The 72,089-nt window shown below is 45.2% G+C and overlaps 1 long non-coding RNA gene and 1 pseudogene across 2 annotated transcripts; both read left to right on the top strand.

The window, feature by feature from the left end:
- The first annotated feature begins 39,420 nt into the window (after positions 1 to 39,420).
- LOC138826769 (large ribosomal subunit protein eL13 pseudogene) lies at positions 39,421 to 39,939 on the top strand (annotated as a pseudogene). Its single transcript, XR_011371842.1, has one exon. The product of XR_011371842.1 is annotated as a large ribosomal subunit protein eL13 pseudogene (transcript).
- An 8,983-nt stretch (positions 39,940 to 48,922) lies between these two features.
- Positions 48,923 to 54,044, top strand: LOC138826768 (uncharacterized). The gene is made up of 3 exons (XR_011371841.1): positions 48,923 to 49,249; positions 52,919 to 53,062; positions 53,362 to 54,044. It is a non-coding gene; the product is annotated as an uncharacterized lncRNA (long non-coding RNA).
- Positions 54,045 to 72,089: the final 18,045 nt, after the last annotated feature.

The raw sequence follows: 72,089 nt of genomic DNA, 5'->3' as shown, positions 1-72,089 counted from the left end.
TCTTTGGCCCCTTAGCCCTTGCCTAAGGGAAAGGAAGCCAGCATGGAACTTCTTCAGTGAGGTTTCTCTGCTCCCTTCCCCATTGTCCTTTCTCCTTATCCCTGCTAGTCAAAGCTAGGAAGCCATGTGGAGAGAAGTCTTCTTGGGCTAGACTTCCATGAGCCTGCAGTACCAGGCCTGGATGGAGTCTCTTCCACCTTCCCTTCCTGTCTCCTCCATCATTCTCTTCCTCTCCGTCCTCCTCTTCACTCTTCCCCTTCTCCTTCTTTCACTGTTGTTACCCTAGCTTGCCCTGCCTTCTCATTTACACCCCAGCACTGGCTAGAATTATCTCCCCAAGAAATGACCACAGGAAGAAGCCTTCTGTGACATCCCCTCTTGTTTATGTGCCCTTACAGTGATGAGGTCAAAGGAAACCAAACTCCTCACAGCGCCCATGTCCCTCCTTCCCTCTGTCAGATGCTCCTGTTAACCTTCAAGTGAACTGACTCTGTAGTTCTTTTCTGTCTAGAAAACAAGGTCAGTTTTCATGCCTCAAGAGGGGTGACCGTTCACAGCTCTGGGTCTCCAGGGCCACCTGGGTGCTGACTGCTTCTTCCCTCTAGGGTCTCTTCCCAGGCAAGCAGCCATTTTGCCTCATCATGGATTAACTAGCAAGTTCTCCCTCCCCAGATTGGCTAGTCCCTGTGCGTGACTTGCGGTATTTAAATTGGTATAACAGTGTGTTTTGGAGGGATATTTGGTGATATGTATATATATATATATATATATATATATATGTATATATATGTATATATATGTATATATGTATATATATGTATATATATATATATATATATATATATATATATATATATATGAAAAGTCTAAAAGAATGTAGATTTCCCTAGCCCAGTAATGCCAGCCCAGGGAATTTTTCCTGAGAAAGTAACTAGAGATGAAGTGTGTGTATAAGAATATTTATTTCAGTGCTAGCTATAATAGCAAAGAAAAAAGTCAGAACTAAGGCACAATGTCATGGTTAAAAATAATTTGTGGTTCTTTCCATATAAAAGAAAACCAGGAAGTTTTTGTTTTTAGACCCACTTAAGGCGTGCCTGATGACGACAATGATGATGATGACGACGATGATGACAATGATAATGATGATGATGATGATGATGATGATGATGATGATGATGATGATGACGTGTGTATGAGTGTGTGTGTGTGTGTGTGTGTGTGTGTGTGTGTGTGTGTGTGTGTGTGAACTAGCTTTCTGTTACAAAAACATCTCTGAGATTCTGTGAGATAATCAACTTACAATGAGAAAAGGGTTATTTCGGTCCTCGTGTTGGAGGTTTCAGTTCAGGGCAGTGTGGCTGTGCTGTGGGCTGGAGCAAGTGGCGGAGCAAAGCTGTTCACCTCATGGGAAGGAAGTGTGAAAGAGAGGAAGAGGAAGGGGCTGAGTCCCCCTAGTACCTTCCAAGGCATATGCCCAGCAACCTTTAGAGATCCCCCACGTCCCCCCTACAGCACTACTCTGGGGATGAAGCCTCTGGGGAACGTTCCAGACCCTAATTATCGCCCTAGACATAGTGGAAGTTCTCCTTTGCCCTTCATCTCCATGATTCAGGTCCTTATCCCTCTGACTTCCTGAGTTTGTCCAACGGTAGACACCGCAAAGGGTCTGAGTGGGCAGGATCTTTATTCCCGGGCTACTTCTCACGTAGTGCCGTGGATTTTGCCAGGTGTCCCCTTCCCACCGTATATCTTTATGCTCCATAGCAGCTCTCTCTCGGGCCCTCAGGTATAGCAGTGGGAAGATTCTAAGGCTCCTTCCACAGCCTTACTTCCACAGCTTTCTTGTCCTTTACTCTGCCCTCAGGAGGCCAAACAGAAATATGCTTCCTGCTAGGACTCCCAACTGAGGAGAAAAGATGTTTATGGTAGCACAAGTGAAGGGACAGAATTAGGCTAGAAAAAAGGACAATCCCAACCCTATATGTAAACAAATACTTAGGAAAGAAAACATATTTGCACATGGAGGGAAAAGACCAAAAGGAATACAGTGAATGATTCTCTGTCATTATAGATTCTCTGAGATTACATGTGACTCTTCTTGTCTTTTCTTTTTCTAATTGAATGCAGGGTCATACTGACCATGAGCTACTCTTGGTCTACTCTTCTTGTCTTCTCCATACCATTCTGTAGTGTCTAAAGACACTGCCTTGCCATGGAGCCACAGCTGGCTTTGAATTCTCAATCCTCCTGCCTCGGCTTCCTGGGTGATGGGATTACAGGCACGTACCACCAGGCCCAGCATATTGAACACAGTCTTGAAGACAATCTATGTCCCCTTTTAAAGTTAAAAAAGAATATTTATTCTACATTTTAAAGCAAAAGTGAAATAAGACCGAAGAACGAGCTATGCAATCACAGTGTAATGCTGTATCAGCCGTCTATAAATAACACTGCAGATTTTAAGTAAGAGTATCATAATGTAATTTAAAAGGAAATATAAATATCTCAGTAGAATTCTCGCTAGGCCTTGATGATTATCAAGCACATCTTATCTAATGCTGAGATACCTTCCTAAGCCATCTTGGTGCTTAATATAACTTCTTGCTGGGATGGAATCTTTTAGAAGCCGCACTTGTCCTGCCTGCGGCTTTGGCCTCGTGTCCAGTTGTGCTGGAGAGAGAAGGGGGAGGAACAGGGAGCAGGGGGCTCACGTCCAGCTGGCGGATCAAACTTGGCCTGCCCAAGCCGGTGAGGGTGTGCAGACACCCCCAGAGTCTACACTAGAGTGTTGTTTCCCATTTGTTTAGAGGATACAGAGAAGACCTGGACTTTCTAGTTGCAAAAGTCCTCTGTATCGCTGTTTAATGGAACTTCTTACAAATACAGCACAATCTTTTGACTTATTCAAAGGGATCTTTTATTCAATTTTCCTAACACTCCTAAATATAGACAGCTACCTCCTGTCGAAGAGTAGATGTGGATATGGTTACAGAGACTTGTTCAAAGTGCATGAAAGTCGGTCCAGGGTTGTAGCTTAGTGGTAAGATGCATTGTATGCTTAGCATGTGTGCAGTCCTGAGTTCAACACACACACACACACACAAACACACACACACACACACACACACACACACAGTAAGAGAGAAAATGAAACAGAGATAGGGAGAGACAGAGAGAGAGGGAGACTGCTGAGTATGCCTGTAATCCAAGCTACTCAGTAGACTAAGATCTGAGGGTTTCAGTTCAAAGCCAGCCCAGGTAGGAAAGGCCATGATTCTTATCTCCAACCAACTACTCAGGAAAAGCTGGAAGTGATGCTGTAGCTCAAAGCATTAGCCTTTAGTAAAAGAAGCTCCGGGACAGCACCCAAAACGTTGTTTTTGCTTTCATAGAGGGGAGGGGCAGATGGGTGGGGTAGAATTGCATGTTGGCAAAACTTTAATGCTCAGATTTGGTTTGTATCTTCTAAATCAGATGATGCCTTCAGAGACATTCTAAGGGGCTTAAGTTTTTAAGAATAAAATCAATTACTTGTACATAATAAGCACTCATTATGCAGGACTTAACTTCCAGAGTTTCAGCTCCTGAAGCCTGTCTTGCAGATGGCAGGGAGGGAGGTGGCCTGGAGTGGTACCAGGCAACCTGCTCTAGCGACTCATAAAAACCATAAGAAATGACTGACCCTCATGCAGCAACTGCTACACTCCAAGTACTTCCTGAGATTCTGTTTCATCTTCAAAACTGGCACCTGGGCTGGAGGTATAGCTCCGTGGTAGAATATGTACTTAGCATGCATGAAGTCCTGTGTTCAATACCCAGCACCAAAAGCAAAAACAAACAGAACCCACCAGCACTGTGGTAATCCTGGTTTTATACACAAGGACATGGATCACAGAGAAGAAGAAATCGCCTGAGGTGATTTCCAATAAATTAAAGGAACTTTGCAGTTGGACACCAAACCAGTTTGCAAATCATGCAAACCCTTCTGCACCCACCAGAAGTATGCTTTAGGCTTCATGAAAGGAACTTGGGCTGGAGTTTCCATTTTACCAATTATACCAAGAATCTCACACAGAATCCTGAGGACCGGAGGCTGTATTCGGATTTATTCCCATTCTCTCACAAAGCTCTTCCCTACCCCTAAATCCTGCTGGGCATGCAAGTGTCCCCAATCATATCCCAGCAGAGAGAAAACCACAGACACCCTCTCTTGAGAGCCGAGGAAAGCTGCAACCTGCCATCCTGTAAGTCTGGAGTTCCTTTGCCCTCTGCCTTCTGTTTTGCTGATAATCCTGTCTGGGTCTGGAGGCCTGAAGGCATGTTTGTAATGACCAGTTTCCTCCCAATCGCTTAGAAGTTACTCATCCAACCAGATGTGGCCCCCAGCTCCCTCCAACAGCAGAGGTGAGCCAGCTCACTAATTACCTTCATCTGCAAAGAGGGGCGCCTCCGAGAAGCAGGCCCGCAGCAGGACTTTTGAAAAACCCGCTGCAGGTTAAAAAGCAGACCTGCTTTTAATTTATTAAAAGACTCGGCATATTCTACCCCCCCACTGAGCATTTTGAAATGCAATTAGACAAAATGGAATAATAGCTAGGCAATAGTACTCAGGAGCTTTCCCGCTGGGGGCCATCCTGTTGTATAGGCCTTTCCATTTCTGGGCCTTTCTGTTGGGAAGATAGTGATGGTGCTTTTGCTTGGCTTTTGGCTCAAGGCTGGCGCTCTACCACTTGATTCATAGCTATACTTCAGGCTTTTTTGCCGGTTGATTGGAGAGACTTCACTCAGATTTTTATGCCTGGGCTATCTTAGAACTGTGATCCTTAGATTTCAGCCTCCTGAGAAACTGGGATTAATTAGGATCAGGTGTGAGCCACCGGCAGCCTTTTCCCAAGCTCAAGCTTGGGAATTCACACTTTTGAGCAATTTCCTTAGATACCACATGCACAGAAGTATCTGAGAGTCACTGTGAGCTAGAGGAAGCAGCGCTCTGCCCACCCTTTCTGTCCTTGGAAGCTCAGCTCAGACGCAGTGGCTGCAATGTGAACATATCAGATGAACATGTATTGAATAGTTCATTGAAATTTCAATCTCATCTCACTCCTCTACGTGAGACAGAGGACCCTACAGTGAAGTTATGTCAGAAAATTCATAATTTTGAATTTGGCTCACATATCCAAGTATACATCATGCATAGGGGTTGATGTGCGCATGACAGAGACCATAGCGGTGCCCACGTGCCTCATGAAGAGAACCCTAATGCCATTATATATTCCCTATTGTCCCATCTCACCTGGCCTACCCAGAGCAGAAAGACAAGCTATAGAGTGATTGAAAAAGGGCAAGAATCTTCCCAGGAGGCTGACAGCTATGTCCTCAACTCCCAAAGAGGTGGGGTGTGTGGTTCTGGGATGTTTGACAGTCTGGATCCTATTACAGCCTTTCTCTTTCCTCCCAGTCTGGGTCAGCTTGCCCTTCACGGGCCTGCAGCATAGCACATTATCGTGAGAGTACTTGGCAGACTGCTTACCTTGTGGCAGCCAGGAAGCAGAGAGAAGGAATGGGAAGTGATCAGGGTTTCATAATCGCCTCCAGGAGTACACCCCCAATAACCTAACTTCCTCTCACTATGCACTGCCTCTTAAACTTTCCACCCACACCTAATAACACCACAGGCTGGGCGCCAAGCCTTCAACGCATGAGATTCTGGGAGACATTGTGTTCCAATTCTATAACAGTGCCCAAGGTGCCCCTCCAGGCTGGAAGGCCTGGAGTATAGGGGTTTCTGCTTCATTTCCCTTTAGCTTAGCATGGTGCCTGCTTATACCTAATGGACGCTCTGTAAATGTTTGTCAAATCTAACCATCCATCCATCATCATGGATTTCAGTAATTAAAACTGTCTCGCTGCACTGGGATTTGTCAGCAGGGAAACCATGAGTTCAAAGAGCATCAGAAGGGAAGCGGTTCCCATTTTACCAGCTTCTCCCTGTCCTAGCCCATTACACACCCAGCCCTTCTCCTATGATTTAATGGGCAGCTAATCAGATGCAGTCTTGTTCTTTAAAAAGAAACTAGCCAGTCTGAAAAGGCTTGCAGTGAATTCCTCACCAATCAGGGCACTCATGCTGAGAGGAAGAAACCAGATTTGGGTATTGGCCAGATTAAATTTCCACTTGAATTCCCTTTCTCCTCTCTCCTCTCTCTCCCCGTCCTCGTTTCCCTCTCTCCCTCCTCTCTTCCTTCGCCATATATCACGGCCCTGCACACACACACACACACACACACAGCATCTGAAGCAAGGCCACAGTCTCTGCTCTATACAGCAGGCATCAGATCAATTGCCCCAAGTTCAACTTATAAAGAATTTAAAGGGAAATAATCACCTAGACTGTTTGTTTGGATTTCAAATCTCTCAGCATTTACTGGTCCCAGCACACTTTCTCTAACCCATCAATTTGCAGTCTCTGGCCTATGCCTTGGATGTCTGAGCATGCAAATCAGCCCTACTGCATATTCATGACTATTGCTACTCATGCAGCTGCATAAATATTGCAATCCTATTCAGCTACCCAGCCCATCCCCCTCTTCTGAGCTACCTTAGTCACACACACACACACACACACACACACACACACACACACACACACACACACACACACACACACCTACACCATGTTCCTCTGGGCTGGATCAGTGTCAGCACTATTCTAGAAGAAGGAAGTACTCCTTTGAAAAATGGCTTTTCTTGGGGACCTCCCCTTAGCTGAGTAATTTGTTCCCTGGCAGAAGGAACAAGTCAGCATCTCTTCTCCACCCCTTCCTGCAGCGTTAGAGAAGTAGATGGCTTTATGGTGAGATGAAACCACATTTCCCTCCTCTTCACAGAGTTTTCCTGAATGCATTCATTTTCTAGGACCTCCATCATGAAGTGCTACCACGCAGCTCAAGGCTTAAGTGATGGTATTCTTTTGTTTTCCATTTCTGAAAGGGCAAGGTTGGTTCTTCTCAGGTGGGAGTGCAGGAGAATCTGCTCCAGGCTTCTCTCTTCTAAGAGAACATGGCTTGCTGGTCATCTTTGCAGTTGGTTAACGTGTAGAAGCCCAGGTGGCTAGGTGTCCAGCTTTCCCCCCCCCCTTTTTTTTTTACAAGGATATAAGTCACATTCAATTAGGGCCCACCCTCTGGGGCTGCTTTTAACTTGATTATCTCTGTTAAGAGTCTATCTCCAAGTACAGTCACATTGTAAGGTCCCAGAGGTCAGAACGCTAATGTAACTTTGGGGGAGGGGTTCACAGGAAGATGAAGGACAGCCTAAGTCCATTGAGCATGGAGCCAGTGGTTTGGCTTTTGTTGCTGGTGCGGAATTGATAATGATTGAGAGCCTGGAAGTAATGGAAGATAAACTACTTGTCACTGCCCACTCTGTGTTCCAGGAGATTACATTTCTGCGTGATGCTGTTCCCACATTGCCCTAAAAGGGCTTTTCCATTATGTTAAGAGCTAGTGGCGATAGCCCCCATTACTATTCAGCCCTTTGACCTTCACTGGCTCCCAGTCCCTCCACTCGAAGCCCTTCCTCTGACCTTCCAAGAAAGGGGTAGCACCACAGGCTCTCTTCCCTTAGAGATTTCTGCAATTACTTGCCTGTAGCTCAGGGACTCCCAAGATGCTTTGCTTTGAGCATGTGCAGGAGGGAGGTGAGAGTATTAGAATAAAGAGGAAATAAAGTAATTATCTTTTTACCTTCTGTATGCTTTTTCCCTCCTCTGGACAGATGCCGAGAGAATAAGATAAAATTCCTTGTCAGCTTGACCCTAAATTCTCATTTATTTATTAAGAAATGAAAGTTTTCATGAAGAACACATCTATCTTGCTTTTCTGGATTCTGGCCAATGCTAAAGAAATGAAAAGAAAGAAAAATCTGCTTTTAAGCCATGCGCTCTCTCTCTCTCTCTCTCTCTCTCTCTCTCTCTCTCTCTCTCTCTCTCTCTCTCTCTCTCTCTCTCTCTCTCTCTCTCTTCTCCTTTGGTGTCCCTCAATGTCTCTATAGCCTGAGAGACTGTTTTTGAAAACAGTGTAGGTGATTTGGTTCCAAGAACAACCTGCTAATCTGAGCTTTCTTTAGGGATGACTGGTTCATGAAGCTGGCTGGCATGATGTCTCCAAATGGTGACACTCTGGTCCTGTAAGAGGGCCTGTGTTAGTTTTCTGGGGCAAATTGTAACCAGACACCACACACTGGCTCATTTCGACAATACAATGGGTTTTTCTCAACCGTTCTGGAGGCTGGAGTGCCAGGTCAGGGTGTTGTAAGGCCTGCTTCCTTCTGAGACCATTCGTTGTCTTGTAACTATCTCCTCTGTGTTCACTCATGTGCCATTCCCTACAGATATAGATGTCCAAACTGCCTCTTCTTAGAAGGACAAGTAAGATTGGAGCCTTCTCTGGTAATCTCATTTAATCTTAATTCTCATCCCAAAGAGCTTCTCCCCGAATATAGCCACATTCTGTGCTCCTGGGATTAGTAAAACATAATTCTACCCAGAATATTAGATTCAGTGCAAAGTCAAAGACCAGGTTTGACTCTACTTCTGGGAAGTGCATGGGTTGGGTGTTTGAGATATCAGCAACAGAAAACAATTCCAGCTCACTTGAGCAACAAGGCATCAAATGGGGGTGATGTGGAGAAGACAGCATTATGGGATAACTGGAGGAAGGCAGTGACTGTGGCACCTCAGGAATGACAAGTCCATCTCCCAGGAGCTGTCCACGATGGAAGCACGGAGCAGGGCATGCTGGCTGAGATGCTGCCTGAGCTGTTTTCTGGTTCATCCCTGTGCAGGGATGAGAAGGAATGAGGGTCAGAAGTTTTCCATTCACAGAAAACCAGCAGCTATCAAGAGAGTGGATGTCAGGAGATCAAAACCACCACCAATATCTGACACCTAAGTTGTTTCCTTGCTTGAAAACAAAGGTTCCCAACTGGACCCCTTTATTAATCTTTCTTCATTACACATTCACCAAAGCCCATCATGCTTCTTTCTCCAGTTCTTTGCTTCTCTTTGGCAGCTGGGGGTAGAGATCTTCACTCGCAGATTATATTTTTATTACCCGTGCTGGCCTTTTCTACCTGCCACCACCCCCCCACACACACACACACACCGGGGTCCTCTCAATGAAGCATTGGCCTGCATCTGCTTGGGAAAATCGCCTGCCTTACCAGTCATAAAAAACCTGAGTGGACAGCTTTCTGGTATATTTCAGTTTATTAATCTCTTCTTCATGATTTGTGCTGGTTGTAAATATTATATTCATTATAAATAATAATTCAACCTGCCATTCTTTTCTTTGGGCCTCAGTTGCCTTGTCTATAAAACAAGAGCATTGAATTAAATGATTATTAAAGGCTCTTTCAGCTCTAGCTCTGGTGGATTCCGTGGAAATTAAACTCTTCTGGAGAGACAGTCGGAGGGGGTTGACTGTGAGAGGCGCCCCCTCCCCCACTGGAACTGGGAAATGAGAAGAAGAACTTCCCTTGGAGAGAAAAATTATAAAAATCATCCAGCACCAGATCAAAGAAGATATATTCAAAGTGTCCTTAAATGGATAGGATGGATTTCAGACCAGAGCTGGCTGGATTGACAGCAGAAGTATCTGTAGAGAGGGGGAGGAGGGCTGTCAGGGTACACTGTGCATCACAGACTGGCAAGAAAAGGGGACTGAAGAGAATGGCTGGAACCTGTTCTAGCTGAAATAAGGTCTGGCCTGAGTCTCTGCAGTAGCAGACTGTCATGATAGGATGTCCTCAGAACGGGGCAGGAGACACTGTGTTTAACATGCATAGGATGAACACCCACCAAACAGGAGGATCTGCAGCTATGGCACAAGCAGGGACCCAGGGCCCTGCAATACTCAGTACTTAGTAGCCAGTACTTATCTTCTAAGTGCTGGGAGGAATTCTGACATGAGAAGAGCAGTATGTAAGAGCTCAGGACACAGCTGCTTCCTAACAGCTCACAAGTGTCTTGATGTCTCCCTTACACGCACACACACACACACACACACACACACACACACACACACACACACACGTACTGACTGAAGCAAATCCACTAAGGCTCAGTTTAAACAGCTCTGTTTCCTTTCATCCCTGCTTCCCTTGCTTAGAGAGAGCTTTCTGCTCTCTGAGTCCTTGTAGCCATTTATACTCTTTGCCCTAATAGCATGAGAATTTCTGGTTGGTGCTTTTTTTTTTTTTAAATTTCCCTTTCTCTTTCATAATAGGTCAATACGTCTCAACCAGGGTGTGGTTATATTTGGTGCTGTCTGCAAACATCTCCCTTCTGATGGCTACAGTGGCTCCCCTGCCATTTGGCAGGGAGAAGCTGGGAGACTGCCATTAAAAACCCCACAGGAAAGAAGAATGCAGCCCCAAATGTCAACAAATCCAAGAAACAGGTCCAGACAGGCCAAGGAAGCTGGGTTTCCATGATAAGCTCCCAGAGGCAGAGGGCACTTCCTGTTCTTTTCATTGATCACCACTTTGAAGTAGAATGCCTGTGCATGTTCAATACACATGTGTATTCTTTGAACTTGCGTGTAGACACCTGCTGCCCAGAGAGGAATGTCTCATTGATGTTATCCACACGATTTGCTGCCTGGTATGGTACCTGTGATGAAAGCCATGGTCAGCCTTCATCATTCACGTTCTCCAAGGCTTTCTAGGACTTTCCTGTATTTCTAGACCCCATAAAGCAAAGTCCCAGCTCCTATCTCTCAGCTCCTTAGAGTAATTCCTTCCTTAAGCGATGTCTCAGGGTATTATGTCTGCTGTCTTTATAGAAGGTTAATAAAAAGCAGTGCTCTGTTGCCTGATGCTTCTCTGACCTCTGTGGAACTTTAGCGAGCAATACTTCATGCCTTCTGACACTAAGAAGGTGACCTTAATACCATTCCTCATCTTACAAATGAGGAGAGTAAAGTTCTCTGGTTGCTCTCTTTGTTTGCTCTTTAGATAAGGACTCAGGAGATGAATTCCTAAGTTCAATTCCAGTTTTATCTCTCTATATGAATGTGTATGCTTTGTGTTGTCAGAGAATGAACATCTATGCAATCCTCTATATCTCTCTCTTTAGCTGTCAGAAAATGCCCGTGTGTGAGACTTTGCTCTAACTCGGGTGTCTGAAACCTTCTATTCCCATTGCTTCCCTCAGCAAGAAGTATCCAGAAACACCTTCTCCATCTTTATGAAGTAGGAAGGATACAAATCTTAACCTAACTCCCCTCATGCTGGTATGGGAGCTTGAACTCATGGCCTGAGTGTTGTCTCTTGGCTGGTTTGCTTGAGACTGGTGCTCTACCTACCACTTGAGGCACAGCTCTACTTTTGGCTTTTTGGTAATTCATTGGAGATGCATCTCAGAGACTTTCCTGCTGGAGCTGGCTTTGAACCTCAATGCACTAGCTGGTGTATAATCTTTTGCCCCCTGAGTTCTTACTAAGTGCCTAAGCTGTGGCAAGTGTGATGACCCCTCCCCCAAAATAGAATATAAAATGTGAAACTAGAAACAGAACAAAATGATTGATTATTAAGAATAGGGCCAAACTTGAAAGGCAGGATCTCCCTTTAGAGAAAAAACTCCAGGCTAGTCATTAAAAGGAAAAATTCCAAAGATAAAGTCTTGAAGTAAATTAGTGAGTTAAACACCAAGTTACTGGAATTCAATAAATAATAGTGAAACTCAGAAAGAGCCAGAGAACCTGGAAGGTGGCTTGATTTTGGGTGTGATAAATAAGAAGTTTGGAATTGCTTTGCTTATAGAGACTGTAATTGCTATTTCATTAACTTGCTTCTTTGCTGGGAAGATTTGGGATAAGAACTTTGCCTTGATGACTTATTGCCTTGGTTATTGGAATGACTGGAATTGTAATCGCCATCTGTAATCACTAACTGCTAGCCTGCTTCTGTAACTTGCTTCTTTGTTGATTACAAAACTACCACTGACCACCTGCAAGTGACCTCTCCCCTACCCACCGCCGTGGATCTTGTCTTTAAATACCCTGAGCTATTTGACTTTGCTGCTGTTCTTCCCTACCTTGGTATAGTGAGGAGCAGTCGCTGTGGCTAATAAAGATTCCTAGCCCAATTGACTGAGTATCGGTGACTCCTTTCACCCATCATGGGTTTGAGTCCCACTGGCCCTGGGAAGTTGAGATACTTCAGTGAGGATTTTTCAGGTATTCATTAGAATTAACTGCACCACCTCCACAGCCCCTTCCCTCCCCCCCCACCCCCCCACCCCCACCCCCCGCTGGCGTCATGACAACTTGAGAGTCACCATCATTTCTTACCTGGACGGTCTCCAGAGCTGCCAGACAGTTCGCCTTTCTTCTGTCCTTGTTCATTTCAGTCTGCTCTCAGAACAGTCTAGAAAGATGCCATTAAAATATGAATTCAAAGCCTGGTGCCAGTGGCTCACACCTGTGAGGAGGCTGAGATCTAAGGATTGCAGTTCAAAACCAGCCTGGGCAGGAAAGTCTGTGAGACTCTTATCTCCAATTAACCACCAGAAAACCAGAAGTAGCGCTGTGGCTCAAGAGGTAGAGCCCTTGCCCTGAGCTGAAGAGCTCAAGGACAATGCCCAGGCCCAGAGTTCAAGCCCTACAACCGACAAAAAAATTAAATTAAAAAAATACAAATAAATTTTAAAAAATGTGAACTTGATCATTTTCATCCCCTCTGCCCCAGTGTCTTCTCTTCTGACTCAGAGTAAAAGCCCAAAGATTTACTATGGCCTTGGACACCCTCAGGAATCTGATGCATTCCCCTGGTCCCATCTCCTGCCACTCGTCCACTCAGCGCTCTGATCTGGCCATGCTGACCCCAGGGCCAATGTGCTTAGTGTGCTTTCTTGTGCATTTTCTATCAAATGTCTTCAGGGGCTTCTTCCCTTGTCATCTTCAAGCCTGCTTTCCACTCAGTGGCAGCTTCCTCACTGAGGAATTATATGAGTTCCTGTTTAAAATGGTGTGTGTGTGTGTGTGTGTGTGTGTGTGTGTGTGATTGACATGTCATGTCATGTGTTTTCCTTCCTTCTTTCCTTCCTCCCTTCTTCCCTCTTTTCCCTCCCTCCCTACTTTCCTCCCTCCCTCCCTCCTTCCTTCCTACGTAAATATACATTCCAGCACCAAGCACTGTTCCTAGCACAATGAGGTGCTCAGTATGTATTTTTAAAAATAATACATATGATTTTAACTGTGTTCTTAGATTGCAGTCAATTCTCATCCTGCAGGTGGTAAATAGGAGCTGAAAGGTTCCCATCCAGAGGGTCTCCATCCAGACCAGCCCTTGGAGCAAATACAAGACTGTATTTATAACTAAAGCAAAAATGGGCTGAGGGTGTGAGTCAGGTTGCCTGGCAAGCTTGAAGACTTGAGTTCAAACCTCACTAACAGTAAACAAAAAATCAGTCATAACTAGTTTATCTATATGATGATTAAGAGATTAAGGCTTAATTTAATGATGCTGGCAGATGTGGAAGAGAAAGAAAAGTGTTATTAACTACTGAACAAGAATTACAACAACAAAAGTAACCTTGTTTTTCAAGAATGGGTTTGAGCTGGGGTCTGGTGGCTCACATCTGTAATCGTAGCTACTCAAGAGTCTGAAACCTGAAGGATGGTGGTTCAAGGCAGCCCAGGTAGAAAAGTCCTTCAGACTCTTATCTCCACTTAACCAGCAAAAGCCAGAAATGCAGATGTGGATCACGTGATACAGTACCAGCCTTAGGTAAAAAACAGAGTGAAAAAGTAAAGTAATGAGTTCAAGTCCCAGGACACACATGAGTGCATGTGCACATGCACACATACACACGCATGCATGCACGCACATATACACACAGAATCTGACCACTACACACCTCACCTAAGTGGGGTCATCTAGCATTTGTCTTTTTGCAGCTGGCTTTCTTCACTCGGCAGCTTCTTCTGAACACCGTGTGTGTTCAACGTGGGGACACTTTTAACACTAACTTATGTTTCCATATTCTCTATTTCAATGGCTAACAGTATAGGCCATGGGCTAGTTTTTTTAAAAAAGGTATTTATCTGCTCATAAACATTTGCTGTATTTATGACATGTTAAAAAATGCTTTGTTTACCAATACCCTGTGCAAACAGCAAGGCTTGCACAAAGATGTTTTTCTATTCAATATACCTTTGCCGTTATAAGGAAATGATTTATTAAAACAATTAATCACTGATAAATAGAGGACAGAATCTGCATAAGGTGTGCAATGCAGTTGCACCTGTGGGAGCATCCTCCAGGAAAGCTGGGTCCTTACAGGTGTGTGGGGGCTCTGAGGAGAGAGCTGACTTTGGGTGAATTCCAACCTCTCTCTACCATGTCCCCTAGCTTTAATCAGAGCAGCCTCAGCTAGCCATCTCATATGGTATGTTTTGATGAATAGTTAATTTGCTTTTTGCTGTTGTTGTTGGTCATGGATTTTGAACTCTGGGCCTGAGCGCTATCTCTCAGCTCTTCAGCTCAAGGCTCCGAGCACTCTACCACTTGAGCCACTGCACCACTTCTGGTTTTCTAGTGGTTTATTGGAGATAAGAGTCTCACTGACTTTTCTGCCTCGGTTGGCTTTGAACCTCGATCCTCAGATCTCAGCCTCCTGAGTAGCTAGGATTACAGGTGTGAGCCACCAGCTCCCAGCTCGAATAGTTAATTTGAATAAAGAAGTTTCAGCCAGGTACTGGTGGCTCACATCTCTCATACTAGCTACTCAGGAGGCTGAGATCTGAGGACTGTGGTTTGAAAACAGCCTGGCCATAGAAGTCCAGCCATAGAAGTCTATGAGGCTCTTCTCTCTAACCGGGAAAATCGAAGGCTGAAATGGAGCTGTGGCTTAAGTGGTAGCATGCCTGTCGTGGAAAAAAAAAAATCTAAGCAAGCACATTTTAAGCTCCAGAGCTGGTGTGCGCATGCACACACACACAATTTTTCTGCCTCACACTGCTCTAGAAGAGCACAGAACTATGGAGGAGAAACTGAGGCAGAACTAGAGCAAGGTACACAGGCATCTCTCTACCTAGCTCAAGTCATATGTAATATACAAGAGCAACCACAGGTTGCAGCGTGAATATATGGAAAGACTGCTCTGAAGACCCAGATAGTATCCGGGAAGCAGAATTTCCTGGTGGTGGGGGTACAGCAGGGGGAGCCCCTTCCTATCTGGATCTCATTTCATGCTGTCAGAGTAGGTCAAAAGAGCTGAGCAGAATGAGAGCCGATCCTTTCTTCCAAGCTGTGAGGAAATTAAGATGAGAACAGCTCCAGGGTGCCAGTGCTCTGTCTACCTAGGTTATCTGGGGCCATCCACCGATTTTATATGAGATGTTACTGGAACAGGCTGGTGGACAGAGGCTATCTTAGGATAAGAGCCCACCTGGAAGGCACCTACCTGCAGCTGCATTCCCAACCCCATTCTTGCAGGGAGGAAATAAGTCCAAAGGTGCAACTGAAGGTGCCTACTCAGGTACCTTCTCTCTCTGCCCACTGAACAACATCCAAAAAGAGCTATCTTTAGGGCCCAGCCAGTCGGTCACATAGTGGTGGGTTTGAACTCAGGGCCTTGCACAAACTGGGCAGGTACTCTACCTCTTGAGCCATACCCTCGGCTTTGGATATTATTATTATTATTATTATTATTAGCCATCTTATGTTTCTGCTTGGGGTTGGCCTCAGACAGTGATCCTCCTATTTATCCCTCCTGCGTAGCTGGGATGACCGGCATGATCATCAAACTCTGTCCTTTTTACTTAGGTTTTTCATTTAGTTGGATTTTGAGTCTCTTGCCATGCCTGTATCCTCTTTAGCAAGTTACCTGCTATGCGGGCATAATAAATGCTTATTAATAATAATGATGTTTCTGTGCTGCAAATTTTCTATCCTTATGATAGACTGTCATCAGAGATGAAATATCCACAATAATGTGTCAATTTTTTAATGAAAATTACTGTGTGGAGTGTTTACCAAGAGCTATTCCTACACAAGTTATTAGGATAACTAGCATTAATTTTTAGTAATTGATGCATACTTAGGATTGAGAGGACCTGAGCTTCAGGTACTTCAGGTTGAATCCTAACGCAGGGGTTCAGCTACTTGGCATGCAGAGAGGAGGCATCATTACTCCCTGGTGCGGTGGACACTTCGCCAATGGAGTCCTGGAGATCCCTGAAATTCCTCGTGACGGTTTACACTTTAATCGTTCTCTCATGGTAATATAATGGTAATTGATGTCATTTAATGTACTGTGCTGTTTAATGCCCTGGGACGTCTGGGAAATTCACACAGTGCTTCACACGTTGGCCTACACTTGTTATTTACTATGCAAAGGCACATCTCCCTTCTCCCGAGGCTCCTCCCCCACCCCCCAACTGCCGGCTTTTCAAGAAGCAGGTGGAGGTGAATCCAGCACCCTCTTCCCCCCTCACCCCCAACGAGTGTGCCGCAAGGATTTGTGCAGTCTGAATTCTTCCAGGCTCCTAAACTTTGCCACGTTTCGGTTTATTTTCTCCTGGCCTTTGACTTTTCCCAGACTTTAGTATTTGAGGCTGAGCTATCACAGGGTAGAAGACAGAAATGCTCTTCTCTTGTTTAGGCACCCTGCACAACTGACTTTGTGAAACAACACGCTCTAGAGCTTAGAATTTGTCAAATAACAGCAATCTTAACAATGAAGACCCAAATCAAAAACAACTAACCAGCCAGCCACCAGTGGCTCACACCTGTAATCCTAGCTACTCAGGACGCTGAGCTCTGAGGAATATGGTTCAAAGCCAGCTTGGACAGAAAAGTATGTGAGAGCCTGATCTGTCATTAACTAGAAAAAATGTTGGAAGTAGAAGTGTGATTCCAGTAGTGACAGCCTTGAGCAGAAAAGCTAAGCAAGAGTATGAGCTTTAGGCAGTACTGGCAACAAAACAAGAGAAAATAACAATCAACAAAAAGCATAAATAAATAAATGAAGCAAACAAACAATAACAAAAACCAAAACCTAAAAGAGAAAAGAACAAGGAGAGGAGGAAAGAAGGGGAGGGAAGTTGAGATTCCTCAGCTCAGATCCAGCCCTAAGCCGGTTACCCTTGAACTCAATCTGCCTTCCTCAGACCCCATCTGTCCTGCAATAGGAAAACATTAGTGCAGCACTTCATGAACGCTAATATTGCGTGTATCACCCTCCAGTGGAAATAAATGACCCTAGCAGAATGGGGAAATAAACTAGCCAGGAATATAAATAACCATTATGGGCATCTCTGCGTGACTGCAAGGTATTAGATCCAGAATCTGACAAAACATGAGAAAGATTTGTAAATAGTTGTGGCTGTAGAGGTGGGAGCAGCAAACCACACTTTCAAACTTATCTTATTTCTGTCAAAATAGAAGACTTAATACTCCATCTTGGCCTTCTTGAAGGGATAAAAAAAATAAAAACTAACCCCAGATTCCAGAGAGTACAATGCTCCCTGGGTGCAGAAAGGACACGGAGGCGATGAGAGGGCCCAGGCCAGGCCAGTTGCTTTCCAAGGTTCTTTCTCTAGGCAGGGAATGTGAGAGAAAAAGCCACAGGAAAGCCCGCAGCATTGGAGGCTCCCTCTTAATAGGTTAGTCACGTGCTTTACTAAATTTTTGTTCCTTTCTGGCTTTCTGGCGTCCTTCGACCATCAAACAGGGACGGCCAGTCTCCAGTGCATCTGCCACCATGTTCCTGCCCCCCTGCTACAGCAGAGCCTGCCAAGGGGCCATGGCTGTTTTTCCTTCCAAGTCCACACTCGTGACTGGCAGTGACAGCTAGTTTTCAAGTTAAAACGCTTTATCTGCTTAGAGTAAATGTCAGAGAAGCCATGTTTCCCTTACCCTCAGCCTCTTTAGCTTACACATGTTCGTGTGCAAGTCGGTTTTCCCTTGCTGTGTCTCAGAGGTTCCAGTCCATGGTCAGCAGGCTCCTTTGGACCTGTGTTGAGGCAGCACACGGTGGTGGGAGCGCGTGGAGATGCTGGTCTCCTCTTGGCCAATAGGGAGACAAAGAGCCAGGGTGTCAATAGTCCCTCTCTGACAAACGCCTGCCTATCCAAGCTTCAAGAGAGGACTCCAGACAAGTGCAGCAGATGTCAGACTTTTACAAAAGCCTTGCAAGATTGCCTGTCTGGGGACGGACAGGAGCCCAAGAAGCTGTAATGAGCAATTTCTTCCCTCACTCGCAGATACCTCTACCTTGTTCCTTATTGAGTACTATGGGATGTACAATCTTCCTGGACAGTAACTATGTTTCATTATTTTATTGGGATAATTTTAATATATGCACCTTTTGGGGGTGGTTGAACTTTAGAAGAAAATCTTGTTTTTAATCTTCTCTCCCTCCTTTTCTCCCTCCCTCCCTCCCTCCACCCTTCCTTCCTTCCTTCCTTCCTTCCTTCTTTCTTTCTTTCCTTCCTTCCTTCCTTCCTTCCTTCCTTCCTTCCTTCCTTCCTTCCTTCCTTCCTTCCTTCTTTTTCTTTACATATCTCTTCTTTGGCAAAATTAAGATCATGCTATGCATAGTTTTGTAACCCATACTTTTTCATTTAAAAATACATTCTGCACATCTTTCCAGATAAATGTCTACAATTTAGTGCTCAGAAATGAATTCCTAGTTTTCCATCAGGATGCAATTTTCTTTTGGGGGTCAAATGCTGGCTAGAAACAAACTAACATCCATCAGAAAATGCTTCTCCATAAGGCATTTTAAAAAGAACTATCAAATTTCCTTCTTTCCAGCCTCCCTCCCCAATAACTAAGAAGTAAAAAAAAAATCTGCAACCATCGAGATGCCATATTTAAATGTCAACAATTCTATTGGAAGGAAGTTTCTGGCTGTATGAAAAAGGGAGACTTTCAGCTGTTCTGGGAAGGAAATGTGTGCTCGTTTTTCCTGGAGGGCTTTTCTATATTGGAAAGGTCCTGCACACAGGAAAACAAAACAATGTCCTCTCCTTACTGCAGTGAGTTGGAACCTGCCAGGAGTGAATGTAGCTCTGGATAGTTAGTTATTGACAGTACTGAAAATTGAACTCAGGAACTCACATTTGCTAAGTAAATGTTCTACCATTTGAGCTATGCCCTCAACCATTTTGGTCTTAGTTTTAGTTGTTTCCAGGTAGCAAGTCCTGCTTTTTCCTGGGCCAACCTTTCTTGCTATTCTCTTTCTTTGCTTCCTGACTCACTGATTGATTTTCTACTATTGATCCATGATTGATTGATTGATATTTTTTGGTCTTGGGGTTTAAACTCAGGGACTCACGCTTACTAAGCAGATACTCTCACACTTAAATTACATACTTAGCCCTTTCTTACTTTAGTTAATTTTTAGGTAGGGTCTTGGGCTTTGCCCTAGTGGGCTCAGATTGAGATAGTCCTGTCTATACTTCTCCAGTAGCTCTGACTGCAGGCGCTTTACTGTGTCCAACTTGTTCATTGAGATGAAATCTTCCTAACACTTTGCCAGACAGGCCTTGAACCATGATCTTCCCAATCTCTACCTCACCAGTAACTGAGATTACAGGCACGAGTCATCGTGCCGGACAAATGCGCCTATCTACTCTAGGAGGGCCGAGGCAGTGCTATCTCCCATCAGAACAGCCTGGGACCTCAGCTTCAGTCAGCCACTGTCTCACTAGAGAAAAGACACCACACAGGTAATGAGGCCAATCATCTGAAGACGTTATCCACTGCTGTGGGAAGCCAGGAAAGGGGAAGGGGATTCAGCAGGTGGCAGAAACCAGAACTAATGAATGGGCTGCGTTCAACTCTCTGCAGTTGTGCATAGCCTGGATGCTAAAGAAACAAGGGATGCAGGAGACCAAGCCACTCCCAGACTCCCTTAGGCGTGCTGATTCCTCCTTGGATGCCATCTGTGTGCGAGAAGAGAACCCCCATCTGCCACGGCTCTTCGCTGGCACTGCTGACTTCACCCTGGTGATGCCTTCTAGTGAGGATCACCTCTGACTAAGGGGGTTCCTACAAGCAGCCACCCCCTGCTCACAGTTCCAGAGGAAGGCAGTTCTTCAAAGACCCTGACCACCTGATCAGGCCAAAGCCTAGCTTTGACGACAACCATAGTATCTGTGTCCCAGTCTTGAAGAAATGGCCGACAGTGAGAGGGAATGGTAGATACGGGAGCCTGAAAGATCATTCTTCTGGAGTTTTTGCCCCAATTGCTTCTCATTGGCCATAATTTAGTCAGGTGGTCACACCTCGCTGAGAGAATGATGGAGAAGATTTTGTTTCTAAGTGAGATAGGAAAGGCCTCTTAAGTCCTGGAAGTCGCGTGGCTCTGTTTTCACTGCCCTTCCCTTACCCCATGCCCTGTCTCCTGTGCTCTGCTTTTCCCTGCGAGACTGTTCTTGGTTCCTTAGTTTTCTCTTCCAGGCATTCAGCTCAAACCCAGCTGCCTTGGAAAGGTAACCGCAGCTCCAGAGCCTCTTACTCTGTTCAGTCTGCTGCAATGAAAATATCGCAGCCATAGAAATAACAGAAATGTATTTCTGTTCCCAAGGCTGAGGAGTCCAAGATCAAGGTGCTGGCAGATTCAGTGTCTGGTCAGGGCCTAGATGTCTGTTCAGAGCCTTGATGAGGCCTAGAGAAGGGACAGGGTCTTCACTGTCCTCTCCTGTAGGCAACCCTTTGGGGCCTGGTAAATCAAGGTGCTTATCCCGTCACTTCCCAGAGGGTGATACTGGTGCAATACAACGTTTGAGGTAAGTAATTCTCAAAGAGAAAAGGTTTGCTGAACTCATAATTTTGGGCAGGCCACCTTTGTTTGGCCTCTGGTGAGAGCAACAGATGGTGACACCTCATGGTAGGAACTCTTGTGGTAGTGAGGAGTCACAGACAACGCAAAGCCAAGAAAGAAGGAAGGGAACAGAGTCCCAAAACCCCTTTGGAAGGTACATCCCAAATGACTCAAAGACCTCCCGTGATGCCCCGCCTCTTAAAGGTCCAGAGCACCTTTGATAACAGCAACCTGGGGAGCAAGCCTTTACGTAGGGGCCTTTAGGAAGACATGCAACCCCAAATGCTACCAAAATACCCTCATGATAGGGGGTAGAATCTCCACCTATGAACTTTGGGCTGACACAAGCATGTAGAACCCAACCTCTTACCTTTATTACTTCTAAATCTATGATAGCCAACTAAGCAGAGTTGTTAAAACCCTCCCCACCCCCACCCCCCACTCAGGGTGATGTGGAGCAGGTAAGAAACCATGCCTCTCCAGCCGAGAAGTCCCAGGGCTGCTAAGTATTTCATGAGCACTTTCCTATAGCTCCCTTGGGAACTAACCTTCAAGAAAAAGCATTACCCTATGACAGATATTCACCGGCGTGGGTGTGGGTGTGGGTTGTGAGGAAGAGCTACATAAAACCATATAGAGAGCTTTTAAAGTGGTTCATGAACATATAGACTTTTATTTGTCAAAGCCCTAGATCAAATGAAAAACCAATTTTCATCTGTGTTCATTGTTATCTGATGGGTGTTTTTTTTGAATCTCTCTTTCTCTCCCCATACATATGCACATATGAACACACGTACACATACACACATGTATGTATTCCCCCACACTGTGATCTGTCACCAGGTGGAGATTCTTGTTTCGTTTCTTTTTTCTTAACCCAACTGCATAGTGCATAGGACCATATATAATGAAGAGTTCAACATGAACTCCTTTATATGTAAATGAGAGGTTCTTTTTGTTGGTGGCAGCAGTGGTCGTGGGGCCTGAGCTTGGCCTGGGTGTTATCCCTCAGCTATTCAGCTCAGGGCTAGCACTCTACCACTTGAGCCAAGCACCACTTCTGCTTATGTGGTACTGAGGAATCAAACCCAGGTCCTCATGCATGCAAGACAAGCACTCTACCACTGAGCCACCTTCCCAGCCCCAGATTCCTGTTTCTTTAAGTGTCTGGAACCCAGCATATGAGGAGCCATTGCTGTGCTGAGTGTCAGGACTGTGTGTATGTAGATAACCGTGGCCTTTCCAGTTCTGCGCTAATGTCCCTTTGGTCCAAGGTGGAAGTAATCTAGGCTTCTTGCTGCGTTTGGAAACACCTACAGTGGAAGTTCTTCTGGAATTCCAGAGACATGTGCGCCCTTGACATTATATCCAGACTTGAGTGTGTGCACCGTTTTCTGCAGTGGAGATCTGCAGCTTTTATCAGCTTTCTCCAAACTGTCTCTGAGCACCTCCTGTTCTTGTGCCCCCACCACCAAAGGTCTGTGCCTGCTCATAGTGCACATGACAACCCCCATGTGCAGGTGTATAGAGGTCCCTTAAAAAAACAACAGGGCCTGCTTGTTTGTGGGTGCTTCTTTCTGTGAGAGAAAGACAAATGTAAAATCATCATCATCAAAAGGAGGTGGAGAAGAGGCGCATGAGGCCCATCTGGTGAGATCTAAGGATGCTTTTGCTGTTGATTGCTTGAAGGAGAGGCACAAAATTTTAAGCTTTTGTAATTGTAGAAAATCATATCTGCACCCTGACTCCACAAGTGGCTATTGAGAACCCCTGATCAATACTTCCTGGACCCTCAGTGGGTGCTTGACTTCTTTCATTCCCTTGGTAATTTCTCCTGGGCTCCACTCTCTGAGGCAGAGGTGGGGGCTGGGTGAAGTGAAGGCTGGGTGGGATTCATTAAACAGAAGCTATCAGAGATTCAGGAAGCAAATGATTCCAGGGCGGGCAGGAAGAAGAGAGAGAACACCACAGAGGAGAAGAGTCTCTCTGGACCTAGACAGTTCTCTGTCTTCCTCTAACCACCTGCTCCCCAGCCCCCTGGCTAAGGCTGATCTTCCAGAACTAATTTCTGCAAGGTAAATAGCAACGGGGACATCCATTTCCCGTCAATGGCAGTGGCTTCGACAGTTCCCGGGCTTCATTCACACACATGAATGCTCTTGCTTAAATTGCACTTTTCTCATTCACACACCTTGAAAGCCCTGACTGTCACTGGCTTATGCTCTGAGGGCAGAGAGCCCGCACGGGGAGCAGGGACCGTGGCCTGCTGCTCTGGAGATGGGGGAGACATCAAAGCTTCCGAGAGGAGGCCGGAGAGCAGGCCAGCCTGCTTCAAGGGGGAAATGAACTCAGAAATGAGGCTTGGGGAAAACCAATATGTAGGAACACATTTAGACACTTCCCCGAATCTATCTGAGAGTTCCTTTTATAAAGAGACTGTCTCTTCCATTCCCTAAAGGAAGGATCGGGGAGTTTGCACGCCTCCCTTGACAAAGTGAGACCTGGAGCTCTGGGCTGAGCTGGAGTTTGTAGCCATCTGTTGCAGCTATGGAACTGTCAGGCTACCCAAAGACGTTTCTGGAAGGCATCTGCCTCTGGGAGCCCCCTGTGAAACTCACTGTGTGCAAACATCACTGAAGGCACCTCCAGAGATTTTTCTGTAAGTTTATCCCCTGCAAGGTTCTGCAGTGAATATCCACAGCTTGGTTCTTAAGATCAAGCAATCAAGGCTCAGAGATGAAGAGCTATTTCCCCAAGGCCACAGAGCTAAGAGAAGACCACACTGGGTTCATTTTCAGGTCTTCCAAATGGAGTCCTGAATGCAGTCCTCTCGACTTCAAAATGGCTCACCACTCAGACACCTACACCTGAAATCCAGCTTCATCTGAGAAGATTTGGAGCACAGAATCCTGGGACCAGAGGATGTGATTTCCCTCTGGCTTTTCCTCTGCCCTTGGCTGGGTGGATGCACCATAGTCTGGAGTCTCTTGGCTCTGAGAAGAAACAGTAATGAGAGTGTTCTGAGACTTCATTAACTATTGTCTCCAACACGCGCCGCCGTGGGCCAAGGCTTCCATGCTCTTGGATGCTCAGAAAATTTCTATGCACAGGAAAATCAAGTGTTTTTCAATTGCAAACATCCTTTATGACAAAGGGAGAGGGGCAGGGGTGGAGAGAAGACAGCTAACGAGGCAGCAGAGAACAGAGAGCTTGCTGCATTGTGGTCAGCGGCCAGCAGCTAGTGCAGGAGTGACTCACATCAGCCCAGCTCTTTCCCTGTCCCCAGGAGATGAGCCGGTGACCTTGGTCAGGATGGTTGGTTTTCTCCTGGTGCAATGACATCTCAGCAGGGCCAGCATCGGATCCTGAGATTCTGGGTCTTAGCCTCTGTGATAAACAAGACTAAACAAATTAGTTGGGGGAAAATTAATTGAATTTTATAGAGATTTTTTTTGGCTTATCTTCTTTTTACTAACAAAACTGAAGCAATGCTGGAGTTGTCCTGGACTCTTCTTATTTTAAAAAAAAATCCTTTTCTTCTTTTTTTTTTTTTATTACAACTCTGTCGTGATACACAGTGGAGGAGCTGATGCTATGGACCCCATCCAGTCTGGCCTCCCCCGGCCTGCCTGAAACCTGTTTCTTGTTCATCTGTCACCGATGCCCTGGGCTTACTCAGATACACTGGCAACATGACTTCACATCATTCCTCAGCAGAATCATGATCCTGATTAAACAGGGGACGGGGAGGTGTTCCCTCCCAGGTCAGAGCTAATAAATCACCCATGGATCCAAAGGCCATTCTCAGGTCCCCCAAATGTCACCCAGACTCAGCCCTGAAAGAGCAGAGCAGGAGGCAGCCGCTTCCGCACGGAATCTGGGTTATTTCCATCAGGTGAACGTCTGTGAGGAAGATGGCTGATGAGGCCGTAGGCAGCCATCATCGTCAGAGCCCCGTGATGGATGGATGGGCCCTGGGCAGTGACAGGCGCAGTGCTGGGGTGCCGATCCGGCTCCAACCTCACAGGCCACCAGCTGCTCTGCGGAGGCGCAGGCCCCTGCACAGGACACAGCCCAGTCTGCGAGGCTGGTCCAGGGGTCTGGTGGCCTCATCCCTGGGGAACAGGGACAGACTGGGTGGGAATCCTGGGGCTTAGGTAAAGATTTGTTTCCTTAGCCACTGAAAGAAAACACTGACCCAGCTGCAAATCAGGGGGTGGGGGTCGGGGGAGAGCTGCTACCCTGTCTCTAGGGTAGGAAAAGCCACCAGATAGACTTGATCAGCAGCTCACTCAGAGATGACAACTCTGGGAAATAGGCCGAAGCCTCAGCACTGAGAAACAAGGCCTGTGCGTATCCTCTTTACCCAGCTGGGCAGCTGCGTTGGCTACATTTGTGACTTGGACAAGTTGACTAAGGCCATCGACCTTTCTTCCCAAGGTGCCAGTCCCTTCCCTGATGGCTCCTAGGGAAGGAACAGGGGGCTGAAGTAATGCTTCCTTCCCCCCACACCCCCGCAGTGCCTTTTCCTCCCTCCTCATCGCGACCTAGGGTATGAGCAGGTGTCTAAGAGGGATTTCCCCTCTTCCCCATCTCTCCTCCATCCATCTCCCCTCCCCGTGCCTTTTGTACGTTTTTCTGCTGCCAGCAGGCCTGTGAACTCCATTGCAGCTCTTTTGACAGCAACATTTTGGTTGGGGGGTGGGGAGGGTGGCAGAGGTGGGAAGGGGAAGGGGGGATGGGAACTGTGATAAGAACCAGAGCAAGCTGAGGTCCGGGGAAGTCTGGCTCGGAATCCTGGTCCTTAGCTCACAGGGGTGTGGAGGTTGGAGGTTGGAGGCCAGGCTCATGCATGCGTGTGTGTGTATGTATGTGTGTATGTGTGTGTGTGTGTGTGTGTGTGTGTGTGTGTGTGTGTGTGTGTGTGTGTGTGTGTAATGGTTTTCAGGGAAGCACACTGAGCTAGGAGGACCGAACCCTGATTCTACTTGTCCATGACGTGGCACACAAGGAGATGACTCTCCAAGGCTCCACTTTTCTCTTCTTCCATCAGAAATGCCTGCTAAGCCCTGCTCGGTCAACTCCTCTGTGTCACTTTAGATTGGTTCTGTGATGCTGGCAGGAAGGATTAGGCCAGGCCTTTCTGGGGGAAATGCACTGCTGCACTAAAGATGCTGAAGTCGGATCAGGCTGGTCGCGGTACCCAGGGGTCAGTGGAGCCGTGGCTCAGGCGTCTGGCAGTCCTTCCCATGCTCAAACGGAGCCCAGGCTCAGGCCCAGCCCTACGGCACCGTGTGGTCACCCACATAGCCATGGGGGGGCGGGGCACTCGTGTCTCCGGCTTCCCTTGTGGCCACACTGGACACGTGGCGGTGAGGGATATTCCCCATGACTGCCCTGGTGGTGCTTGGGGGAGTCAGGATTGGTTCTGGGAAGATCCCTCTGGGAACTGGTGAGCTGTGGAAAGATCCTGTGAGTGGCAGGAATCATCATCAAGCAGAAACCTCAGTTCTGGTACCTGCGGCCATGAAACCACAGGGAGATGTACGGTGTTTTTGTGCTGCCTCTCTGGGTATAGGTATAAATCTCACCTCCCCGGGCTATCTGATGTGGACATTCGCAAAGGTCTCTTGTGTCTCTAAAGTCTAGACAGGCAGCAGGGGAGGCAGTTCATCACTTGGGAAGCCAGGTTTTACTATAGAGCAACTATACAAACATCAGAATCTCAGGAGAAAGCCCAGTGTGATAGTGCATCTCTGTAGTCCCAGCTACTCAGTAGGCTTGAAGGATCCCTTGAGCTCTGCGGAGTCAGCCTGGGCAGGATAGTGTGACCCTACTGTAAGGCATATACAACACCACACACACACACACACACACACACACACCACATACACACTAAACAGGAGCAAAAGGATCGCATTATTGTAATAATAACCACACGTGCAAAGCCCTCCACAATTCACACACTTACTGATGCACAGTGAGTGCCAGGCAGGCTGCTCTTCACAGGCATCGTTTCATTTAATCTCTGGAAGCCAATGAAGCGGGTGCTAATGCTGTCCACATTTTACATATGCAGCAGCAAAGGCCCCAAAAGGTTGGTGAACTTGCTCTTGGTCACACAGTTCATGATGGATTCTGGGACATTCCTCTTGGCTATTTTTGCCCACCCAGCAGCAGGCAGCATAGGACGTGAATAGGAGAGCATCTTTCATCAGTTTGGGTGGAAGCTTTGTCTTTGGAGACTTCCTTTGAGGCCACCTGCAGGTTGGGAACGGTTTTCTAAAGAAACCAGTAGCAGCAGGCAGGTTTGGGTCCCATCTTCACCATTAGTTAAGTTGGGAACCTAGTCTCTGAAGCTGATGTTGGAGGACTTTGTTCCTCCCTTTCTGTCCTTCTGATTATATGTTAACTGAAGTGTCAGCAGAGAGAGACAGACAGAGAGAGAGAGAGAGGGAGAGAGAGAGAGAGAGAGAAAGTTAAGCTTTGCATTGATGGCTAATTGTGGTCAACCATGTCCCGGGCAAAATTCAAGTATAGACTAGAAAAGTAGCATAGGTCCCAGGGAATGGGAGTGGGAGGTCCCAGAGGAAAGAATCCCTAAGCATTTAAAAGGGAAAGGGGGGGGGCGGTGCTGAGAGTGAGCATCAGACAGCCAGATGCCCTAGCAGCCACGTGAAAGCTGAGGGAGAGGCTGAGGAAGAGGATGAAGTACGCCACCCCTCGATCTGGGCTGTCTTCTGTGGCAGCCCAATAGGAATGGGAGACTGTGGGAAGGGAGGACGGTGGGCTGAGCTTACCCTAACTACTTAGAGACCAGTTCCCTTCCACTCATGCTTCTAGTGTCACCTCTAAGACAGAGCCCTGCCTGCCTGTGCATGCCCCCAGCAGATGGTGAGAGAGAGAAGAGGCAGGCCACGCTGCGCTCCTGTCTGTATGACATCCATCTTTCCTTCCAGGTCCACTGGGGAAGTAGGGAGCTGGACCCACACCTACATGCCAGGAAGACAAGAAAACCCATGGGGGCACACGCTTCCCCCTGGCTCATGTCTAAGCACGAGGAGAAGAGGATGTGTTTATGGATTAAACAATAAAGAGCCCTCTTTCCTTCTGATCATATTATTCCAAAGTCCAAGATCAGCATGTGTATTGCAAACAAAATGGCATGGCCAGACTAACCCTGTAGCGCCTGGCTACTTGTTCACTGTCTGGGTCTAACACGTGATCGCCACGCACATGCTCATCTGAAGCCCTGCAGGAAAGTTCAAGTGATGGGCCTCCAACAGCGATGTGTTTTAGGATTGGCTGAAAAGTGTGGTAAGGTGTAGAGGTTTTCTCTCTCATCACCCCCAGAGAGTCTGATTGGATCAGTCCACGGTAGGTCACAGCATCTGTATTATTTCAAAAGAAGAACTTGACATAATTCCTCTGAGCACCCAATGCAGAGAGCTGTTGTGTAAGGCCGGGGTGAGGTTGCTAAGCAAGCAGGTCATGTTGGACTCTACTGAATTCACAGAACTTGACACAACTGATGTCATCTTAAGAAAATAAGCAGATGTGTAACTCGACACGCTACACTCCAGTGGAAATCCTAGTCCATTTTGGCCATGAATCAGATGACACAGGACCAAGTCTTAGCTGTCACAAACTGGACAAGTGAACTTTATTAAGGCTACATGTATAAAACACACTTCCTGTTTCTTACTGAGCAGGGCCGCCCCTTCCCCCACCTCCACTTAGCCTACGGTCATCCGGATGATCAAGCACTTCTGTCTGCAGTCCTGCTTTGAAAAATACAAATGTCTGTAATAGCAGCAGGTAATATCAATATTAGATAAACGGAGGGTGTTATTTACACTTCAAAGGAATCCTTTGCCTTACAAAGAGATTTTTTAATGTTCCTTAACATTTAAATGCTTTACTCACTAAAAATTAATTGAAGAGTAAGACCAGAGGAACACACAATTAATGTATTGTTAAAGCAGTAAGGTGATAAATCAGAGATGGGGGCTTCTGAAATGAGCACCTAAGCCAATAGATTGATTTTTTAAAACTCAATTCATATCTATCCATTGCTGAAAGCAAGGTATGACTTTAAATATAAATATATACATATATATTATTCATTATTGTTAGTAAGGAAAACAGAAGTTTCCCCATTATTTTTGCATATGTGGTTGTTTTATTTTCCTTTCCCCCAACTGCTTTCCAAAATTAGAGTACAATTTCTACCCAGAGAATGGCAAGTGGATTTATTCCCCATATTCTCCTTTGTTTTCATTGGTATGAATCTGTTCCTAAATCCATATCTCTAAAAAGTAGGATTGTACTATGGAGAAGTATCCAGAGAAACGACTTAGTCTCCAGTGGTCTCCCCTTTCCTCCTAGAAATATGGCCCAAGATGTAGACTAGAGGCTAAAATCCTTGTTCCAAAGCATAGGTTTCTGGCTCTGTTCAGAAGGTAAAGAGAAGTGAGCAACAGGTATTGTTGGGGGAATAGAAAGTCATATATAAGTGAAGGAAATGGATACAAGCACAGACAACTAGTAAGTTTCATCCTGAAATGCAATGTGAAAAGGGATTCTGAAGGTTCATTTGGGCTCACCAGGAAATAATTCCATGATTGATTAGTCATGTCTGCCATGCACAAGGAGTAAGGCTGGAGAAGGTACATTTCTTCATTAAGATCATGATCAAGGAGAAAGAAAGGAAGAATGAATAGCTTTTACACACACACACACACACACACACACACACACACACACACACACACACACACACAATTAGTTGGCAAAATGTACTTTTTATTACTTTATTAATAGTTTTTGTAGGTTTTTTTTTTTTTGTCAGTTGTGGGGCCTGAACTCTGGGCCTGGGCGCTGTCCCTCAGCTCTTCAGCTCAAGGCTAATGCTCTACTACTTGAGCCACAGCGCCACTTCCAGCTTTTTCTGTTTATGTGGTGCTGAAGAATCGAACCCAGGGCCTCATGCATGCAAGGCAAGCACTCTACCACTGAGCCACCTTCCCAGCCCCACTTTATTGTTGTTCTAGAGATGATATACAGTGGGATTACCTTTACATATGTCAAGTAATAAGTATAGAATGTGCTACTATTAAATACTATATTCCAGTCATCCTTCAAATCTCACTTCCCCCATGATTGAACAACACATCATCTGATTTTTATAGTACGTTTCCTGGCTCTTATCGCTGCATCTCGGCTCACCCTCTTACTATCACCTTTAGTTTTGTGAATCCTTGAAAGTCCCCTGTAGCCCCTGGATGGTCTTGATTTTCTTTCCTCCCACCTCAAATTTCATAGTACGTGCAGGTGCAGAAGATGCCTGTTAAGTAGTCTGATTTTATTTCATCATCTGCCTGGATTGCTTATGCTTACCCATTTTCCCAGGCCAGATGGTGCCATCCGTGGATGGTGAGGTGCTCCAGGGAATGCCTTGGTGATGAGCCTGCTGTTCTTCATGTAGCATTTCAGATGGTCGTGATGGGGCTCTGCGAAGATCCTGCCTCTCAGCTCCAAGGTCCTCATTTCTCTGCGAGTGCTGGTGATTGACAGCTCTTAGCTTCTCTGCACACCTGTGAGTAAAGATGGCAGCCTGGGGGAGGCTCTTCTAGCCTACCCTCCTAGGTTGCAGCTCAACCTTGCAGGTTCCCCAGCTCATTTCTGTCTTCCATTCTGACCCCCTGGCTTGCAGAGTTCAGGCTCATGTACAAAATAGAAATAACAGCTGCACATAAACTGTGTAACCAGCTCATGTGATCACGTAAGTCGGATGTTCTTTCTCCCTTTGCTGGTATTGAGTATTGAACTCAGGGGCTTGATCTTGCTAAGCAGGTGTTCTACCACCTGAGCCACACCTCCGGTCCAGAATATCTCTCTAAAATTAACACATCTGTCTATCATCTATCTATCTATCTATCTATCTATCTATCTATCTATCTATCTATCTATCTACCTATCTATCTATATACATCCCGCCATTTGTTTCACCATCTTTCCATCCATCCTCCTCCCATCAGAATGGCTCCCCTTTAGTGATCAAGCTGATTGATATTGTCACTTTCTAGGAAAGGCTCCCAGGTCCATAGGGACCTGCTGAACCTGAGGTGACACCCTGTTCCATATTGAGTGACCGGCTGACATAGGGTAGAAAGGCCCAGCTTTCTTGCAGTAACGTGGGGCAACTTGAAAGGGACTTTCTAGGTCTCGGGGTTTCTAGTTCTTCATCCCTTTCTCTGCTGTGTCACAGTGCAACTTCTCCCTTGGCCCAGTCATGCTTCCTTTGCCTCCTCCCCACCTTCTAGATGACTCCCCTGCCATGGGAGAGTCCCTTCCCCCGGCCAGTCTCCCATAGTTTGATTCTTGGGGACTCTAGAGAGAAACAGTTCCATACCATTCTTTTCAGCTTGAGAGACTGTGACCTAGCATGTACCCAGGACTGGGCACTATGGAGACACTGAAGGATGAGGGTGAGGAATCTCTGCTTGCTTCTTGTTTCTTGTAGAGAGCCCTTATTGAGCAGCATGGCGGGAGCATGGGCCGGTGCTCCAGGGGCCTTCATACACCCACAAAGCCCCAGGGGGAGCCCCTGAAACTCACAGTGGGCAACGAGGTGAGGATGGTAGAGAGGGGAGCAGTCAGGATCCTGAAGTTGGACATGATTTTGTAGCTATGGAGAACCCATAGGAGTGTATGTATGATGTACATATGTGTGTACACCCATGTGTGTATGTGCATATGTATGTACTATGCACTGTGGGTATCCATATGTGCATATTCATGTGTGTGTGCACATGTGTGCATGTGTATTATGTGTATGTTTGTATGTGTGTATGCATCTATCATCTATTGTCTGTCTGTCTGTCTATCTATCTATCTATTTATCTATCTATCCACCTACCTACCTATCTACCTGTCATCTATGGAAAGTCTTTCAGAAGACTGAGCCATGGTTGGATTTGTGTTTCCGTAGGTCACTCTGGGGACTTTAATTGTGGGTAATATGAAGATTTGTTTTCGTCGTTTATTCCTACAAGTTGGTTAGCAGCTCAGGGCTTAAAACTCCATTTCTAAGAACAGCTCAAGGTCTAGGTATGACTCAGGTTTTTACTCATAAGATATATTCACCCAAGGTTTAGAGGTGGAAATGAGGCTGTCCTTCTGGGCTGCGAGCTCACTCCTGGTGGCGGGGTTGGGGGGGGGGGGGGGAGAGGGAGTGGAAGATTCTGTGGTGGCTCCGTGGCCACAGCGCTTCTTGGTGTGGCTGCTTCCTAATCATCATCTGACATCCCACCAGTGTGGGGGGAGGTGATGTTAGAGCTGGAAGCAAAAGCAGCACAAGCTTCACTCTTTGGCCAGCAGCTCCTTCATTGTGGGCGAGGCCGTGGCCCCTGGTCCCTATATTCTACAGTGTGGCTCTCAAAGCCATTTCCCACAGCTCAGCCTGCGTCTTCCGTGACTCCAACACTTCTGTAAGCCATGTGAGACCAGACGCAAATCACCTTCTTCAATGGAGAGTATGAATTCTAGGCTCTGCGATCGACCCCCGATGGGCACAGAGGCACCGAAGCCTGTTGTAAGGCTGTCTTGGTGTCCAGGTGATGATAAACAAGGGCGTGCAAGGAAGGGGAACATTTGGGAGGTAAAATTAGCAGTATGTGGTGATTAATTGGGTGTCAGGGGTGGAAAGCATAAGAGAGGTAATTGCTAACATGACTCAACTTTCTGTGCAGAGAACACAGATTGGATATTTTGGGGAAAAGCAAGGTTGGACGTGGGAGGCAAAAATGACAAGTTCAGATGCCTATGGGTTATCCAAGTACATTTCCCACTTTTTCATGGTTAAATCAGTGGTCGGTGCGTAATATTAATATCTGTTTCTTCCCTGAGTTTGTGAGGCCAGGAGAGAAAGAACCACATCTTCCTATTCTTACCTGTGTGTCCTCACACAGCGAATGCTTGCTTCTTGATAGACATTTACTGAATGCTGATCAAGTGAGTTGGATTAAAAATTGTACTGATCTACTCAGCATTATCACAATGAGCACTCTCATACACGGTGACTAGAAACAGCAATTAGGCACTCAGCAAAATTGTGTTTTTGAAGATGATGATAATAATGAGGATGGTTAATGAGGAAGAGGAGGCGAGTGATAGCGATGGTAATTTGCTGTGTTTGGGCAGGAACGTGCCAGAGGTGTGGAATTTCATCAGTGTTCCTCTAAAATCCAGGCAGATCATCCAGAATCCCCTACTTCTATCAAATTGGACTTGCTACATATTCATTAGGTGCCAGTCGTACGGCAGACCTATTAGGGAGTTTTCCCAGGTGTTTTGCAAATGGAATGACTTCTGTTGATCTGTCATAGACTTAGTGCAATTGCCGGCTCTTGTAAATCACAGCCAAAGTTGACTCCAGAGCTTCGGAGTAATGCATGCCCTCAGCCAAGCTGATTTTCTGCAGCTGCTCCGAGGAGACCACCAACCTGATCATTATCGGCAATGTGTTGAGCAAGGAGGCCTGTAGTGGGGGTGGCTCTGTCCCTGCATACTTCACACATTGTCTCTATGCTGTGGGTCTCTGCTGAGCATGCTCACAAGGAGCAATCTAGGATCATCAGACCCAAGGCCCCTATTACGAACAAATACTTAGAATGCTCCCTTTACCTTCCTGGCATATGTGCACATATAATTTTAAATATAACACTTTCTTGCCTAGCTAATTAGTAGGGATAGAAGGTCAAGACCTTACAATAAAAGGACATACGTCTCAACATGCTCTTGGCCACATTACTAGATATCAGAAGGTGCACAGAGTTCAAATTCAGAGGAAACCTCCACAAATGTGACCTTCACAAATGCCACACCATAGACTGGCAGCTTCTGTTATCCTAGACAACAGTCCTTTCATAAAGTTCCCATCAAAAGGGAAGAGCAGTCTTCCCTGGGTCTGGGGGCTCCGTTCTCTGTAAATTAAGTACATGTCAACCTGTAAACAACCCCAAACAACATTCTGCCAAACAAATGAAAAATCTAAATTCTGTGTGAAGGATTTAGATTGAGATGATTTTTTTGTTGTTTTTGGAAAGGATTTTCCACCTATAATATCATCCAGTGAACACAGTTGTTCTGGAGTCAGATGAGTCAGATGATTCTTGCTTTTGAAGACTGTCTGCTAGTGGACGACTGATGCCAAGAGAATCACCTAGTCAGCTAATGGCTTTCCACAATTCCCACATATCCCTAAAGGATACTGACTCACCTGTCTAGAGTTCTTCACCATTCCCATGTGGGTTTCCTGGTTAGATCACTTCATGGTGAACCTGTCCATTGACGTGAAGCAGGGGGCTGAGAGACCAAGCAGTAAGACTTGCAAGGACATCAGGAAGCAAGTATGGTTGAGAATCCTATATACCAGCTCTGAAGGTTGCATCATGGGAATTTATTTGCTCCCTACACATGAGGTAGAAGTTCATTTCTATTAGGGTTATAGACAAATAGCAATGGAAGTTCAGCTACCTTCTTGTCTTTAGTTCTTTGGAGTTTATGCCCGATAGTCACTTGAAATTGGAGAAGAGTTTTTCATAAGCAAGTGAGATTTGGGGGACTATTTGTTATCACCACCTGTCCTGATTCAGCGACTCTCTAACAACTCTCTCTCTATTCTTATTTCCTTGATAACCTCTCCCTTTCAATCCACCTGCTTGTTTCTTCTGACCTTGTGGCCACCAGACTTAGAAATCCAGCAAATCTGGGCTGGGAAGGTAGCTCAGTGGTAGAGTGCTTGCTTTACATGCAATAGGTCCTGGGTTTGATTCCTCAGCACCACATAAGCAGAAAAAACCAGAAGTGACGCTGTGGCTCAAGTGGTAGAGTGCTAGCCTTGAGCTGAAGAGCTGAGGGACAGCACCCAGGCCCAGAGTGCAGGCCCCATGACCAGAAAAAACAAACAAACAAACAAACAAACAAAGAAATCCAGCAAATCTGGCTTTGTTTATGGTAGAAGAGGAAAAAATTGCACTAATCCTTCCTCCATTACAAGGCTCGTGGCTGAGACCCCTATAAACAGATGACTGGTGAACAAGAGAAAAGCATACAATTGGACTTCCTATCTGTTTTCTGTCTCTTGGGAACTTTCAGAAGCTAAGACTCAAAGACATGGAGAAAGTTCCATGTTTTCAAAAACATACCAGACTCCATTCAATAGCAGCAGGGAGCAGCTACAAAATTATTTTAACTAGTACAGTATGAAGTATAGTCAGTTGCAAGCAATGATGAGTCAATACTGCATCTTTTGTTTATATCTGCCTTGACTGTTAATGGGGCCTTCTATGGTCTGTATGTGTCTATATGAATACACTTGGATAAATTTTCAACATCTTTTGTGGGTTTTCTTTTTCAGGCCTGGGGATGGAAACCAGGATTTCATGCATGCCAAATAAGCACTCTACCATTGAACCACCTCTAGCCCTATAAACTTTAACTTTTTGAAATGCATGTATATATGTTTTATAATAGGAAATGGTAAAAAAAATAAACTGTTATCTATTTATGCGCTTGAGACACACCTGACTTTTTCTTTATTTCTTTGTCATGTTTCTAGGCTATATGGCTCATCTGAAAATATTTTCAGAATGTCACAAATCTCTTCTTTTCAAAAGATAACCGCATGTAAGTTAAACCTGCTTGCTTGAACTCATGGTGCTCAGTGCATTTTCATGTAGAGTTGTGCAGAAGAAGGATGGGAGAGCAAGGTATAGAATCCAATGGGAATCCACTGGTTCTTTGGGGGAGGGAACTGAGCAAAACTGGTTTGTTCAGGTTCTTTATATCCCCATATGACATTGCTTCCCCCAGCAACACGGCAGGACAGCTGTCCCATGACAGTAGAGGAGAGAAGCCCAGAGGTGACCTTCACAAAGAAAGGTTGACGATTCGATGAGAACGGTTCCAGCTCCTGCCGCTTTCTCGAATGCTAAGGTGCGGCATCTGGAGGTGGCACGTCCTGAGTGCTGTCCTCTTCAGGCTGACTTCTGCACATCCAGAGTATGACTTTCAACACATGCCCTCTGGCTGGCTGACCTTTGCTTTGGGTAAGAGCTGAGGGTCCCAGGAGCCAGGTAAGTACTAACGTTTCCTAGTGGGTAAAGGTGCATCCCTGATGAGATGCCAGGGCTAAGAAGCTCATCTTTGGGGACAGGATTCTAGGAGAGATAGCATGCAGGTAACAAAAGGAGATGAGACCACCTTGACTTTGTTGTGGCCCCGGCCTTTGGCAGAGGGGTTCAGCACATATAGGGGATACTGAATATTGGATGAACAAATTCACCAGTTGTGTTAGGTATAGGTTTAAACAGGTTTAAACACTCGGATGTGAGTGTACATGTCACATACCTCAACACTTCCCTACTCTGGAGGGCAGAGAGCAGAGAAAGGACAGTTGATGGAAGTCAGCTGACCAGAGTAAAACCTGGCTTCTATGTATGACCATGTGACTTTGAGAAAGGTACCTAGCCTGGGTGTTTGTGAGGGAATTGAAATGAGCAGACTGCTGTGTTTTTACCAATTCTAATAGTCCTTGGTTCTCTAAGTCTGAAATACCACCATAATCAAACAAGAACAGCGAACGTGCCGGGATGTTGTGGTCTTTAGCCCAGTGATTTCTTAACCTTCACGCTTGTTTATTTTTTAAATTACCTTTTCTTCTTCTGTACACGCAGTTTGGTTAAGCATTTCAAAACTAAAACCAAGCAATCTTGCTCTTATTCCTATGTCTCTCCATCCTATTAGGTAACTATTTCTCAATGCCTTATTATTATTGTTATTTTTCTTTATATCGTTGCCAACAAACATTCTGAATTACTCCTTTTTCTTACACAAAAAGAAATGTTTTCTACATGCTGCTATGTGTTAGTTTTTCTCATCTTAGAAAACATCCTGGCACTCTTCTCATTTACGCATTCAAGTGTGTTTGTTTATTTTTTTTCACTGATATATAGCATTGCATTGTATATTGCTCCATAATTTATTTTTAACATCCATCAATGAATATCAGGTCATTTCTATTCTCTGGGTATTACATCGTAATCAGTAAGCTTGTGTGTATACCAGGTAAGTTGAGTGGATTCCCAGAAGTGGGATTGCTGGGTGGATGGATAAATGCTTCTGTAGTTTGGGAGTTACTGGCACATTCCCCATCATGGAGCAGATTCCCCTTGCATTCTCAGCAGCAAGCAGTTGAGAATATGTTTCCCATAGCCTCATCAACAGGGCAGGGTGTCCAGCCTTCAGATGGATAGACATTAACCTGAGAGGGAACAACTGTATTTTACTACGGTGATTTACATCCATCTTCTTGCCAGAGAATACTGTTTTAGGTATTTGAAGATTATTCACATTTTCTTCTAATGTTGTGTCCTTGACTTTTTTTTTTATTTCTTTTGATTTTTTTAAACTTCTTATTGGGAATTTATAAGCTGAAAATATTTGAACAATTTCTTTTCTCCTTACGGTTTTGAAGTTTTTGAAGAACTAATAATCATTAGTGTTACTTCAAAACAAATTTACTTTACACATATATTAAATGTATGAAACTTTACAAAATGTGTAAGTATATTGGCTTGTTAAAATTTTATAAGTACATATGTTGAATTCTACGCTAGCTGTTGATAAAATAAATAAATTCAGAGGACTCCCTTGCAAGTTAATAAATGCAGAAACACAGCTCAAAACCTAGTGTGGAATAAGCAGTAATAGTATCTGACATTTGAATAGCTTGCTACCATTTATAAACCACCTTCACAGTTCTCATTTTTGGTATCTTAGCGATTTTCTAAAAAGTCTCATTAGTTAGATTTTCAAAAGGACAATGCATCATAAGATCATATTAGCAAATGGAGCTTTTAGCAAAATTTTTGGCAACCATGAAGTGCATGTAAGAAATTTTGGTGGGCTTTGGAGTGAAGGATGCTAATGCACTGAGAATAATTGGGAGAGGTCTGGGATTTAAGGGGACAGATGAGGCAGAAGAGAGGACCCCGAGCTAGAAAAACAAGATAGTGAAAAATGTGTCCCTCCCACACTCAAAACACTTTAAAGCCAGGGAACTACCACCACCATCTGTCTCTAAACAAGTCACACAAATGGTCTGAAACCTGAGACCACTGATAGGTCTATTGGTACCAATAACTGTAGTCATGTCTGTGTCATAGAGTACATCAACCTTTCAATTCTTTTAAGAACCTCCAGAGTAAGCATCAGTTCCTACCTATCATATCTAGAGCAGTTCACCACCAATAAACAATATCATTATATCTACAACTCCTGACTCCTAACTCCTCATTCTGAAATATTAAATGACCTGATATTCATTGATGGATGTTAAAATAAATTATCACTTAAAGAAATAGAAATAATTAAAAAACAGACTAAGACTGTAAATTGGAGGACAATGTGGGTACACAGCAAAGTTAAAAAGAAAGAAAGAGAGAGACAAAGAGAGAGAAAAAAGGAAAGAAGGAAGAAAAAAAAGAGAATGAGAGAGAAAAGAAAAAGCAACTTGCCAGGCACCGGTGGCTCACGCCTATAATCCTAGCTACTCAGGAGGCTGAGATCTGAGGATCGTGGTTCAAAGCCAGCCCGGGCAGGAAAGTCCATGAGACTCTTATCTCCAATAAACCACTAGAAAACCTGAAATGGTGCTGTGGCTCAAGCAGAAGAGCGCTCACCTTGAGCTAAAGAGCTGAGGGACAGCGCCCAGGCCCAGAGTTCAAGCCCTACAACCAACAAAAAAGAAAAAGAAAAAGCAACTAGAGTAGCCATGTAATTTATCATCTATTATCTAAGTGGGGAACTTTTGAGAATGTGAAGGAAGTTAGTAATAATTAGGGCAACGGGCACAAAGCATCTATCTCCCATAAGTGCAGTTGTATGATCTGAATCATATTGCACCATAAATGAGTCCAGGGTACTAACAAGAAGAAACAGGAGACATCACAACTGGCCACAGAAATGCCAAGGATCCTGAGAGATTTCTATGAATATTTCTAGAGTAACAAATTGAATAATATAGAACAAAATGGATTCATTTCCAGAAACATCTAACATGAAGAAACAGAAAATTTGAGCAGACCAATGATGAGCAAGGAGGTTGAATTGAATTTGTGATACAGTCTCCCATCGAAGGAAAAAACCCTAGCCTTTATGGTTTTCTTTGCCAAACTCCTCTAAAGCTTTAAAGAAGTAATGCAGATCATTTTTCAAGTCTCTCAGAAGTACTGACAGTAGAAATACTTCCAAATTCATTTCATGAAATCAGTATTATGCTGATATCAAAGCCAGATGAGGACACCATAGGAAAAGAAAATTGCAGGCCAAGGCTTCTGATGAACAGAGATCACAAATCCATACTGAAACTAAAGTGAACTGACTCCGAACAAGGCATTAAAACCAACATTCGCAGGGCTAGACGTGGTTGTGCAAACCTGTAGTCCCAGCTCTACTGGAGGCAGAGGCACAAAGTGACTAGAGTTAAGAACAATCTTTGCTTGAAAATTATTGAGTACTTTCTGCTCGGCTGTTCCCCGGCACGGGAGGCAGCCATGGCGCCCAGCCGGAATGGCATGATCCTGAAGCTCCACTTCCACAAGGCCTGGCAGCGGCAGACGCAAGGCCCGGCAGGCCAAAGCGCGCCGCATCGCCCCACGCCCGGCGTCCGGAGCAGAATAAGTCCACCGAGTCCCTGCAGGCCAATGTGCAGCGGCTGAAGGAGTACTGCTCCAAGCTCCTCCTCTTCCCCAGGAAGCCCTCGGCCCCCAAGAAGGGAGACAGCTCTACTGAAGAACTCAAATTGGCCACACAGCTGACAGGACCGGTGATGCCCATCCTGAACGTCTACAAAAAGGAGAAGGCCAGAGCTATCACAGAGGAGGAGAAGAACTTCAAGGCTTTTGCCAGTCTTTGCATGGCCCGCGCCAATGCCCAGCTCTTCGGTATCCGAGCTAAAAGAGCCAAGGAAGCTGCAGCACAAGATGTTGAGAAGAAAAAATAAAGATATGTTTGAGTATTGTAATAAACCCTCAGGAAAACTAAAAAAGAAAAAAGAAAAAGAAAATTATTGAGTAGATTTTAAATGTTCTCACTGCAAAAAAATGTGAACTAATTTATGTTAATTAGCTCAATTTAGCTATTCCAAAATGTACTGCATATCTATTTTAAAATGCCCAAGTGTACATGATAAGAAATGCTTATTTGTCAATTAAAATAAAGAAGACATCTAAATCAAACACACACACATACACAATATTTTCATATTTCGAATCCTTAGCAAGTGAAAGCTTCTCAGAGGAAACACAGTTAGGTAATGTGGCTGACGTTTTCATATCTGAAAATAACATCTTAAGTTTGTGGTAGAGAATCAACTAATTAATGTAATTAATATAGTCCATGGCACACAGAAATAAAACGTTAGCTATTACCTTTATATGATTAACAGCAAGATAGATCAGAAAAATATCTATAATACTACATCTATAGTACTGTTTAAATTTCATCAGAATCTTACAAACCCACACCTTTCACTTGCTTTTCTTTTTGGAGACTGTCAGTATCTGATATTTGAATTTGTCATTCCTGCATTTTGGACACTGCTATTTGGGTCTTTCTCTCTTCTCTGTCTGCTCTGACTGGTTAGTGTTATACTTCTGATATTTGAGTTTATGTTTATCTCTTTGTACTGGCCCAATTTTGGGTATTATATCCTGCTACAAGTGGTATTAAGAAAAAGCATAACTATCTACCAGCAAAAAAATCAAAATAGTTATTAACTCTCTTTATTGACATTAACAGATTTATCATTTACCTTAACATTTGGGAGTCAGACAGACTGTTACAATCCACATTGCAAATAGAGCTGATATTTAGGACATTCAGCTGCTAAACAGACAGAAATTCTCTGACTGGACGTTGGCCTTAATGCCAGGAAGCCTGCTCTTTGCTGTTTAGCTCAAGACCAGCTCAAACTCTAAAGAATTTAGCAGGAGAGAAGTTGACTTTTAATTCTTTTTAGAAATTTCAGATAGGCTTTTCTTCCTGCCCTAGAAGAACTCCTTTATCAATTATTACTTCAAGCCATTCATAGGAATTATAGGTCAGTCATAATGCAAAGGTGCACTTTACCAAATCTAAAATATGGGGACAAACTCAACCTAGTGACCGTCGGTCTCCCAGACTTTTACACCGGAGTAAGAGATAATAGAAACAGGGTGTTAAAAGAACATAAAAGGAGTTCCAAGCAAATTCCGGAGAGAAAGAAGGAAGGAGAAAGAAAGGGAAGGGAGATCAAAAGTCAAGAAAATAAAGCAGGAATAAAAAGAAATGATTACAAAATTCAAATTTAATAGAAAAGGATGGAATATATAAAGTTGGGGAAAATCAGCACACAGGGAAAAGAGAAGATGGAAAATACAAAGAACAGATGGCACCGATCAATTCTCGTATTGACTGTTAAGAGTCCAAACAGAGAATAATGAAAACCAAAGGGAATAGAGGCCAAAGGAAACAGTAGAAAAAGGGGCCTGCTGCTTTCACAGAACAAGGGCTACCAAGCTTTCAGAAAAAAAAAAATTCTCAGACATGCTCATTGTGGAATTTCAGAACCCCGGGGACCAGAAGATGTTACAAGGTTCCAGAGTATTAAAAAAAAGAAGAAGAATTCCCCTGAAAAGGTAAGATAATCAGGTGAGTATTTCTACTTTACAACCACAGATACCAAAACTCAGCATTGACATTAAAAGCTCTGAGCACCAGTTATTTTGAAACTACAATTCTATGTCTAGCATTTAAAGGTGAATGTATAACAAACTCAGTTCCACAAGCTTACAAATGAACTTTTACTTCTATATTTACCTGCAGAAGAAGTTATTTGAGTGTATGGATTCCAGTGGTACTAGGGATCAAACTCAGGCCTTCTCATTTGCAAGACAGGTCCTCTACCATCTGAGCCACACACTCAGCCCCCTTTTCCCTTAGTTGTTTTAAGGTAGGGTCTTACTTTATTTTCACCCTTCCTGGACTGCTAATTCTCCTACTGGTGCTCTCCCCTGTTACCAGGGATGACAGGCAAGGGCCAACATACCCAGCCATTGGTTGAAATGGCATCTCTTGAACTTCTTTCTCTTCTGTCTGGCCTCAAACCATGATCCACTGATCCCTGCCTCCAAAGTAGCTGGAATTATAGACTTGAGCCACTATGGATGCCAATTTTCAGCTGACTTAGCATATGGTTTGTTCAAATTGAAACTGAATATCAATGGGCTCTAAGAAACACATTAACCAAAGAAAGAAAGAAAGAAAGAAAGAAAGAAAGAAAGAAAGAAAGAAAGAAAGAAAGAAAGATGGAAGGAAGGAGGGAGGGAAGGAGGGAAGGAAGGAGGGAAGGAAGGAAGGAAGGAATAGATTCCTAGGCATAAAAGCTGGTTATGGATAATGAAGGCATGCCTATTCCTTTTATTGAGAAGAAAAATAAAAGCAACCAGAAACTCCAGGGAAAACAAAAAAGTGATGTAACTCAGTCATAACCTAAATAGAAATTAAAGTCAATCAAAATGTAACCTTATTTTAACAATTGAATGAGCATGAGAAACAAGATGACTTGTTCTTGGTTCCAGAGACACTTTACTTTGAGCGGCACTCAGGTCAGGACATTGCACCTAGAGAGAAGAAGTATAATCACGGCTCCCTCACTCTGTGATTAACAGTGTTTACATAGACATGATCTAAGCACTGTGTCTTGGTTTTCAGTTTTTAGAATCAACCCATAAACAAAACAGAGGAAATTTAATTGTGGTTATAGAATAGATAGTACTTTGGGGTGAAGGGAAGAAAGTAAAATTATTCTTCTGTCTTATAGAATAAGAAGATAAAAGTATCATTAATTGTTGATGGAACAAGAATTAGGTTGTTCTTTATAGTCACAGCCACCACAGAGAAACTTAAGTTTCAAACCTGCAGAGTAAGAGACCTGAATTAAAATAGCATCTACCTTGGATGGAAGCAGCTACGTAATGTCTTCTAAGATTGTTGATCATGACACAGTCCTGTAAACATATCATTGAGAGACTACAAGGAGCACTAAAAACAGAAACTGTCATCTGTGGAAAGTAGAATTAGGGTGGGAAGGGGTGGGCCAAGGGGGGGGGTGGGTTTTTTTTACATCATAAAGCCTTTGGACAATTTGATATTTAATCATATTCATGAATCACTCTGCTAATATTTTGACTATAAGTCCCAGAAACCTGGTACACCATCACATCATAAAAAAATACCAAAACAGATGACAAAATACACAGAAATATTCTCAATAAAGCAAGAGAAAGGAGGGGCTCAGACAGGTGAAGGGTCATGACCCAGTTCACATTGACCCATGGTTGGTGGGTGGAGCCGCTATGTGAACTTGGGTCATCCAGCCACAGGTACTTGCCTGCCCCAGGGATCCTGGAGGGGACAGGGCCAGGTAGCATGGTGTGAGCACGTGGCAATATTCCACCTGCTCTTCCTCACCAGTTATGTTTGAGTCCTCTATCATTTCAAATCCTATTTCAGAGTTTGAGGGAGATCTAAATAAAAACAGAAAGCACCCACCTGGTAGATAAATGTGCAACGTACATATTTGGAAGATCCTCTGGTGCTATCTCTAAAAACAATGTTGGAAATGCAGTTGGATTTAAAATAAATCTGAAGTATTCGGATGAAAATGTATGGGAAGCTCAAACCATTTGCAAGGTAAGATGTCCTTTTGCAAAAAGGACCACATTCTCCTGTGTGTCTAGACCAACATGCACTTGCACTTGTTTCCTGAAAACAGTTCATCTTGCCACACAGGGATTGTTTACAGGAACTAGCCAGCCCCCTGAGAGTCCTGTCCTAGGACCTTCCTCCTCCACCTCCTCTTCTTCTCTAGCTCTTTAGCTTCAGACTAAGGCTCCTGGTTCTTTCCGGGATGATTTCATCCTCTTGCCTGGCTTAGTGACCTCAGCCAATACTTTTCCTGGATTGGTCACTTGTGGGTCCACTGGGACTGTCTGACAAGGATGCTTTCCTGCACTTTATCTCTGCAAAGACCATCCTGTGCTACACATCTGCTCCAGATAAGGAATTGAACTCTACTCCACATCAGTGCTGGGCTGTATACATCCCCATACTACACCTCCTCATCCCGCCAGATGCAAGCAAAATTTGCATCCTTCATCTGCCCTTTGTTTGTTCTATCTGTTACTGAAGGGGTTCCTTCCCATCCTGGTCCCAGCTTCTTGCCTGAATTTATTGCTACCCGGTTAAACAGAAAGGGTTGGAATATTGAAACATCTTACTGCCAATGGGGAACTTGACAGCAAGTGTTAAAGACTATAATCTAGAAACGCAAATCAAATATGTAGAACCATTTACATAGCCAGGAGGTATTATGGAAGAAATACATGTTTTCTTCTGGGATGTAATGTGCAATCACCTAATTTAGCCCTGCGAAATAAAATAGAGATTGACAACGTTAAGTTGAAGGATGATGACAGCAGAGCTGGAGAGGGCCTCCCTGCCTCCTCTTCCATTACCAGACAATTGGGAACTTTGTGTTGGCTGTTGGGTGTGGGTTTGTTGTAGATCAGGTCAGGCTGATCTACACCAAGCAGGTTGCTTGACCAGGTAGTGGAGAGAACTGGTTAACAACTCTCTGTGGTCATCAGTGGATGTTGATGTTGACTTTTGTGGAGGCTGCTGCTCTGGCCTTCATTTAGTGTTGATGTGAATGAATCCTGAGTGAGACATTTTCTTCCTTTACGATCTTTCCACTATAGACAACGGAAGATGAGCATGTCTGTGGCTAAGTGGTCCTCATTTCCTGAGAGGCTAAAGATCGAAAGGCATTCGACGTCTGAGTAAACAAAGCGTCCAGGAGTCCTAGACTAAATAATAAGCTGTCTCAAACACATGAAAACTCCATTTTCCCGCGTATGGAGATATGGTGGTGATTAACAAGTACAAATAATTTTAAAGCATTGTTCTATTGACAGTAACTATCATTATGTGGCTTCTCGAAGGACATTAAAAATATAACCACAGGCCTCCTCTCTGCTCCTCCGCCCCTAATTAGATTTCTATAGATCGCTGTTTTCCTTCAGAGTACTTAAATAAGTTTATGAGTGTGTTTTTATTTGTATGGCCATTTGTTTTATGTCTGTCTCTCCCAGTGACTATCAGCTTCATGAGTTTTCTTTGAGTTTTCTCACAAATAATATCCCCAATTCCTAGCAATGTCTAACACATACAGTAAGCACTCAGTAATGTCGAAATAAATGAGGTGGCAGGATTAGGAGATTAAGTTATTCAGAAAAAGTCAATAGAGAAGATGTCACATGAAATGAGGTTTCTTTCCGTTGGAATCATCATAGGCAAAGTCTCAACTTGAAAGTGTACCCAGTAATTGTTTTTTTAGATAGTCTCACTATGTAGTCCAAGCGAGGCTGGACTTTAGGATTGTCAGCTTCCCTAGTGCTGAGATCACAGCACGGCTTAAGAATTTTTTTCTCTTAGAGGCCAAACTTTGCTATGCAGGGGGCAGAGAATGACTTAAGGCCAGCCTAGCCAAAAACTAGCAACCTCTATCTCAGGTTTACTAGTGTATATCTGTATTCCCAGCTACACAGGAGGTGAAGGTAAGATGATGGGGGTCCAAGGTTGTCCCAAGGCAGAAGCAAGACCTTACCTAAAAAATAAATTAAAGCAAGAAGGGCTGGGGACGTGAATCTAGTGGGAGCATCCACCCAACAAATGCAAGGTCCAAATTCAAACCCCAGTACTGCCAAAAAAATATTCTTAAATGGTTAAAATGTTTAGGAGGAACAGTAGCCTATATAATTGAAGCCTATCATAGCCAAGAGACTTATAAAGAGGCATGAGAGTTTATTATAAACGTGGAGGCAAACCCAGCCCAGCGGGGTTTTTATTCCAGAATCATCATCAAGGTCTAACTGCATTTACTTTGGAGTCTATATCTGGTGCTGAGAATGACACAAAGCAGATCAAGAACAGGCTCAGCCTCCGTGATGATTACAGTCCAACAGAGTGGTTATCAACCCCGGGGCTCTGTTAGGCAGCATCTTTTATATTGATACTTTCTCTGAATAATTTACTATAAACTATATACTTAACCCTCTGGGGTGTGTCAATTGCAAACAACAGGTTGCTAAAAGAAGAATTCATTTTCTGCAGCCCCTTTTCCTCCAATTCATGTGCTTCTGAGTCCCTTCCTAAACCTGAAATTAGACTCTACTATTTCTGGAAGGCCAATCACGGGCAAGGACTAACCTAGGTGCTATGGGAAATTACACAGGTCTTAACAGGCATGGTCTATGAATTAGAGACAAACACAAGCAAGTCTCCCTTTACTTTCCTCTGTAGCTAAGGTTCTTTCTCTGCAAAGATCTGTTCTGGGCATTTGACAGCTGCAGAACTGACCTGCAAATAAATTCAACTGTATTCACAATTCCTAACAAATGATAGTGACCAGCTCCCTCATACTGGTGTGAAGAAAATATCTGCAGAGAAAGCAGACATATAGAAGAAAAAGCTGCATAAAATAAGTAGAAAGAGCTTGAGGATGCATAAATCCAATATATGCTCCTAGCTGTTTGTTAGAAAGCTAAGGCGCTTGGTTACTCACAAAAGACTCCACCTCTGATGACTTGGGAGTTTTGCTTTTAGGGTTCCCAGCTTGGAGATAGGATGGCCCATTTTCAACCCCCTTCAAAAATCATCTTTGGGATAAAATTTCCTTTCTCACTGCTAGTGAATAGGAATGGCTATCTATAATGCACTTAACTAAGAGATCTATTGCTCTTGATGGTTAAGAATAATGAATATTTCAGGTGGGTACACCTAGAAAAAGATCTAGAAAAAAAAGTAGTACCAACAAGAGGGCTGCGGTTGGAGACCAGGGTCCTGTAGCTCGCTTAGATATGGATTGTAAGAAGACTCATTTCTCTGAAATGGCATCCAGCCCTATTTCCTTGGACCCTAGGGCAAAATCTATGTAAGGGACATTTTACATGGGATGCCCCAATTCTTCTCCCCAATAAGGGGCTTCCATTCTCTTCTTCTTGCAGATCTGAGCATAAACAAGTTCAGAAACACCATAGAAGTCATTCAAGGTCACACAGCCAACACTGAGCAGAGGGTAAGCATTGAAGCCATCCTTTCTGTACTGAGATCTGCTGCTAGCCAACAGCTCTGCCTAGAGAATCTCTTCTACACCTGGATGACATAGCACTGTCACAAGCTTTGGGGGGGGGGGCGGGGAGTGACTCTTGCTATTGGAGGAGCCCCTTGCTTTTTTCACCTGGTTGGCCTGGGAGGACAGAGCCCTACTTCCATTCCTCTATCAGAGAATACCAGATCTACCACAGACATGGCCAGTCCACGCCTCAGACCTCTCTGTACGATTGCAATGTGTTCTGTTTCATGTTCTCTAAATGGTTTGCCAGGGGCGGGCAGCTGTGCTCTCCGAATCTCAGAGGGACTTCTGGGATTCTGGACAGGGTGGGGGCCGCCACAGCTCACTCTCTAGACTAGGAACAATACAATTCACCAAATGTGGAGCATCTGAGGAATTTAGGAGCTAAAAAGAGAAGCTTCTGGCTGGAAGTGGCTGAGATTCCTAGACCTGCAGGGTGTCAGGGAACTGTTGAAGGATGATTTGCTGGAGCAGGAACCAGGAGCCATTTATTCATCAATAGTTCCAGTGCTTTATTCAAAGGTATTCAGCTCATCCACCCCATTCTGACAGCTTTTATCCTCCCAAAAACCCTGATGTGTGTGTGGGGGGGTACCCACAGCCATATGCCATGGATGAGTACGTGGAGGTTCAGATAGAACTTCCCGAAGTCTTCCCAACCCAAGACCAACATGGCTGTGACTCCAATGTACATGTTTGTAATAACAACCATCTACAGCCTCTAATGATTTATTCCAAAGCTGATGAATATATTAGGCGGGCTTGCCTTCATCTCCTCCCCTAGCACTGATGTTTAGGAAATTAAAATAGTGGTGTTCACTTCTAAGCAGGAACAGGCAAAATAGCACTTGGGCTTGTCCCAGTTCCATGAATTAATTCTATCTTGGGGTTCTAATGGCAGCATAAACCAAAGAGCCCAGATTCCCATGATGAAATTATATCGTTAAAGCCCTTGGCAGCTAAGCTATTATTTTATGTAAAACATATGCATGGCTTCTGAGAATTCCTCTAGACCAGCAAACAGGGTGGAAATATATATACATATTAGTAATGATAGGTTCTCTGCGATCATGCGGGTCTTTAGGCGACGTTATTGATAGAAACGTCCCTCATTTGGAATCTGGAAGGTAAACAGTTTCAGATTCCAACTCTCCCTAGTAGAAAATCAAGGACTGGCCTCCTGGCCATGCAAACGAGGTCCTCAGAAACCTGCAGCTCCAGTTGCAGGGCCCGGTGCACCAGCATTCAAGGCATCTCTCTCCCCGAAGAGAGTCTGACACAAAGCAAGGAATCTTCCCAGAGCTGGCATCAAAGGCTGTGTGCTGGGGACCTCTCCTTGCAGCCATGGGGTGGGGTCAGCCGGGGCAAATACCTAAACATTTTCTCTAAAACGCCATAGTTGGAATTCTTACACACACACACACACACACACACACACACACACACACACACACACACACACACACACACACACACACACACACACACACACACACACACACACACACACACACACACACACACACTTCCTTGCCAGCCAGCTCCCGGCCTAGCCCCACCCATCCCACCCCACCTGCTGCACCAGACCCAGCATGAAAGAACTCTCCTCTGCGGAGAGGGACCTAGCCCCTGACACGCCCTGGCTATCTATAGAAAATCTCTCTGGGGGTTCTGCTGACAAGTCACTCGAGATCCCTCCTAGGGCTTTATTATGTCACAGGAACCTCGGCTGGAATGCGGAGGATTGAATTCCTAGCCCTTCCCTGTCCCTGGGGCCTTGGGAAAGGGAGCCAGACGCGCCGCAGCCCGACGGTGCTCTCGGGCGCCCCCTCCCGACCAGCTCTGTCCGCGGCCGGGCGCCCGCGGTGGCTCAGCTCAGGGTCACTTCTTCCTTCCTGGATTGAAGCTCCTGATTCTCTTCCAACCCACATACCGGATCGGACCCGCAGATCGGACCCTTCTCCCCCGCGTGGAGTTTTGGCACATTGCTGACCCCACCTGGCACATGAAAAGGCGAAGGTGACGGCTAGCAAACGGCCAGGGCGGACGCTGCCTGGCCAGGTGGTGACCTGCCCTCCAGGACAGGTAGAGGGAGGTCAGAGCCGGTGAGCACGGCAGCCAAGGCCCCCTCCCACCCCCCAGGGCCACCGGCTTGTGGTGCGGGCTAAATGGATTAAGACACATAAAAGATTCCAAAGAGTGCCTGGTGCCCAGGAGATCGCCAATGATTTTATTTCTATTATATTTCTATTACTGCAAAAACACCACTTTTATTGTTTCATGGTCCCAAAGCTTTTATGAGCACAGTGCTTGGAGAAGACCACGGATGGGGGTAACCGTCGGTTTATTTATTTCGTGGTGCTGGAGATTAAACCCAGTGTTGGGGTGCATGCTAGGCAAGCATTTTACCACTGACCTAGGTCTCTTGCCCCTGCTGGAAATATCTGTGGCACCTTATCACTTGCGGGTCATTTTTCTAAGCTTGCTTCTTTCTATCTATCTATCTATCTATCTATCTATCTATCTATCTATCTATCTATCTATCTATCTATCTATCTATCTATCTATCATCTGCAGTGTGACAGTGAACTCACAGTCTAGTAAATGGGAAGCACATGCTCTGTGGCTGAGCTATGCAGGAAAGGCCATCGTTTCCATCTTTTGGTGATGGAGACCCTGAGTTGGGCCTGGAGAGACCGAGTGGGGAATGGCTGGGCCCTGACAGTCATGGATCTGGTCCTAGTTTGGTCATGCTGTTTGAAGCTGAATCTTTTGTGGAGAGATAAAAGATAGGAAGTGAGACCCCTGCCTTATTTCTTCTGTGGGAATCTATCACCTGGTGTGACGGGCCCCTCCAGGAATGGGAGGGTTTAGAAGATAAAGCAAGAATAAAGAGCCCCCCAGTCCTTGGGTGCTTGCCTTCCTCTGGGATTGTTCTGCTCTTTAGAGAAGGAGAACGGAGTACAGGTGGGAACAGAGGACACATTTGATCTAAACCAAGAGCCCAAGGAGGCTCCTGCAGACTTATGACAAGTTGAAGAGTTGAATATTCAGAACTTGTCAGCAGTCCTTGAGTCTTTGAATGAACACACACACACACACACACATACCACATACCACACACCACACACCACACACACACACCCCACACATACTGGATGCACTCCATAATAACGCTTCACTACACTTCCACCCTAGCTGAGTAAGTGAAACATGTAAACACATAATAAATTATGGCTGTGCCAATGGGCCATAGAAGCCACAACTGTAAAACACTGCCCAGGGGAGAGAAAGTTTATAGAGATGTGACAGAACACCCCAATGTCATTGCCAACTGCATTATTTCACAGCCTGAGGAAGTGGGCAGAGCTGTTATGTCTTAAAGAAGGAAAATTTTTGTCCTTTTTTTGCCCCCTTAACACCTGATTTTTTTCCTCCTTTAAATATTGTGAATCTTTCCTCCTAATGGGATCATTGAAAAGTAGATTCCTTCCATTATTCTAAAAAAAGGACAAGGGAGGCATCGAATGAAGGAATTCCTCAAGGCCAGGTTTTAGCAGCTGCTGGTTTAACAGGGTGGAACTATTTCTGAAGGCCCTTAGTGGGTAGAAAGTCCATCCTGAGTGGAAAAGACCTTTCTGATGTCATGGCTCATGTGGGCCCCAGGTTGACAGGTAATGGCATGATTGGAACAGTCATTTCCCATGTGGGTTGTATACCCACATTCCCAACCATTGATTGGGGGTAAAAAAAAAAACAGATTAAAACACATGACAGATTCCTTAATGTGTGTATATGTGTATATATACTCTAATAAATTTCTCAACTTCCAATATTTTCAACTCATGGCTAAGTTTTTGTTTTTGCCGATCCCGGAGCTTGAACTCAGATCTCGGGTACTGTCCTTGAGCTTCTTTGTGCTCACGGCTAGCGTCTACCACCTGAGCCAGAGCATTTTTTGGGGAGTTGTTTATTGGAGATAGAGTCTCCTAGGTTTTTCTGCCTAGGCTAGCTTCAAAACACAATCCTTAGATCTCAGCTTCCTAAATAGCTAGGATGTGAGTCATCCATGTCTGGCTTAAGATTTTTATTGTTGGGGCTGGGAAGGTGGTTCAGTGGTAGAGTGCTTGCCTTGCATGCATGAGGCCCTGGGTTCGATTCCTCAGCACCACATAAGCAAAAAGAAAAAAAAGCTGGGAGTGGCGCTGTGGCTCAAGTGGTAGAGTGCTGGCCTTGAGCTGAAGAGCTGAGGGACAGCGCACAGGCCCAGAGTTCAGGCCCCACTACCGGACCCAAAAAAAAAAAAAAAGATTTTTATTGTTGTTGTTGTTGTTTTTTTCTTTTTTTTAGTCCATTCATTCACTTATCTATGTCTCTTTCCTCCCCACATTATCTGAAGCAAAGCCAAGATACCATAAATATTTTATATGGATCTAAAAATAAGTCTTCTCTCCTGAAAACCTTAGCCACATCATTATTATACTTTCACAGCATCGGCGCCGATTCCTCCATGTAACTGAACAGCTGATCAAAGTTCCCAGTTCTTCATGGTCCTAGGAATTCTTGTACTGTTTGGATCGGGATCTGGGTTCCTTCCATTGCCATGGATACCTACTTGCTTGTCCTGCAAGGCTCTCAGAATCCATTCATCCTGTTACTAATGTCTCAGTCTCTACTTCTACAACTCTTTTGGTGAAATAACTCAGGTTACTCTTGGCTAATCTTCAACAGGCTGGATCTTACAGATCTTGGTTCTGTGGCACTGCTTATCATTCATGCTGGTCTCTTATATTCCCTGAAAATAGGGACTTACGAGACTAAAAGAGGTGCAAAGGGAATGGTTTTGGCAGAAGACATCATGGAAAGACCGTCGTACCTGCTTGTCTCTGTATTTGTGATGTTAGCAATCTACAACCATCATCACCAAATGTCTTAATTCCCTAGCAATAACAAAATACACGGCTTGATTCTGTCCATGCGCTGTCATTTATCAGCTGTAACGGTTCCGTGAAAAGACCCTCTTCCTCAGTTCATTGCTATCCCTGAGCACAGAAGGCTGAATAAATACTTCTTTTTCTTTACCAGTTCTTAAAAAACCTAGCATGCTCCCATACTATAGCAATTTCTGCTGTATTTTTTAGCATTATGATAATGATCTGAGTCAAGTACATAAATATGGTTTACTAAATTGTTGTTCTCAAATGTTCCATTTTTATCCAGTGAAAACCTTTTGGGGCTGGTTCCTGAGTCCCTTTGACATGACCCAATTGTAACTGATAGTGTTGATTTACGACATGACAAGATGTTTGGGATTCACTTCCAAGACTAAAAATTAGACACGTGTCCAAGAATCTGCTTCTTTTTTTGGTGGAAAATGATATTTAGAGACTGCAATCTGTGATTGGAATCTTATCCTTGAATTTCTATTTATTTCTGTGATGTTTTATAACGTACACAATATTAATACCATGAGAAATATATACTTCATAAATGGCAAGCAAAGAAACACGTCTTTTCTAAAGAAGTGAGTAAAAGAAAGTTTAGAGACGAAATGGTTAATGCATAGATGAGAAAAAGACCCTTTTCCTTTCTGACTGCTTGGTCTTGGTCAAAGTCTTTTCTCTCTGAACTTCAATATGTTGAGGGATAAAATGAGCCATTGTCACTGCTACTTCCTGGGAATGTTAGAATGACCAAATCAAACAGACATAGCTAAGTAGGTAGATGGGAAAACAGATCGGTTTATACATATATACCTTTATATCTTCACACAGACAGCACCCAGCCTCACTCGACAGATGGGAGCTGCTCTTAGGATGTCAACTAAAAGCTTACTGTCAACAGACCTCCTTTTATCTAGAAGATTCTGTCTGCCCATAAGTGGTTTGCAAATCAGAGGAAAAGAGAAGCCACATATGGTAATCTTGGTCAGTCTTCAGGGGGCAGTAAATTTTGAAATTTGAAAAGCACTTTCTGGAGCTTGGAGAGATCTGGGTGTTTTTGTCAGAAAACCAGGAATTGGGCTGGGGTGAGGAGGGAGATGAGGGTCAGGGTTGATGGAGGACATTCTGAGATGAGCTGATGGATGACATTCAGGGATAAAAAGAGGCAACAAAGTACATCCGGGAAGGAAAGATTGTTCCGCAGTGCACAGGGGTGGTAGAAGACAAGGAATAGCTCTGTTGATTTTAAGAGAACCGATTTTGTCTTTCTATAGTAGGAAGAGACAGGCTGAGCTGACGTGGACCAAGGATCAAGTAGAGAAACAAAACCGCAGCCCAGGCTCTAGCAACCTGTCGTGTGACCCAGAAACCTACACGCTATGCGGCAAGCATCTCTCCAGCAGGAGGGAGATGCTGGAGGAAAACAGGCTGTGCAAATGACTTTGATGACCCCAGGCCCAGCAACCAGCAAGGGCCGTCTGGCTGCTTAAAGCAAATACCAGGAACAATCATAGGAACAGCACTGACCGGGAAACCCCTGGTGTGAACCTGGCTCAGGTGAAGCTGGACCTGGTCAGCCGTTCACAGGATCATGAGCCCGTGACCTGCCTGGCGCTGTGTGAGCCCCGTCAGCTGCCTTCCTCCATTTTGTCCTCACAGAGCTTACAGCGCAGACACACGGAGGGTGTGAGACATCCAGTAACCACACAAACTGGAAATGAGCTCCAGCAAAGAGATTCAAATGCAAGTCTGTCTCCCAGAGCCCTGTCTGCTACTCACCACCCCTTATACAATGACTCCTTCCACTCTATCCATTTAGTACACAACTTTTGACGGCTCATGAGCTGCTATGTATTGTGCATTAAGAATATCCTCGACGTATTCTATGGTTCTTTACATGTCCTCATTCATGTACTAAGAGCTTCCTGAGAGTCTTGTCTAATACTCCTAGTTTGCACACTGAGACACAGAGAGGTTAACTGAACTACCTCAGATCACACAGGGTTCGAGGCTTCATACCCAGGTGGTATGGATGCATAACCTGCACAGTGTACTGCAGGTAGTATGCTGTCTCCCTGTGGGTGCTCATGTGGGCCAGTGACCCCTCTCTACCCGTGTTTCCTTCTAATGCAATAGTGGCCTACTTCCCCCAGACCCTCCACTGCTCCATGGACCAGTTCCACGGAGCTTCCCTGGGAACTGGAGGCCAGACACAGCAGGGCGACGCCTTTGGCTGCCAGTTCCATGCTAATGCCAGCACCTGCTTCCCGCCGATGCACCTGTGATCCAGATGGGAGTCAGGCAGGCCCCTTCGGTGCTCTGATTTTGGGACCTGAGTGTGGGGGAGGGGTAACAGCACATGTACCAGGGAGATGACACGTGCAATGACCCCGGTGCCTGAAGAACTTTCTTTGTTTTAATTAAAAACTCTCCTTGGAAAGTCAGCAGAATAGCACAAGTAGGCGGTACCCAGAGCGGAGAGAAAATCTCTGTCCCTTAGGGACTGACAAATGCCTGTTCTACTGAAATTCACACTCCAATTTATCTCCCTTAATGACCACACAGGAAAATGATCACAGCAGCAAAGCGACATTAAAAATGTGAAATGGATAAATAACCTGGTGGTGGCTGAGCCCACTTGAAATATGGAGCTCTGAAGGGCACACGCTGACCCAGGAGCGGCCTTTGGAAGGAAGGACACAGGACATACATCAAGTGTTTCTCTGGATAAAAATAAAGGAACTCGTGTGCTCCAGCGGCCAGGCACTGGCAGGTTGCTTTGCTCCTGGGCAGGGCTGGGGGCTGCTCTAGGTCATCACCCTGCAGTGGCTCCCGTGTCACCAGCTGGGTCATCAGCAGCTGTGTTAAGGGTAACTGAGATGGTGGGGGTCAGAGGGGCCTCTGAGGTCACAGCTTACAGCCTGACCACCCCGCTTTGCAAATGAGGAACGAGGCCCACAGACAGGAGGTGACGCAGCCAGACAGTCCATGCGCGTTTCCTGTGGCATGTGTAGAACAACCAAATTGGTCATCAGATTGGAATGTCAGCTGTGCGATCCCCACCACTAATGTCTGTGAACTCAGTGAGGTTACAGATACTGCTGAGCCCTCTAGGTGTGAGCGCATGTGTCCTCATGACCACCTGGCAGGATGGGTACTGAGGCAGGCCAAGGGCTCATAGATGAGGGCAGTAGAGACCAGGAGAGAACTGAGTGCACGTTGTGGGGAGTGACAGGGTCAGTTTCAAGCCAGCCCAGGCACAGGTTCCCATCTTATTGTGCCTTCCTCGCAGGGAAGAATGGCAATGTGGGAAAGTATACCATATTCAGACCATCTCTCCCCCTCTTAGGAGCTAGCTTTACCATTAAAAAACCTCACGGCTGGACACTGGCGGCTCATGCCTATAATCCTAACTACTCAGGAGGCTGAAATGCAAGGATCATGGTTTGAAGCCAGCCTGGGCAGGAAAGCTCATGAGATTCTTATCATCAATTAACTATATATTAAAACAAAACAAAACCTGAAAGTGGAGCTGCGGCTCAAATGATAGAGTGCCATCCTGAGCAAAAAAGAAAAGAAGAAAAACTCAAGGACAGCACCCAGGCCTTGAGTTCAAGCCCCAGTACTGGCAAAAAAAAAAAAAAAATCATTACGAAGTCTATAGGGGAACATGGTAAATGGGAAATACAATACTTAGTGTAAAACTATGCAGAGGAAAATGTAAGAAGAACCCTTAAACACTAGCTGTTGCTCAATAATATGGTTAGCTCTTTGTTTCTTTCTGTTTTTTCCCCATTTGAATGTTCTAGAACATGGTACAGGTCTTTTGTAATGAGCAAATAAATGTAATCATTTTCTTTTAAAGAACTAGCCCTATACTCTTAGAATCAATAAGGAAAGGGATAAAAAGAACAGTAATATTTTTTTCTTTCAGTAGTAATAAAATCTAATAAGTAATTCATTTGCAACATGAGACAGAAGACCATTAGTCAAGGCCCATACCTAACACGAGACCCTTTGCACATTCCATCAAAGGCAACAGAAACTAAAATTCAAAGAACCTCAACTTTGAAGCTACCCTACTTTTTTGGCTTGTGTAGTCTAGTCTATAAATAAAAGGGGATAACCTTCCTATGTTTAGCAGGGTAATGACCAATCCCTCTGTCTTCCTAGCTGTCACCGAGTGCCAGCCAGCATGGATGGCTGCGTCGAGCTGAAGGGCTCCTTACCGCCCTCTCAACTTTCCAAGGCACAGAGAGGAGCACTCATGTGCTCAAGATCTTGGGAGCCCTAATATTAAATGCTGAATAGAAAGTCAGTCCTAGCAAGAGTCTTCCTCTCCTAGAGGAGCTAAACCTTTGAGATAGATTCAAATGTGGCAGGCGATGCCTTTGCTGTCACTCTTTAACAGTGGATATTGCTGGATTATGGGTTATGTTTGTTTGAGGGACTGTGGAAGTGTTTCTGTTGCACACTGTCTATCCTGGTGGGATTTGAGCTCCTGCCACTGACTGGGCTGAGTTCTACTTCCTTTGTTAAGCATAAGAGCTCCTGGTCCAACTGAGGAACTCCGTCAGCAGGGCCAGCAAAGCCAACATAAAAGGGAAGCGAGGAAAGGGAGAAAAGAGGAGACAGGAGAGGTGGGAAAAGAAAGAAAAGGAAAGAGAACAAGAAAAGGGAGAGAAAGAGAGCAAGAAAAGAGAAGAGGAGTAGAAAGAGGAGAGGACAGGAGAGGAACAAAGGGGTTGGAAGGATCTTACCTTTGTAGGACGATGAGATTCACTATGATGCCCATGGAATCCCGAGTCTGGGATCTTGGGCTGGGATCTTGCACGGTTCTAGGCTCTGTGGCTGCCATTATTATTTACAGTCACTGGGGACTTCCACTAACATTTGACTCATCTCCATTGCCAATTAAATTGAGAGTTTCCAACAGTAAGGAAAAATCATTTCTTGGAGCAAAATCAGCAATCAGTTCAGACACATGTACTGAGTCTCTGCAGGATCATATCATCACGCTGGACTTCTCAGAGCTCTCTACAGCTTGCTTTTCAAAGATAGTGAAAAGCATAAGAACTGAAAACAGGATGGAAGACACTTATTTTCAAAACACTAGGCTAGAGCTCCATGAAGAGAGAAGATAAAAATCACCAACTCATTTTAGCTGCAAAGGCAGGCCATAAACGCGCACGCTATCTGGTGGTTACCTAGGGTTGAGCATGCGTGGAGGTAAGCACCAGAGCAAGGACAACTCAAGGGAACATACTGCTGCTTGGGGGCTTAGCACAACACGCATCCTCAGGTTCAGCCAGCTGGGCCTGGGCGGGGTGGAGAAGGACGTCTCTGTTCTATGTAGTCATCAAAGGCTTCACTTCACCACATCCTTTGCCATTTTCAATGTGTTGTGGCTTCTCTGCAAATAGGAGTCAGGATTGAATGTGTTTTTTGACAAGCCTGTCTTGCTTTGCTTCTACCTTTATTATTCATCTGTTAAAACTGAGTCAGAAGTGCAAAAGAGGCTGGGACTTAGCCTCTTTGCTTGCTTAGGAGGGAATGGAAATGCATGTTCAAATGGATCATTGGTCTCTGCCACACAGGGAAGAACTAAGACCTTCTTTATTAATTGATTAATTAATTAATTAATTAATTAATTAATTTTGCCAGTCTTGAGCTTGAACTCAGGGCCTAGGCACTATCCCTGAGCGCCTTTTGTTCCACGCTAGAACTCTACCATTTGAGCCACAGCTCCATTTCTGGCTTCTTGGTAATTTATTGTAGATAGGAGTCTCACAGACGTTCCTGCCTGAGCTGGCTTCAAACTGCAATCCTCTGATCTCAGCCTCCTGAGTAGGGAGGATGACCAAGGGGAGCCACCAGCGCCCAGCTGGCTCTTTACTTTTCATCTTACAGCGAACCCCCAGCTCATGCGCTACTTACAGGCAAGTCCCATGCAGCTCAGTAATGGAACGGACAGGAGAATCAAAGATTCAAGGGATGGCGGGAGGACAAGGAGGATTCTAAAATGGAGAGAGTTCTCTGTGGAAGGAGAAGGTACACACTCACCTCTCTGTTCTTGTTAGATGCTAAAAATGTGGCGTTGGTAAGAAATCACGGCAGTATCCAAAGAGTTTCATTGGCAGATTTTCTGTGTTTTGACAGGGCTAAATTTAAGTCAGACCTTGCTTCTTTCTCAAAACAAGAGTGTTTGATTGATTATTTTGGTGTTACAATTTCTAGATGTTGTGACTAGAGCCCACATCCTAAAATAATCCCATTAGTAATGATTTTTCTTGTTATGAGAGCGTCTCTGAGCTGTGGCTTCCTTCCCTGGCAAGTCTGAACCCAGAGAGTCAAGCTGTCATTACCATTCGACCATGGCCATTCTTAAAAGGCAGAAATAGAAGGATCACTGTTCAAAGCCAGCCTGTGCAAAAGTGAGTGAGACTCTATTTCAGAAACACACCAGATACAGTGATGGTTCATGCCTGTACACAGGAGGAAAAGGTAGGGAGGATTGCAGGCTGAGGCTGGCCCAAGCAAACTCAGGGTGAGACCCTACTTAATAAGCTAAAAGCACATGGGTCTGGAGCCTTGTTATGGCTCAAACCAGCAAAGGTTCAGCCCTAGCTTCCTGGCATCCTGGCTTCCATACTCTTCTACCTTTCTGCCAAAAAACCTACTCTTGGAAGAGTGTGTCATCTAAACTTGTTTGTTTTTTAAAACAATATTTCAAAGAATCATATGAAATACACTTTTACAGCCTGATATAGTGTCTCATTCCTGTAATTCCAGTTGCTCAGGAGGTAGAAATCAGGAGGATTGTAGTTTGAGCCCAGCCTGGTCAAAGAGTCTATGATCAATAAAGCTGGGCATGGTGGTTCCCACCTGTCAGTCCAATGATGCCAAGAGGCACATATATAGGAGGATTTGCCTTGGTCATAGTCATCAAATCCTTTTCCACCCAGCAGCAGAGGCCACCTGCTACATCTCTGTGGCACATAGTGGGTGTTCAATAAAAGCACGGGAGTGACTGGATGGAGTGATCAGATGACAGAAGACAGAGGGAGAGCCCCTCAGCTAAGGGTCATAGAAATAGGGCAGATACAGCCTTACAGCCCCGGAAACAAGCAAAGCCTTATCTACAGGGGAGATAATCTGGACAGCTCTTCCATTTACAGAAAGGATTCATCACAAGGGGCCTCTAAAGTGGAGGCTGCTTTACCAGTTCTGTGCATTTGATTACGGATCGTCGAGCATTTTGCAAAGGCCAGAAGCTAAAAGCGCAGCCAATCGGAGCCTCAGAACAGAACCGGGAGGCCTGGGAAACCACCCCGAGAGTCCCTGGGGAGAAGGATTTGATGACAGACTCTTCAGTCAGCACAGAACTCTTCAGAACAAGCCCAAAAGACAAGAAAGAAAAGGCAAGCCGCAGTCAGTCACAGGAGCAACCATTTGAGCTGCTGGTCCCAAGATCTTTCAACAGATTACACACGGTCCTTGTCACAGGAAGGGTGGGGGGAAGATGACAGAAAGTCTACCTGTAGTCCCTTTCCAGAGCTAGTGGAGACAGACTTCCCAATGAATAGGGAATAAAAGGAGGCAGGGGTTTGTTGGGCCTGCAATGTGCACCCATTGTGGTTTCCGTGACGTTACTGTGACGCAAACTGTCAAGTTCATTCACCTCTTCACTTAGTACCACTGATCACCCGCGAGATGGAGGCTGGGCCTGAGGCTGGGCACGGAAGAGGAAATGCTGACCAGAATCTGGAGGAGCCTTTTTCCTCTCAAAGATGAGGGAGTCCTTCCTCTCAAGGATCTGGGCTTTCAGAGGGAGGACTCAAGTAAGCACTTACCAGAGCTCACAGGTTAGTTTCCTGTGGGAAAAGTGCTAGCACAGGAAGAAGGCCATGAGGCAGCCAGGGCTGGGACACCAGGAGCTTCTCTAGCAAGGGTAGGAGAGGCTCTGCCCCAGGGGGGTCCTCTGAGTCATCTGAAGAAGGAGGAGGAGGAGGCTGGAGAAGGTAATCTTGAACCATCCAAGTTGGAGACCCTCTGGTGGGGAAGAGCTAAGTATATTCTAGGATGAAAGAGAGGCCATTGTGGTTGAACTCACACAGAGACGGGAAGGATGAGGATGGAGCTGGACTTTACCAGGCTTTAGAAAACCAGTGAGGACTGTGGGATTATCCTATGAAGCAATGGGTGGCTCTTGGAAGGATTTCTTCAGGAGATGGCAAGATGGATTTACTGACAAGTCATTTTGCTGGAAGCCATGGAGAATAGAGTATAGGGGAAGAAGAAAGCAGAGCATCAGTTAACTGGCTACTGAACGGCCCAAGTAGAAGATGATGGTAACATGGGGACCTAGAGCTGAGCCCAGCTGGGATGTGGGTGACAACAGGAGGGCTATCTCCCACGTCCTCTCTGTGGTCACTGCTCCTAAGAACCATGGCTATCAAAGCAGAGCTAACCATTAAGATGGGCATAGCTGGGCGCCGGTGGCTTCTGCCTGTAATCCTAACTATTCAGGAGGCTGAGGTCTGAGAATCACAGCTTAAAGCCAACCCAGGCAGGAGAGTCCGTGAGACTTTTATCTCCAATTAACCACCAGAAAGCCAGAAGTAGCACAGTGGCTCAAAGTGATAGAGCAAAAGAGCTCAGGGATAGTGCCCAGGCCCTGCGTTCAAGCCTCACCACTAACAACAAAAAAAAAAGAACACGACCTCAAAGGTGGATGGAAAGAGCTATGGGTGAGAGTACCTGTAACACAGTCATCTGGGAGGCCCAGAAAATTTCCCTTCCCTCCATCCCATAAGTTCCTAGCTTTGGGCTAGCTTCATAGCACCCTCCCTTTTGCTCTTGATCTTGAGCATTCTCTTGGGGAGCCTCATTTTCAGGTACGGCACCCACAAATAATCTTGGACCATGTTGGGGCACAGTGGCCTGTGTCAGCCTGGTGGGGAGCCAGTGACCTCTCCCAATCAGAGGCCAGCAGGGGCTCCTTGTCCCCTCCCCCAACAACCTCACCTACAGAGAAGATTTGGGCTAACTCCTGCCACGTACACATGGAACTTACTAACAGACAAGCACAAGAGGGTCACATGACTGGATCTGTAAGCTCCATGGAGTCCCAGCTCCCTAGTTACCACCCCTGCTTCCTCCCTCCCACTTTGCCAAGAGACTGATCTTCCCAAACAAGGAGTCCGATTCTGTTTTGCTAAATTCTCCAATGGCCTTCTCACAGCACAATGAAAAGGAACTCTACCTTCGTTCTCTTGAGAATTTGGGTTTGGCCTCTTTCAGTTGCTGTTAAACACCAAGCTGTCCCGACCCTCTGTGCCTCTGTACATACACCTCCCACACCAGAAGGCCCTGAGTCCCTCCCCCATCCTCTCTTCTGGTGACTCCTTGGGGCTCACCTTGGGGCTCTTCTCTGACATGGCTGTCCAACTTCAGTTAAATCAGATGCCTCCCTCCTAGCTTGTAGCCTCTTTTATGGTCCTGGTGGACAGCTCATTGGGCCCAGCATGCCACCTGCTTCACTGCAGAAGCAGCTAAATATTTATTCAATGAATGATCACCTCCCATGCCCTGGGTTGTCTATTTCGTGCTTGTTTGTTTTGTTTTATAGCGGATTTTAAATTCCTCACATTTTCAAGGCATAGAAGGTGACACAGATGAGATCGTTGTGGCTCTGTTGGCAAATTCCCAGAAGCCTAAGCGGCATCTTAGAGACTTGTTTCAAATATCAATTCCCAGGCCCTAAATGTCCAGTCAAGTTGTCAAAATTAATGAATTTTAGCAGAATTCACATAGCACGGAATTCATTTTTTAAATGTATGATTTGGTGATTTTTAGTGTTCCTACATATTTTTAATATTTCATTTAAATTAGTATTTTATTAATACAACCATCATCTCTATCTAACTGGAGAACATTTTTATTACCCTAATGAGAAACCAGCATTTGTCAGTAGTTATTTTCCATACTTCTTTTCTCCCTGGAAACCAGGAAGTTACTTCTTGATCTTGACCAATTTGTACGTTTTCAGTATTTTCTATTAAGGGAATCATGCAATATGCAGTGTTTTGTGATGGCTTCATTGGCTTAGCTTTAGTTCTTTTAAGGTTCATTGATGTGGCAGCATATATCAGTATTTTGTTAGTCTTATGACTGAATAATATTTATGAGTGTATGTGTGTATGAGAGAGACAAAGACAGAGACAGAGAGGGACAGATTTTGTTTATCCATTTATCAGTAGATAAACAAATGTTTTCACTTTTTGCTTACTACAGATCATGCAGATTTGAACATTTGTGCTCAACTTTTTGTTTGGATCTTGGTGTCCAGTTCTCTCAGTTAACAAACTCAAGAAAGTGGAATTCCCCTGTGTTCAACTTCCTGGGGCCCTACTGAAACCTTAACTTTTTGAGAAATTGCTGTTTTCTTCCACGAGTTTTATCATTTAGCTCGTTTTTATTATTTCTTTTATATCTGACTATATTTTTGATATTTGATTATTTTTTGATTATTGATTGATTTTGAATTTATTTTTGTATATGGTATGAGGCCAGGATCCAAACTTACCCTTAGGCATGCGAATAAGTATCATTTGTTGAAAAGATTTTTCCTGCCGAATGGTCTTGCCTCTGTTATAGGAAATCAACTGGCTGTAAAAATGAAGATTTCTATCTGGACTTCCACTTGTAGTTCATTCAAATGTGTGTCCACCCTTATGTCCGTGTCACATACCCAAGTGGCCAAATAACCGTGTTTTGGAAAACCTTGCTCTAAAGTACAGTTGCTGTCGGTAGAAGCTGTTCAGAACAATGGCTCCCATTAAGCATCATAAACATCACAGGGTCTAGAAGAAACAATAAATAATGTCGCAGTCTCCTTTCTCCTCTCTTGTTCTGCTTCAATAGGATGCGACAGGACTCAGGAAACTGTTAATAAATAACCACTCTTATGATCATCTAGATTTGGGAATTTCTGCTCCAAGTCACATTTAACATCTTCTCGACATAAAGAACTTATACTACTAGGAAAGATAAAATATAAAGTGGAAATTTGACCCTGAAACATGTTAAATAAGCATGCTGTGTGTATTTGGATGCTGGAAGGTATCTTTCCAATGAAAAGGCTGAAGACAATTTCTGCAAAGAACTCAGAGGCAGAAGGACACATGTTCCTCTAAGATGTCTAGACTGGGGAACAGCTAGCCCACACTTCAGTGAGTATGGAGATGTGAGACCTGACCCAAGGCCAGGCACTCTGCCTTCCTCTGTGTTCCTGCAGCTCCATGCTTTCTGTCTGTCTTCCCAGTAGACTGTGGGTCTTGGATCCCCAATGCCCATCACTGTATCTCACAGATCCCAGGTAGCCAATACAATATTGAATGAAATGAAACATTTTTCTACGCTTAGCCCAATGCATAGCAAATGCATAGGTCAAATGGCATAGCAGGCTTTGTATAAAAATGCTAGGTATGTGGTACTTTACAAACAGAATGGGGAGAGAATTAAGCCATGGGATTTCAAAGATTATTAAAGAAAAAAAAAACCAAGCAATTATTTTTGAACCATGGTTATCATCTCTGTCCCCACCCACCTGCCTACCAACTGTATTTATCAGGGTCCCAACAGGAAACAGATGGCTCGCCAGCACTGAATGGAGGGACTATTTACAGACGAGAGGTAGAATTCAGAGAACAAGGAACAAAGCCTCAGAGACTAACCACAGTGCGATGTCTGTCTAACCATCCCCAGGCCTGAAAGGACAAAGGGTCAGAGCAGGTTGGCCAGGATTTAGCAGGAGCCGGAATGCAAGGGAGGGCTGCCTAGGAGGACGTGGACTGTGGACAGGAAATCCTTCTGGAACAAGCTGAAAACAGATAGCACATCCTTCCACGATGAGCAGGAAGACCTGGATGGCTTTGATAGGAATCCCTTGAGGGGAAAAGAACTAAGGGTGGTAGAGGCAAATGGGTTAGGTGGGACTTGGTCTATGGCCTGTCTGGCTTCTTTGGAATGTGGTGCTATCGTTAATTTAGTCATTATGCACTTATTGAGTCTTCTTATGTGCTAGGCACAGTTCCTGGCACTCAGAACATGAGGATGAATAAGATACTTTCCTGCCTTTAGGAAGTTTGTAGTGGTGAACATAGACACAATACAACAGTACCATGGGTGAGTGAGTGCATCCATTTCCAGGGCTGTTTCGCTGAACAACATCCATGTGCTGTCTTCCGGTTCTGGGGGCTGGAAGCCCACGACTGAGGTTTCAGCTAGGCTGGTTTCCTTCTGAGGGCTGGGAGAAAAGGACCCAGGAATCTCCTCAGCGTCTGGTGGCTCCTGGCAATCCCTGGTGTTCCACGGCCTCAAAAGCATTCTTCCCTGCTCTGCCTTCATCTCAACATGGCGCTCTCCACACAGGGGGGTCTGGGTCCAAATGTACCCTTTTTTATAAGGACACCGATCCTCCGGAATCAGTATCAACTAATTACATCTGCATTGACCTTATTTCCCATTCAGAAATCCTGTGGTTAGGATGTTAGTATATCAGTTTTAGGGATGGAATTCGCCCCATCACCATGGGGCTATGCTCGGGGTATTTAGAACCATTCACATGGTAGGTGTGGAGTATGTAACCAATCGAGATGCCTTACTGGTGTTAAAGGATGAGTACGAGTTGGATAAGTAAAGCGTTGATTGGGTCAAGGCAGAGAAGGGCAGCAGGATGTCTCCGTCCTGGAGGGGATGCTGAGGGAGAAACAAGACACAGTGCCTGGCAGTCTGGTATGAGCTGATAGGTCGTGGCCACGGAAGGGTCCACAGCTCTATTCTAGAAGAGCTTGTGTGAACTGCACAGACCAAGAGAAATGATGTAAGAGTTAAGCAGGGACTCAACAAGTCCCATTTTGCCTTTCTGAGGGGACACCCTGGCAGCCAAGTAGAAATGGAAAGATCTGCAAACAGGGCAAAAACCCAGAGGCTGTTGTATCCAGTTAAGTGAGGAAGTGGAAGTAGAGAGCCAAGAGATGCATGGGGCAGGTGATTTGAGTGGGGGAGGGGAGAGGGGAGGGACAGGGCTGTAGGAAGGCGAGGATGGGGAGGAAGGAAAACGAACATTGTCCTCATTGCTAATTTGAATATGCATAAGTGGTACCTATGGGAAAAGTTAGGAGGAAGCACAAGGTTAGAGAGAAGGCTGCTTTGGGAGTTATTTGCATGTCCCAGGAGAGAGGATGAGTTTCACCGGGGAGCGAGTGTGGTGGCGTGAGAAGAACATTGAGTGAGAACAGGCATCCAGGGCCACCAACGTGCACGTGGCTGGTGGGAAGGAAAGGACCAGTTCAGACCACCAAGGGAACAGAGAACACAGCCTAGATCAGGAGCTGTCACACAAGGTTATCTGCAATTTCAAATGCCACAGAAAGTTCTAGGAAGGAAAGGACTGAACCTTTTCAATGTATTATCCGAGATGGTGTTGGTCACCTACCCAGCATAGTTTTTTGGTAGCTGGGAACAGAGGCCAGAGGACAAAGAGGAGAAGAACGGTTGGTCTTAGAGCCACCCAAAGTTTGGAAGGCCATGGGAGAAATTGAGAGGGACCTAGAGGTAGACATAGGTCATGTAATGAATACAGGCACTGGCTAAGGGGAGATGGAAGAGATTTCAGAAACGAAGCAGAGGTGCTGACCATCCAAGTCTGAGGGAGGAAAGCACACCTCTGAACCTGACGGTGAGGATGGATGTGGATAAGAAGGTGTTTTAGGAACAGGGTGGAAAGCTGAGGGATCTGGACTCATGACCTTAAAATTAGAGACAAGCATATCTACTGACGATGATGAATGGACGTTAGAGTAGGCGCGTTGGGGGGCAGTGTTAAGGGACTTGGAGTGATCACCTGGGGACAGGGGAGAGAGAGGTCCCTGGGACCAGGTCAAGGTAGAATGGACAGCAGAGAGGAAGTTGAGCCCAGGTACTTGTTATAGCCTGGCCTAGCCACAGGCAACTGCTTCCCCAGTGCTCAGCCTCAGAGACTGAGCAAGGACAAAGGTAGGCAGGACCCCCTCTCCTGCATCCAGATGAGGGTTCCCCTTGGTGAGTCTTAGGGGAGTTGAGGAGTCTAGTGACACCTGTTTTGCCCACTAGATCCCTGGTTCCCAGGAGGAAGGGAGGGAGGAGAGAAGAACCTAACCACTGGACAGACGAAGGAGGGGTCAGTGGATGTGAGGACTCAGGCTGGAAAGATGCACAGATAGGCTGCCAAGGGTTTTCATTATTCTGAGCGTGACATACAGGGGACCAGCCAGGCCTCATGCAAAAGATTCTAGCTACTCTGCAAATCAGTCATCTAAAAAACATCCAAGTTGCATCAAAGAGACAAACACACAAGATGCATTTCAATTACACTGGCCCCATGAAGCTAATTCTAGTTATGGGGTGGGGGTGGGGGTGGTTAGCTATTGAGATAGTAAAGGAAGAGACCATTGGATTTCCCCTTTATCAGAATCTGTTGAAGCATGTCAGTCCTTTGTCAAAACAGCACCTTTTCCCATGAATAATGCAGCCCTACTTTGCAGGGAAGAGGCCATAGATAAAGAGCAGTAAGCACCAGGCTCCAAAAGAGTTTCTACCACATTTCCTGAGCTCCCCTATCTGAGTGGCTGACCCACAGCAAGGAACGCCTCCGTTGTCCAGCTGCATCATCCCACGCTGGGTGCACTGAGACCCGAGTTCTGCTATGCAAAGAGAGCCTGGGACTCTCATCAAATCACCAACCAGGATGTTGGCTGTGAAACACACAGGCCTAGAAGCTGTTGGCAGCCGAACCTGGGGCTGCCAGAGCCAGGTCCAGCTGCAGGGTGGACACTTCCCCAGGAGCGCAAGTCCATCTGTATTCCAGTGCACGTCCTCGGCCATGCTGCCGACCCTCGGGCCAGATGCACCAAGCCAGGCCCACGCTGGGGAGGCAGACACTGTTGCGGTACACACAGGCCCCTTTGTTCAGGGAGAACACACGCATGAGAGGAAGCAGCTCCCCTCCAGATCGTCTCTCCAGGACTGGAAAGAAAGGCCCTCCATGGGGCCGCTGGCTCTCCAGTGCTGGAGGGGGTAGGGGAGGGTGAGAGGGGCCTGGCTGAAAGTGAGTTGGCTATAGCACATCCAAAAATGGCCTTGGCAAGAAATGAGGACTTGGGTGCCACGCACAGCCCGCGCCTGTGGCGCTGGCCGGGGTCCTTGGCAGTCTCTGCTTATTAAATGTAGTAAGAAAGTAGCAGTGACAGAGAAAGCTCTATCCACCCCGAGGCTCTGATGAAATCGTTCTGATGACAAGGAGCCTCTTGCTCTGCGTGCAGAAAGCGCGGAAGAGTAGACAGATTCAATAGGGGGCCAGGGCTGGGGAAGTAATTACCATCTTCATCTTTGGTGGCCACAACTGCTGCTCTGAAGTGGCCTTGCATCGGTTGAAGGACACTTGTGTGCAATTCAGAACCTTTTCTCTCTGTCTCCAACAGCACCACCCAAAAACTAGGATGCCATATGACTGAGTTGGCATCTTCGGGATAACTCTGGCTCTGGAAAAGTTTCTAGATCTCCACCTCCCAGGCAGGCCTCAGCAAGTGTAGACAAATGGGGTCCATTCCAATTATTTGGAGAATTAGTTTCAGATAAGAACAGCCATGTCCCTTAAAACAAAACTTGTACCTTTGTCTTAAAGAAAGGATTTCCTTATGCTTTGAACTGCAGATTGTTACAGAGAGCTATAGCTTTTTGAATCTACTGATCCAAAAAGTTTGCTGCCTAGCCCACATGTTCAATGATTTCCAAATTTTCCAGCCAAGTAGAGAGGTAAAAGCAGTCCCATGGAGGGCCAGGTGTGTGGTGGCATGTACCTGTCATCTCAGGAGAAGGAGATAGGATGACTGTGGATGAAGGCTACTACTCAGGCAAAGGGTGAGACCCTATCCGAAAAACAAATCAAAGTAAAGAGGCTGTGGACATGGCTAAGTGGTGCTAATGGGAGACCCTAAGTTCAGTTTCTGGTACCATATATAGGAGATGAAAAATAAAACAATAGAATTCCCTGGGCTTCTAACTCTGCAGATCTTTGCCACCCATAGGCCAAAGATAAAGATAGAGCAGTTGAGAGAGGAGGTGGACCAGGTTTCCCTTCAACTCTATACCTGTGTCTGTAGCCCTGGCACTCCCTACCCACACTTCCTGCAGCCGGCCCGCAGCCTCTTCCTCTCCAGTGGTCTTTTGGAGGGGTGAGAGCAATCCAAAGGCAGAGTCTAGCTTCTCATCTACTTTGTTTGGCCTCAGTTACAGGTGTCTTCTTCAGTTTCTAAACTATAACAACAACAACAAAAAAAGAAGTTAAAAAAATAGTGGTGAGAAAGTTGTTGCTTGCTTCCTTAATGAACCCACCTGCTGGCTATCACCTGAAATTCCTTTAAAGAAGCACAAATCCTCTCATTCTATGGGGATAAATGAAGAGCTTAGGATGCAAATGCCTGCAAGCCTTCACACACAGATATAAATAAGTTCCACTCAGGTTCAAGTGATAATAGAATATTCTACCCCACCTGTTCTGAGATAGAAAGCAGAAGTAAAAACCACCAATATTATACAAGCTTTACAATACTAGAGTAGGTCTTTCCAAATCTCTTCGATTTAAATTTTATTATATAGTATATAATAAAATATATGTAATATATAATAAAACATATGTATATATATATATATATATATATATATATATATATATATATGGAAGGCCTGGGAAACGAGTAAACCCCAAACTTAAATGACAACAGGAAGACATTTAAAGGGTTTATAGCAACAGGGATAACAGCCTAATTCTTCTTCGTACAAAACAAAGAAAAGAAAAAAATCTACTGCAGAGTAAGACACAAATGGTAAGAGCAAGAAAAAGTCCCCCCTAGTTGTGTTGATTAATGCACTTTTCCTAAGATGGAGAAGCAGGAATGAGAGGAGAGAAGGCCCCAGATATACTACAATGATGCTCTAAAATGAAACTGAAAAGAGATCGGAGATGGGTCTGGGGAAAGGAAGAGCGGGAGTCAAGGATGACATCCAATTCTTCCTACTCACTTGAGCAAGAGTTGATGGCGCTCTGGGTAGGGAGATGACACCAAAGGAGGAGCAAGCTTTGGAGGTAAGAGGGTGAATCAGTTCGGGGTATGCCCAGGTTTAAGTCTGCATGAACATAGAGATCTCTAGACAGATTTGTCTCTTGATGAAAACCATTGCTGTCCTTTAACTCATGTGATTGGGTCAAAACAACATCTAGTGGTCAACATCTAACCTGGTCCCTCCTGTGGTTACCTGAGGGCATAAAAAACATAATACGTAGAGATAGCGAAATTGAAACAAATGCCCCTCGGGTACGAAATGTGCCTCCCTGTGGGCTCTATGTTCCCGCAGATGAGGGGAGGAAGACACCAGTTGCTACAATTTACACATGGAAAAGCTTCTTATTTACCCTGCGGTGCTGACCCCTGATTCCCCGCAAGCCGTGCGGCCACACATGGAACCAATTGGCTAGAGCAGGAGAACGGAAAAAGACAGTACCTCCAGCATCCTCTATTTGTGGGCTCTGCTTGTCCAGCCTGGCTAATGGGATGATTGGCTGCTATAGACAAGACTCTCTCTTTCAAAAGGCAAATGAAAGGAAACCACTATGAGAGAAGTAATGCCGATAAAAGGCTCATTTTAAGACCCCTTAGACTCTCCACAGTTCATTTTTCCAAAGTCCTCTCATTGATTATACTATCTTAGAGAGAGAAAGAGACAGACAGAGACAGAGACAGAGACAGAGAGACAGAGAGGAGGGGGGAGAGGTCTTTTTCAGTGTTTGTCTGTATCTGCTTTGATTTCTGTTTTCCAGGCAAGATTTTAGTCAATGGACAGAAAGAAGAGCCTTTGCCAAGTTATACTGGGCCTAGAAAAGGCTTGCCAAGTGGATCTCCCTAAATCCCACCACACCAAGGTTTTTGCACTCCAGGCCTGCCTGTTTCTAAAATGCTTGGAAATCTGCAAACAAGAGAAAAGCAGATTTCATCTTCTGGGCAAAAGAAGGCTGTGTTGTGTGTGTGTGTTTTTTTTTTTTTTTTTGCAAGAAGCCACCCTCCATGTTTTCTCCCCAACTCACATGGTCTCTTTCCTACTCACGCCAATGTAAAGGCCATAATTAAGGATGTCTCCAGAGAAATAGGCGAGTACTCTGTTGTCACAATGAAATAAAATGGGTGTTTTGAGTCCTGGTCCTCTGGAAACAGATAGGGCAAGATTCGGTGAAAGAGGCACAAGATGGGTGATGATATGGATAGAGGCAAGGGAAAGTGAGCCTCTCCACAGGATGGTTCTCCACTGTGCAGGAGCCACAAAGGGAGGCCAGCAAGGGGCTTCCCAGGTGTTTATTGGGCATGGAGACTTCTCAGGCAAGAGAAACACACTTCATCTCTCAGAGCAGTGCCCAGGAGAAAGGGGTGGGGGTGCATGTGTGGGTCTCCCTTTCTGCCTTTCTCCTCCCAATTTTCACTTCTATCTCCCTCCGGTGATTCTTTTCTCAGAAAACCAGGCCCCTCGCGCTACACAGTCAAGTTCTATTCAACTCCCAAAGGGAAGAGGCAGGGAAAAGAACCTCAGTCTTCCTCCTCCATTGCAAGACCTCATCAAGGTGTTCTCGGTTCTTATTATGGTTGTACTGAGTCAATCACCATTTTTTTTTTTTTTGGTTGGTCATGAGGCCTGAACTCTGGGCCTGGGCGCTGTCCCTCAGCTCTTCAACTCAAGGATAGTGCTCTACCACTTGAGCCACAGCGCCACTTCTGGCTTTTTCTGCTTATGTGGTGCTGAGGAATCGAACCCAGGGTCTCACGCATGCAAGGCAAGCACTCTATCACTGAGCCACCTTCCCACCCCTGACTCAATCACCTTTAAGACAGAGTGGAAGGGGAAAGTGGAATAGGTGGAGGGAGAAGCCATCATTGAAAAGAAAGAGGAAGATCAGGACAAGGATGGGAAGAGGGAAGAAGATGAAGATGAAGAAGAGTAGGATAGCTCAGCTAAGCAATCTGAGAAAGAACCTAAAATCCATGTTCCTGTACAATGAATGACATGATTCTCTTTCCCCAGGTCTTAGAAGAGAGCAGAAAGACACGAAGGAGGGACTGGATAGGGTGTGGAGAAAGAGGTAGTCTAATAAAAGGACCAAGAAGTAGGGATGGTTGGTGAGGCTTTTGCATCTGGTGCCCCAGGAACCTGGGGGCAGAGAGCGCTGAAGGAGGGCCGAAAGGAGAAGGCACTTACACGCTGGGAACTCACTTCTCAGGAAGGGACATGGGCCCTAAGGGTGATGAGGAATGTTGTTGAAGACTTGAGCCCAGATCTTCCATTCCTAGATTCTCCTCCCATTTGATGCTGGAAATCTGAAGAGGAGTCTGGGGGAGGAGACTGTCTAACGTGATTATTCTAATTGAGAGGCAAGGTTCTACATTCTTGCATCCCAGGTAGCTGCCCTGAGTGGCCTATGCCCTGGTCTTGGATGATCTCTACCCAGCACTACCTTGGGCCCCAGGCAGGGAGCTCTCAGACCTGCCTTTGCATTCCTCGTCACCACCCCTCCTGCCTGGATTGGTTTGAGGAGAAAATCTGCTGTTATTTCGCATGCTGCTTGTCTCGGTGTGTGTAGCTATCTATGTCTTTCTTTCTCTCCTTCATTTTAACCTCACTGTCCCATCACCAGAACCACTATCCAAGGCTACCAGCAGAGGCTCTGCTGGAATTTTCATAGCACTAATCAGCCTCACAGCTGGGAGTGGAGCTCAGAATGGGGAAATCCCTCCCAGAAAGCTCTTTCTAAGGTCTGAGGGCACAACTTACACTTTTTCTGTTTGGGGGCACTTCACACAGAGATCCACGGATGCAATTATCCCTCCTGTGTGGGGAGGGGAGGGGCACTCGGCCC

The sequence above is a fragment of the Dipodomys merriami genome, unplaced genomic scaffold (assembly GCF_024711535.1).
Source record: "Dipodomys merriami isolate MVZ:Mamm:240054 unplaced genomic scaffold, mDipMer1.0.p SCAF_15, whole genome shotgun sequence".
NCBI lineage: Eukaryota > Metazoa > Chordata > Mammalia > Rodentia > Heteromyidae > Dipodomys > Dipodomys merriami.
The sequence above is the reverse complement of the archived record's forward strand: the minus strand, read 5'-3'. Positions and strand labels throughout refer to the sequence as shown.